The following is a 72089-nucleotide window of genomic DNA, read 5'->3' on the forward strand; positions in this document are numbered from 1 at the left end:
TTAATAATCTTCATATAGCGTTAACGATTTAAATTGTTGTTATTACTATTGTCATTGTATTAAAATACCAAAATACAATTTATCACATGTAACTAGTTTTTACCGGAGACTCTGTCTGCATAACCGGTTTATGTTTAGGTGATTGACCAAAGTGATGATAATTTACGTCATTCAAGAAATTAGACCTGTCTGTCCTATCTACGTATAATTGATATAACGTAGATTCTTAATGTCATGACGATTAGTTTAGCCATTATAATTCCATAACATTAATACCAAATAAACAAACAAATTTTCCTTCGCATTTATAATATTAACTAGCGGCCCGTCCCGGCTTCGCACGGGTGGACATTTTTACATTTTAAAAAGTGGCCATTAAAGCTGCACACGCGACGGAAGCTTAAAAATGGAGTAACTTCTCCCGTTTTTCCAACATTTCCCTTCACTGCTCTGCTCTTATTGATCGTAGCATAATAAAAAGTATACTATAACCTGCTCAGGTGTATAAAGAATAATTGTACCAAGTTTCGTTAAAATCCGTCGAGTAGTTTTTGTTTCTATAACAAACATACAGACAGACAGACAGACAAAAATTTTACTGATTGCATTTTTGGCATCAGTATCGATCACTAATCAACCCCTGATAGTTATTTTGGACATATATCTCATGTACAGAATTGACCTCTCTACAGATTTATTATAAATATAGATAAGAATAAAAATATACTCCTATGAATTGAAAACCTAAGTTTTACTGAAAAATATTTTATTTCCAAAATAACCACCCACTTACCCGAAAGTTGTAATAAAGTGACGATAACCCATATACTAGTGTCGATACCGATCTATAGTGACTTATGATGTTCTCATTCCATCAAAGTCCCACCTAATGAGAATCATACGTGAACCAATCTCGTGCGGTCCCTGCAACTAGATGCCAATTTTTCATGGTAAAAAGAGATGCCCATTTGGATGGTGTATTCAAAATTGACGCAATAATAAGAAATTATTGGATTAGAAGTTTTATTTATAACTACATTTTACCGTCAACTTCATCTGCGTGACCGAGATATGTTTCATAACCGAGATTAAAATTTCTATGTCCCTCTCCATCCTATATAGTACAGGTATACCAAATTCCATAATGATTGGTTAAACTGTTAAGGTAACAAACAAATAAGCTTACTTTCTCATTTATAATATTAGTAAGAACTAGCTATATTTCGCGGCTTCAGCATTAATACATAAAATGTCCTATATGCCAGCACCACATATATATTATATATAATTGATCCATCATATCAAAAAGGAAACTCGAATAATAAACTTTTTTTTTATGCAACTTAGAATGGCAAACAAACTAAAAGACCACCTGATAGAAAGTAGTAACCGTCGACTATAGACATGAGCAGTACTATGGACATTACAGAGTATACTGTTTCGCCCATGATACCCCCTATGCGTTGCCATTTCTGACGACTTAGGTGTCTTTGTTAGGGTACTAATAGTTTGGCGGAATACTCCTCATATGAAGAGTAGCCAAAGCAGTAGAACGTATGCCTGTACATGATATTTAAATTAAGACAGAACTTTAAAAACCACACATCACAAAATAAACAGCAATATATTTATATGCAGAATATTCAATCCAACTCGTCTGCGAAGCGTGGGGATTATTATCAATATTCTCGCATGAGAGCCGGATTATATCCAGCATTGGACTTGTAGGCTGCAACGATCGAATGAATTCAACATTGCTCGCCGATCTTTTTATTGGCCATACCTATTATAAATGGCTTCAGTAGATGCATCAGATTTACATAATACCTTCATAGTACAGTTCAGTATCACATGTTAGATTTATTAGAAATTTCTAAAGGAGGTATTAACTAAATAGAAATATTCCTCTTTAATATTTTGCTTCTGTAGAAATGATAGTATTTTCCTTTGCCAATTTCTTAATGTCATCTACCCAAAGGTTGTCTGGAAGAGATTGCTTAGCGATAAAACCGCCTTTTGCATTACTTCTCAATAATATTTACTGTAATTATTATTTTTTTACTTGCTGCAACAATGTGTAAAATAAATAAATAATAAAATAAATAGTGAAAGTATTAACTATAATCAGTAAAAAAAGAATGGAGACAAAGTAAAACCCAGTCGCCTTGCGGTCTACTCACGTTCATTCAGAACGGCAACGACTGTTCTACATTGAAGAGTCACACTTCCACCATATAGCACAATACAAATTATGTAACTGGGTTTAAAGTTCAGATTTTTCATTAATTCTGAATACAGCATGGGATGTACATGTACTTTTTAGGATATGTACATATTTTCATAACACATTTAGCAAGCAAACTCCCAGTAAGTCCATCTACCCTCATTGATTTAGACAAAAAACAAAAACAAAGAAAACGCGAAACTATCTTACGAGTGTAACTGTCGAAAGTGATTAATATTGTACAAACTAAATCTAAGACTTGATGGTATTTACAACATACTCGTACATAATCAAGTAAGTATAGAATTTTTTTAACATCTCTGTAAATTATTGATGCCCATTAATTCTTCTCTTTCCGCTTCTAGGGAAAGTAGATAATGTTTTGTTTGAGTAATCAGTTCAGGGTAAAGGACTGATATACCTAAAGAAGGTAAAACCCCTAAAATAAATAAGTTACGGTAAATAGAATATTGATTATGCCCACTTCCACCTCCTTATTTTGTACTATTTATGAGTTCCTGTTAGTTACAAGCCAATCTCATTTTTTATGGGATGAAGACCAAATTTGCGCTATGAGTACACGCTGAGATGGCGCTTGGCGCATGGTGATGCATTCACCTCGATGCGATAGTCAGTTATCCGCATTAGTCCTTTACTTTACTAAATAGTGACCACGACAGTTCTAGTAAGAAGTTATATAAGAGTCCGCACTATGTTGTAACACCTGACTATCGTATTGAAAGTCCCAATTCCTTATTTAAAAAAAAAAACTTAAATTTAGGTATTCGAATTTTTATATATATATTTTTTAGTTCTACTGCGCAATGTCGTTTGTAATGTCGTTTTATATTTGTGAAATTGTTGGAACCACAAACTTAACAAAAAGTGTATAAGCGAATGAGTATACATTCTTTTATTTGCGTTACAGTACCTAATTAGAAGAAGCTTGTTGCTAATTTAAATTGTATGCTACCTATTATGTGGTATCCTCAAAATTAATATATGAGTATTCACAAGATATATAAATTTATAGAATGACATAAATTCCAAATATTAATTGTTTTAGGATCTTATTGGGTAACATCTAAAATGAACATTTTAGACCCAAGATTATAATCGCCGATCATGCATTTGGTGTGTGATCTGCATATTAATATATTTTATACATACGATATGATCTTACTAATATAAGAAAATTGTAACTGGCCAATATCTATTATGGGAGATATTTAAGTAAAAAAATTACAAGTTTTAACAGGAGAGAATCTTGTCTCTGACTATCTACATATATGTATATTTCCGGTATCACGCAAAAAGTCTGCGCGTTCACCGCAAAAAAGACACCGTTTGTCGTATCTCCTCACTTTCAGGGCACTTCCCTCGATAATAAGTCGAGTCTGGGGATTCTTGGCGTCGATATATCTAGCGACGTCCAGTTTTGCGGTCATCTGGAGGAAAAAGCTAAGATAGCTTCCAAAAAGTTGGGGGTGCTCAATAGGGTGAGACGGTATTTCACGCCAGAAAACCGCCTGAAACTATATAAAGCTCAAGTGAGGCCACACATGAAATACTGTTCTCACCTGTGGGCAGGAGCGCCACAGTACCAACTCCTTCCGTTAGACCGCATTCAAAGTCGGGCAGCTCGAATTGTTGACGATCGGCGTCTTACTGTCCGGCTCGACCCACTGAAACTGCGTAGAGATGTTGCAACTCTGTGCATTTTCTACCGAATTTATCATGGGGAGTGCTCTGAAGAATTGTTCGAATTGATACCTGCTGCAGATTTTCACCATCGTACAACCCGCCATCAACTAAAATTTCATCCCAACCATCTGGACAAGTGGCGGTCCTCCACCGTGCGTTTTTCAAGGCACTTTCTCCCACGCACAACCACTCTTCGGAATCAACTTCCAGCAGCAGTATTTCCGAACCGATACGACAACATAACCTTCAAGAAAAGAGCATATTCCTTTTTAAAAGGCCGGCAGCACACCTGCAATGCCGTAGGTGTTGTGGGTGACCATGGGCGGCGGTAGTCACTTACCATCAGGTGAGCCGCATGCTCGTTTGACCCCTGTGTTGTAAAAAAAAAAAAAAAATTACTGCACCAAATTAAATGTTATTTATTGCAGCTATTTTTCTTAAGGTTTTACTTGTGTATGTTTTATGACGCCGTTTAGGATTAGTTACGTATTTCCAAAATTCACGCATACTATGTTGCGGGTAAAAGCTAATGTAATTACATAAATGTACAAAATATATTTTGAAAATTGAAATAATTTATTATTATCCATTTGCATCCGCAGTGCAAGAAAAAACTTGAAACTCTTAAATATTTCAATTCTAGTAAGTAGTATGCTAATCTCGTCTCTAATGAAAAGACAATTTTATCAAGCACTGGGACAGTCTTACATACTTATTCAGATAGGTATAATTGCCTATATTTAACTTGTAGGCGCTCTTTCTAATATATAAATTTTAACTAGATTAATTAGCATTTTTATAATACTTGTGTAACTATATTTTAGCACTTATTTATTTTTAGAACAAATACATATTTTGTATTGAGACGAGTTATGTATTAAACCTATATTTGACTCATCGAGGAAAAAATACTAAATACGTGATTAATTTCTTGTGAATTATCTACGATAGATCTTCAGTGGAGAAGTTTTTTATTGATTAAAGTTCCTAATATCATTTTTTGAAAAGTGTATATGTAAAAATCGTTATTCAGAAACTTTTAACTTTTATCTTGACATCCACGTGATTTTTATTTAATTTATTTAATAATGTATAATAAATCTTTATAGAATATAACTATAATAATAATATATATAAGTTATATTAATTAAGACTTCAGTCAGCTTAAGTCAAACAAAAGTTGCGACAGTGTGTAAAATTCATGGCTTTTTACCAAATTTCCTTTTTACCAAATTGTAACAATAATTTATTAAAATTCTAAGAAAGGAAAATTTGAAAGTCAAACTTAGGAACATTTCGAAAATAATTTTAATAGATTCTTATATATTTATCAGACATAATTGATATTAAAATTATTATTTTAAATGTCAACTATGTCACTATATAATATCATAGTATTCAGAAATGGCAACGCGCAAGTAATATCCATGGTATTGTTTATGATACTAGAAGACGTTAATCTCAATTATATAAAAAACAGCTAAAACATCAACGAAGAAAGGGCAGTATTATAATAGTTATCCATCGAAATAATTCGAATTAATTTGTATAAACAAAACATAAAATTTTTCAGAGCATACAAAATTCTAAACTTTTGCGTTGTTTACACATATTTTAAATACATAATCAGAATTCAGTTCTGTTGTGACCACAATTTGCTGCAATCCACGTCAAAACGTCGGCAATAAGAAAGCAAGTATGTAAATAGGTATTATTTACCTGCAAAGAGTTTTTCATTGCGTTAAGTCCCGATAATTTGTTTTAAACATATACAATTCTTTTAAAAAAGTAATTTATAATATTTAATTTGTCAACTTTTGTTAGAAACTAATACAAATAAATTAAGCTGACAATCTAATCCTACTGTGCGGGACCACTACCCTCGAGAGTCGGGAAGGCGAATCAGTCGGCACCGGGGCGCTGGTAGTTACGATGGTAGACTCATCCCTCCTACCACGGTACCCTACGAACAGCAACGATACAGTGCACCTAAAGGGCTTCGGTTGACGACACAGCAAAGGACTAGGCGATTATTGGTCAATAATAATGGAAACAATGACCGAACGATGGCTGGAAATAAACGGACGAATAGCAAGGTAGGAGTACTTCTTTTCGTTGGATTCTATCTTAGGAGGTAACTTTCTTCGATTACTATATTGCTCCAGAGTGGAGAATTTTTTTAATGGGTGATAATGGTAAGGTAACCCCGTATATATATATATATATATATATATATATATATATATATATATATATATATATATATATATATATATATATATATATATATATATATATATATATATATATATTGAGATTCTTTTTAATATGGGAACTAAAAACAAAAACTCCAAAAAAATTTTTTTCTAATCTTGTAACTATATTTACACGATTACTCTGAACTGTATTTTATATAAAATATCAATGTACATGATGTTTTAAAGTATGAAATTATATTCCATACAATTGTATTTCAAAAAAATAAAATTGCAAACCTAATACTTGATCTGGTACTATGTAAAGTTTGCTTACGATTCACTATCACTCTTCTATAAAACTATTTACTATAACGAAACACTATTTTTTAATTCACGAATAAACGATAAAACGAAACTATACTATTTTAAGCACTATATTACTGCACTTTTTTTTTTTTTTTGTGCTATGTACTGGATTTGAGTTCCCAAGCACGTGCGTTTGCGCTTTTGGTGTACGCTCGCATATGCCAAGGTTTGCAGCTGGTTAACTTATAATATGGATGATGGATTTGGGCTTCAACATTTAGTGGGTACTGAGAGCATGATCTTTCTGATGCGGATTGATGGACGATGAGTTGTCATGGTGAGGTTTACAATTTGCAGGTTGGCAGTTGATGGAGTTGATAGAAAATTTTGGAGAAGATTTGAGAGTTTATGAAGAGGGTGAGTATTGTATATATATATTTATATAGTTTTATATGTACATCTATTTATTTTATATGTATAGTATATAGATATATATATATTTGCATATACGTAAATAAATATGTATTTATATATATTTATACAGTGCTTTAACCTTGCCCAACACAGATGTGTTAGGTTCGGTTAAAAGACTTGGCGTTGTTGATAATGCATCTAATGTGTGTTTTGAAGCTATGCACAGTGGATTCTTTTCCGATGATCTCTAGTAAGTTGTATGGGTCGGCGACGCCGGCCATTCGGCAAGCGGTCTCATGGTCGAGTCTGGTGGAGTCGAACCTTGGGCAGGCCCGGATGAAGTGATCCATGGTTTGCTGGAGGTCGGCGTTGCATGGGCATTTGTCGTCAGGGATGATCCCGAAACGTTTAAGGTAAGCTTTATGATATCCGTGTCCTGTATAGAATTGTGTGAAATGGAAGTCAGGGGGTAGCACTTATATTACTGCACTACGGTGACGATACTGTGACGGTGTAATCGTCTGGAATAGTCTGGTTCAACTACTATTTTTTATGTAACTTACATAAAATGGTGAACAAGCTGACAGCCCACCCGAGGAAACAATTGCTTATGGTGATACTATTATGACTCTTAATTATTATAACCTTTAAAAAAAGAGCATATTGCTTTTTAAAAGGCCGGTAGCACATCTGCAATGCCTTTGATGTTGTGGGTAGTCACTTACAATCAGGTAAGCCATATGTTCGTTTGCCGCCTATATTATATAAAAAATAAAATAAAAAAAAATAATATTTCTGGTAATTAATTGTATTAATAAATTTAATTGTACGGTTATTACCCTTATACATTTTACAGTTTTCTTTCAGTTTTTCAACGGTTGACTGTAAGAGATCCCTTTATGGGATAAGTCTGCCATTGTATGTTAAATCATTTATCAGTATTCAATGTGAATTATCTACAATAAAGATTTTACAATACAATATAATTAACCATAATAACTGAAAAACAATTATACATATATGTAGAATAAATTATATCAATAACAAAATATTAATTTTATTACTAAGCCCTTTTTAAATATTAATTGAAATTTATTTAGGTATAGTAAAATTTCAACTTAGTGTTGAAAAGGAATTAGACTGCGAATCTCTTGTTCCATTGTCTGTGTCCTAATCCAATTACTGGAAAGGAAAATCTTTAACTGATTCAGAATAGATTCAATGAGACGTACGACGTTCCTTTGTCACTATTATAGATGACAAATTACTATGTACTAATTTATTTTTCTTTCATACAAAAACGTTTATCAATTTAGGATAAAACAAAATATTACTGGAATATATTCGCTTTATATTGTTATTCTTTTATGTATTAATTTCTAGTCCGTCTAAGAAACATAAATTTAGGGAATAACATTCAAAATATTTACCATATATTATACAAATAAAAGCTGATAACCCACCTAATGGTAGTGGCAACCGTCGCTCCTAGACATAAAAAGCATTGTGGATAACACATAGTGTACTCTGATGACTATAATTTCATTTCCCATCCTTTGACATTCCCATACTCCAAACCACAAAAAGTCATGAAACCACTGTCCCAGTTGCATGTCGACAGAAATACATGTAGGTTAGATGTACTCAATCATACAAATGCCTTTTGTTCGGTAAAATCTTCCTTTGCTAAATTTATACATAAATTTGAACTCGGTGACTAATCAATTTTAATAACAGGTTTTGTGTCACGAAAAAAAACACCGACTTCAATTGTAGCAAAATGGTTTAAAAAAATACCGGCTGATGTTTTGTTTTTCGTTATTTTGATTTTAAATCCAAACTACTTAATCGATTTTAATAAAATTTCTAACGGACCCACCGAAAAAAGTATTGTACACTAAAAGGCATTATATAAAAAAAATTAAATTTAATAGTTCTAATATAATAATTCCAACGATTTCGATAAATTTTCAGACAAATAAGATTAGAAAAGAAAGGCGTAACAAACATAAAAAAGTACAAATTGAAAACCTCTCCCTTCTTAGATCAGTTAAAAATTTTAAAATTATCTTCAGATATTGTTCAATACAATAAATATATTATTGGGTTTAAGCTTGGTATACTAATTAAAAAAAATCGTAAACAATTACCTTTCTTTTGTCAATATGAATTTTAATTAAATTACTGTCATAACAAACGTTTTTAATTATGTTTGTATAAGTAAAAATAGATGTATAATCTTGATCTCTTTGTAATTACACAAGTAGAGAAAACCTATTTTGTAAAGGAATGAAATATGAGCTAGTAGAGGACATTGCCCTGAAGTCTTAGGGAACTAATTAAATCTGAGATTCGCTGCGGGTAGGGGAATGGAATCAAGACATACTGTGGTTTGTCTTCTTAACTAGTTCACGTTAGTAGTTAATAGGTAAGTATGTCTATCAAAATAAAGGTATCGCAATCCACTATATACAATTTTACGATAAATATTGACACACAAGTCTCCTATGTAAACTATGATACAACAATGTACTATAAAAATATATCAGACACTAGCTATATTGATGTTATTTAAGATATAAAATATAAGACACTAATTGTATCTCGCGAATTACTTGTGTACATTAGTCTAAAAACTACTTTATAAAATACAGTTTAGCATTGTAACAAATTTCACTCTGATTTGTTAATAATTTAAGCATAATTGTTAATAAACATACAGGCTGTCACATTTACTGTCACACTAAATCAAAATAATGCACTTGGAATTTATCTATATTTTTGTATTAATATACAAATGTTTGTATTTTGCGAAAATCGAATCATTAAGTAAGAAAAGGCGAAGTCATCTAATCTAACTTACTATGTTCATACAAAATATGCGATACTTATGTCATTAGTACCGTGTATTTGAAATAAGTATATACCTATTTAAACTTTATCAATATCTTATATTAACTAAAAATTAATATTTTCGAAGTGATCAATAAAAATAATAAGTGGTAAACAATGTGATGACATAAACAACTTGCTGACTTGGTAAGCAGCCTTTTTAACAATTCACGTCTTAAAATATTCCGCTGATAAATAGGAAAATGCTTCAATAAAGAAAACATAAAAGATATTAGAGTGAAACGAACGAATCTTTTGTTGTTATCGAAATTATGAATAATGAAATATATTTTGAATATTAAAAATACCTATTCAATTCGATTTCAAGAAATTTCATTCATATTTTATAATAAAACTGTATTTAAAATAGACGTCTTAATATTTAGCTGTTTACAATTTGCTATACAGTTATACCTGTGGTTATTTTTATTACTATATTAAGATTAATATTAAGTTAAATTTGCACTTATAAATTTCTACTGCTTACTTTTATTACATGTAACCTACACATATCATGGTGGGTCTGGCCCACCATGACATATTACAGTATTATATCTGATGTGTATGCCCAATTAGAAATAATAATTTTCTATATCAAATCAATTTAACTATGTAAAAATAATTATGATATAAAAAACAATCCATAGAAACTAACAGTTTATAAAAGTTATTCAAATCTATCTAGCTTTTTTGTTAATAAGGTAAAATATAACACGAAAGTAAAACATAATCATTTATATCTTTCTCGATGCCAGTTCAACTTTATATTACTATTTGTAACACTCCTCAAATACAGAACTATTAATATCATCTTTAATCTTCTAAACTGCAAGATATTAAGGAAAATCAATCATAAATCTCTGGTCATTGCCGAGCTTCGGGCCTCATAATTCGGTTAATGCCTTCTGAAACTTTAGATAAGACGAGAATACTGTTTAATACCTATAATGTAAACTAGTTTTCGCATTTAGAACTAATCCTGTAAATTTATTGATAAAATTAATGTCTACATTTCCAGGTTTTCAAGATAGATTTCAATCCAAACCCTATTACTTCTTGTTTCCTATAAAAATATTGAAAATGTTAATGAGTATAAAAAGTGTCTATACTTAGAGTATAGATCTAAAATAGAATGTATGTATGTAACAATGAGAAAAACAAAAATATTGAAATATACTTTACATTATATGTTTTAAAATTAAAACTAAAAATAAATCACTTTGTAATTACAGTGGGTATAATAAAATATAAGTAAATGCTCTAGTTTATATAGTGTTTATTTGTAGAGATGAAAGAAAGAGGTTGAACGAAGTTTATAGTTAAAGACAAAATAACTTCCATAAATTAATTGACGCGTATACAGTATTAACAACCGTATTAATTATCTACCTGCACATTATAATTTTTAAATATTGATATTTCGAGATTCGTAGGGCGCTTATATCATTTATTCTTGCAAATAGTATGAAAATTAAAATTTCAGCTCAACGGTCCAATCCCCAAGATCTATCTTTTAATCATCTACATTTTAAACAATATAAATAGCGAGTTTATAATCTAATGTCCTCCAAACGGCAAGGAAAAGATAATGGAATTAACTATTAAAAATTAACTTTTAATAAATTAATAATTCGTGCATAAGTTCCTACGCTTTTCCTTCTTTATATAAGCAATTAACTAGTGGTATATTAACACATATTAACAGTTTTTAAAGATATTGGATAATACCTAGATAATAAATAATTTTATACAATTCAATTTGACTCAATTCAATCATATGCAAAAGAAAGTATATTAAAATTATGCCAAAAAATTACGTAATATGTTAATCCTTACTTTTTACAAAATCAGCATCATGTAAGTATATTGTACAAACAAATGAATTGTCGACTTAAGTATAACATCGTATTACATTTAAAAAGTATAACATCATATTAGTTAAATAATATTATGTAATATTTACAGCAATAAAAAAATTATCTATAGTGGGAGTTTTTTTTTATAAATTACATTTAAAGTTTATAAATTCTTTCATTTTCAAAACTCGACCACTGCGTGTTATAAATTGCTTGTTTTTTGATAATAGATCTAGTGGAAGTTGATAACTCACCAGATTAAATATTGGTATTTATGTGTTCATAGAGTAAATTTAATATTTATATTCGGAAGCAGTATGGAAAATAAAACTTCAGTCAAATGAGCTTTCCTATAACATCTATATTTTTCTATAAAAGATCAGTTCAAAATCTTTTTCGAAATAATTTTAGTATAAACGGCTGTGCTCCCGAGCACAGACGTTTTATTATTATTATTTATTATGTAATTCGCGATTTTTATTTTTCTATATTTCTATAGGAATTAGAAATTCTACAGCAGTAAAGAAGTATTCTATAAGATAATAACAAATGATGCCACATATCGTCAAAAACTATATAATATTTTTTTAATTGATGCGTGCACACTATCTAGTTAGATTTAAGGCACAATGCATATATGTGAAGAAAAGTACATAAATACAACAAAACAATACGACAAAACTCACTATGAGCTTTATTCTAAGTCGAACAAATGTATTCGTCTACAGACTTTTGTTTCTAACTGTACGTATGTATATAATAAATTTAATAATATCGATACCGACCTTTTGATACACATCTATGAGGAAGTAATAAGGAAAATTGACAAGAGATTTCACATATGAGATCTCCCGATGTGAATACATAAGTACCTATTTAAAAGAAAATACCATCGCCGCTTGCAGTATCTACTTCATTTTCAACCGACTTTATAAAAGAGAAGTACATACTTTGCTTTTCTTAATTTTGACAATCTTATTTGCAGTATTACTGCCAAAAAATTCACCATACATATCTTGTACTATCTAAATACACCTGTGACAATCTCGTACCGTAATTTTTCCCCGATTGCGATGAAGTTTTTTTATGGAGTACATTTTTAAACTGATTAAATGAAACACCATATATGTATATATACTGCTCGCGAAGATACTAGTTTTACATACACTAAAAAATAGAAATAGAAAAATAACATATAATAAAAGTATTTATTTCTCATTTTTGAAATCATGGTTAAAAATGTCATGTAAAGTTAGAAAATTTAGACCATTAAACAAACTAGCTCTATTTTATGTGTATTTTAAATATGTGTTATTTGAATTTTTATCTAATATCTTAAGCCATTGCTTAGTTACTACTTAACCTTACATGATCATTATGCATATCAATTATCTTAGCTTTTATCTAACATCGGATGATCAAAATATAAAAACAATATCATTCAGTTTTTATTATCCATTTTAATTATCAAAGAGATACAAAATCGAAATTACAAATTAAAATATTCTAAAAATAAATCCGTAAAAAAAGATATCTAATAAAATGTAAGGTGTTTGCATCGGCCGATCGCCAACAAGTACCAAGTGCAAATAAAAAGTTGTGTAATTTATTAAAGGTTTCGATTTGTAATTAATTTCATTTGGGAAATGTTTGTGTGATAATTTTAACAAAACTTTATTCTTTTTTCATTAATTTCTTTTTAAATTAACTGTAATATTGTAATAATATTACAGTTAATTTAACGTATACATGTATTCTTAATTATGTTTTGTCGATTATTTATGATAGCTACACCAAAGCCGTCTTAGATTTCCGCAGAAATATCTTTCCAAAAATATATAATCATTATTTTAAAATGATATACAAATATGTATATTATTCATAAAAAATAAACTATAACGTTAAAAGCATAAGAAAATGATGCTGGAAATATTTTTTGAGTAGAACAATATTGAAACTGAGAGGCACTAGAATAGACTTGAGGAGAGACCAAGTGGCATGAACAACCCCCGCGTCAGTGGCAGATATAATTATTAATGTTAAGTGGCGGAAAAGGGTTGCTGAAATTCTGATATCTTGTGCGATGGTATTGTTATAACCGATTACCAATTTCTAATAAATTGTAGAGTTAAAATCCTAACGTATAACAATCCTAAAACAGGTTTTGTTTTGACAAAATAAAATCACCTATATAAATCTTTAGTTTTTTTTTTATATATTTGTATGTAATTTTCCAAGTAATATAACTGATGATCTATCAGTGCATTATAATAGATATATTTGAAATAATGGAATCTTAGTCAACATTAATCTTGTCACCAATAAAGTTTTTTTTTTTACGAAGTAAAATCTACATCCACTTACGACTTTCAAATTTGTATTAAATTGCTTAATGGACTATTACTGTTCTCATATTTAGTAACTCTATCTATTATGTCAGGATAAGAAGTGGAAATAAATATGTTCTCGACTATCTCTAAAGGGATAATCAGAGAAATTTGTCGATTATTACAGACATGATGAACGTAACAGTCAACATTTCTACACTCCACCGAAGATATTAAAATGCCCTGCAACGTGACATGGTACAAGCCTACCGCCGACATTCCGATTATTCCGATTAATACGGTTACTTATCGATGTCTTTTATTGCTAGAAACTTTACTATATTTTAATATTACATTATATATATATATATTAATTTTAATTGTACTGCTAACAAAATTCTCTTCTTACTCCATAGTATAATAGAGAACGCCTTTAAGCGTAATGCCCGCCACGTGTACCTTTGTTATATAAGTTTTTAGATTCGAACTCACGACCTTTGGAATCTATAAGTAGAAATATATAGAGATATATAGGAATAAGATGGAATTCCCAAAATTTTCAATATAGCTAACCTAATACGTCTTTTCTAAGGATTTTTATAAAATAAAGTACATTGAATTCTTTACATTTCTAAAACTCCAACTCTTCTAAAAGTAGATTTGCAGTAGGTACCTGCACAGCGTACATTTTGCAAGGGCACTCTAGAACGCTAGTAAAAGAGTTTCAGTGAGGAATCTTCCAGAAATCTATTCACTTTCGGTGATACGAGTAGATAAGTACAAATACTGAGTGTCTTCAGATAGTCTGAGGGTAACTTTGAATAACATTTTTAATTAACGTGCAATATTTTCTTTTATTCAGAATGTAAGGTAAGAATCCGACAATATTATCACAAGATGTTGAATTTCTTGAAAATATAGAAATACTAGCAATCCGCCCCGGCTTCGCACGGGTTTAATATTTGTTTGTGTAACTTTTAAACTGTTCAACATATTTTAGTAAGGCTGGTATTATGGCGTGTGTGAAAGTACTGCACTAATATTCTTTAAAATTTTAAATAACGGCGTATTTAGTTTAGGCGTTTTTCCTACGCCCCTCGCCTCCGCACTCTGCCTACTATTTTCGCACGGCCAACGGATTCGATAACGCAGTAATTTTACCGACTTTTTTATTTTTATTTCGCATTATCTTCTGACTATCGGCATCAATTAACATGCTGTAAAAAGTAAACTTTATCTCTATGAAATTTTTATTTTGTTTCAAGTATTTATTTTTATAATATTTTGTAAAATATACGTGAAATCTGAATGCAAACTTAATATTTTAAAATTTATTTTACTTTTAACATAAAAACCACATTTTTGACTGAGATATTAATTAGTCAAACTTATAGATATGTGGTGTAGCGAATTTTTATATAAAATTATATATTTCATTCCTTTATTTCAAACCGTATAGGCAGCGCGTGTCATAATAAAGAATTTTTGCCGATTCCAATTACATTTATTGCGATTAATTATTGAAAATGTATATTTACCAAAATAAAAATAGTCTACGTTCCGTTATGCGAATAGGTCAAAACCCGTTGTAATAATTTAAATACAAAATAACATAAATAAGTTATTAAGCTTCAAATCCGGCCCTGTTGACACATGAACATGACACGCCACCGAGACCTGCTGACCTGTTTCCCTTCAGCCACCTGTGACTAGTCAATTTACCTTTAAAAAATCTCGGAAAACCTCGGCCCGAAAGAAAAGCAGTATGTTGACTCAACACATATATAACCAAAACAGCTGCGCGCCCTCGTTTTCCCGACCACGCGAATAAGACATTTTTCTCCTTTTACCCCTTTGCTTTTAAGGGTGAATTTACTGTGAATTTTCATACGTCGTTTGTTACATTTAGAATTGCAAAACATATAGGAATGCTTAGGAATGGTTGAGACCCGACGCGATGTTTACGGTATTCAAATTGCTGTCACATGCCGCACACACGGTTTATGCATGCAGCTACTATTGTAGGGTTTGATAAAAAAAAGTATTTCATTCATATATCGTTGTAGAGTTCATTCAAGTATCTTACATTTATATGAAACGTGCCGTTTTATTCCCTCGTAATACTTATAGATAAAACTATCTCTTTCATTATCACATTTCATAGCTTTATTGTTTTATCCTATGTAGAACAGCAAACAAATTGACGGCCTACCTGGTGGATAGCTGTAACAATCGCCTATAAACATAATAATAAAGATCAGGGAGGTCACTAAATATATTGTTGCACATTTCTAAGATGTTATGCTACCATACTATGTAAATCCACTGACACATTGGACTCTTCAAACAGCAGTGTTTACCTAGTATGACAGAAACATATTATTATACCTAATCCAGTTTACTGCATTTACAAGAAAATACTCATATACGAATGATTTACAACCAGCTATAATTCGGGGCTTTATGCACATTACTTAGAAAAAAAGTTTCCTAGATACGGTCCATCTGCGTACCGAATTTCTTAGGATTTAAATGAAGTTATTATTTATTATATTTATTATGTAAACCATTCTTTTTAAACTTTCCACATATATAATAGGATAAAATTAAGAGAAAATGAGTAATACTATTTTAAAGATGAAAACTAGCAAGAGTATTTATTATTACCGTTTAAAAACATTTTGCTGTTTGAAAACGTAATGTAGACTTTAATAATATTTTTATTTTATAATTTAATAGTTTTTGTCTTAATATTAAGAGATAGAAATAATTACTGTACAGATCTTGTACGGATTGCTACTGGAGAGTCGCTAGTGGCTATTGAACATTGTGGATTAATTAATTATTATTTTAATTGAGAGTACGCAAACTGTCATCTCTGTCTAGTCCTTTCGTTCCGCACCTCTCATTCATTCCTCGCCTAGTTTCATATCACGCATATTTCTATCATTCAATTCCCACATACTTGATTGGAGTTTCTATGAAGCAAATAATAAATATAATGAACAAAATTTATATGTCTGGAAGATGTCTGGAATGTCTGGAAGAAATCATTAATAAAGACAACAATAATAAAAGTTTATGTTTGATATTATTACAATCATAAATTTTAATTAAATTTACATCAAGTAAATTTTGCTCTAAAAAGAAGTAGTGACTCCAGACGTACGTGAAAATAGTAGAACTAAAAAATAGGGTAGGAATTCACATTCATCCATGATTTATTATCAGAATATCGACTTCCAGACTACGTCCTACATAATGCAAGAATGCATTTCCAATCTGATCTGTCGATTTTGCATAAGCAAATAAGAGTGAGATGAATTATTCACACAAGTCTTAGCGTATCGTCGTACGGCATCAAAAATTCGATCAATAACTACATTATGTTTCTGATTTTATTTGAAACACAACATAGTTTTAAGCGATAACAGAACGGACCATATCAGAGTTTTAAGCGATTTTCGAAAGTTCTCGATTCGTCTACATTTTTGTGTAATTCTGGAACGATTTTGATAATTATTTTTGCAATTGATAAAGTTTACTTCTGGGAAGATCAAATATTAATTTTGTGACTATCATAGCTGGCAATTTTAGTTGCATTTCAAAAAACTATTGCGAAGTAGAATCTATACCCAGAAATACACAATTTTGTATGTATTTTAAATTCAGTTATCTCGACTGAAGTAATTTTTTTGTGGATCGAAGAAAAGAATAATCAAGTACTTTTTTTTTTTGGTATATAAGTGATATTTGTTCATAATTATATAAAGATTTAATGTATAATTTGTTTAAGGTGATATTGAATTGAATAAAAGTATTGGATATCCACAAGCAACAAATGTCTGTGACCACTCGAACAATTTTTAGCTTCATTATATTTATTTGTTCAAATAATTATACATAAACCTAAATACGTCTTATATACCTATAATGGCATTTACGTAACTGTTATTTTACTTCCTAGGAAACTATTGAGCCATTTAAATCTATAATGATACAACAGTCGACGTTAAATTCAATATAGGCCGTCAGTCATAGGTTACTAAACTTTCTCAGAGACATCAGTATTGTAAATATTATATTTTATGTTAAAGTTTGAAATAAAACAAAATAAACTCTTTATCAAAGAAAACTCGGTAAAGCGCGACTCGTGACTAACTTTAGTAAGGTTTTAAACAGCAAATTTGTAGCAAATAAATAACTTTCTAAACTGGATATTTTATTTGTAAACTTCTCAAAACCCCGGTATATTACACAAGATTACCTATTGTGCGATAAATGTGAACAGTAATAATTGTCATTAATTCTATTTTTACCAATACTTATAAGCTATCTATTAAAATCCTGTTTTTTATATACAAATCTCCAATATTTAATGTTTTTTTTTTTTTAATATTATACGTAAGCAATTTTACTAGCCTATCATTAAAATAAAATATTTTTCATTATTACCAAATCAAAATAAAATTTACTATCGCTAACAGACTATACGTCTTTCGTAACTACTCTTCACATAATCCAGTAAAGGCACAGAGAGTCGTGATACGATTGTACAACCTACAAGTCGTGCAGACCACTAAGTGCCACAAATCCCCTGTCCGGGGATCCGCACTCTATAACTCAGTTTTCAACGACACCTACCACTGGCAAACACGTTGAGTTCAGAATAAATATACGAAAGTGAAAATATGTTTCGGATATGGCCGTGATAAATCTAATTTTTGCAATATTACTCTTAAATCGAGTCACGTCACAAACAAGCCGAACCGCCTCACATCAAGAGAGCGCCTTAAATACATTACAAGAAAATTCAACAGAAACAATTTTTACCTTGCAAACCCGACAAATCCGTGCTACATCGGAAACGCCGCTCAGGGCCGGCACCGGAAACAATCTACATACCGTTGAAAGTACAGTGCCGAACGACCGACACCCACCGCAACAGCATTACCAAGCAATCTCCGCGATTTACTCAATAAAACCTAAGGATAAAAAACGTGCTGTAGACGAAAGAAACGATAAATCGTTTCTATTGAATAAAAAGTTATTACAAAATGATATTTTTAGAAAAAACCTTTCTAATCCAAATCGATTGGTTTGGGATAATTGTTTAGAACCGAATTTTAGAAATAATCTCCGTAATTTAGTTGAAAGTCCAAGAGACATGGATGATGATAATAATGATTTACCAACTATTCAAAATAATAAAGAAACTGGTAATATATTGAATAAAAGAGATGGAGATACAGCGAATAATTTGACAATAATAAAATCGTGGCTCGACATATACAATAGTTTGAAAAACTCAAAAACGGAAGAAAGAAAGCAACAAAAGCAAGATTTCATTCCAGTGAAAAAAATCACGCAACCTTTTACGAATGCCGATATTACGACAAATGTAGAATCAACAACAACAGTTAGAATTATTCCCATAACGAGAGAAATATTTAGAAAAAATACCGGAGTAATGAACGTAACCCAAAATACAATTATAACAGAAAATAATATAAAGGCAAGTTACACAGAGGACTGGTTTGTAGCAAATGATAAAAGTAAAATAAGATTTAGTGGTCTGCCACATAAAGAAAAATATTTGATACCAACTCTCAAGCTAGAAAATGGATTCTACCCTTTTACATTTATGTCTGAATTTTTCACCTTGATTTATCCCTTTGACTTTCCAGTTGGTAAGTAAAGTACAACAGAAAAATACATGATTACTTATTTATATTTATTTTATTTAAATATTTTGCAAACATATACAAAAAACTTAAGGAATTTTAATCAATAATACTATAATAATATAAAAATAAAGGAATTATAAAAAAATTACGATTAATGTGGTCCTGGTATAGAATGGGCTACTCCTTCCTTTTCCGTGGGTGTCGAAAGAGCCGACTATGGGAATTTAATGCTTTAAGAATGAGCAGCTGCATACCTCTTAAAACATCACCATAACTGCGATTGTTAACGCATGCCAAGCATGGCAACTACTAACAAAATCCTTTAATAGGGGGAGGCCTATGCTCAGCAGTGGGCAGTAAATGGCTGATATGGTGGTGGTGGTAGATTAAAATTAAAATAAAATAAATCTATCAATAATATATCGGTATATGTATATAATATCATATACCTGAAAATTATAACTATAGGTCCTTATTTATATAAACTAAAACAATTGATAACTTTTTTTAACTTAATCTACATAATTAAACACGAATACCGATCTACCCTATATGGAAATAGATATAAAAAATAGTTTATATAAATGTAATATTTTTGGTGTTTTTATTCAGGTCTGATCAAGGATATAGTGTGGGGAAAATTTACATTTCCTTATTCATTTTTACAGGTAAAGATTTTTAATTTCCTTAATATAATTAATATTTTAGACGGAAACTACAGATGCCACTTATCATCTGGCATTTCTTCCTAGCTTCCTATATATCTGTCCTTTGGTATTACTTCGTTTTTATTCGTTTATTCACGTATTAACTTGGATTCATTCGATTAGTAAAGCTGATACAATACGGTATGGCTCGCGATATGTAATAAAAAAAATAAAGGTAATGTTTTAGTGCAATGTCAAATTAAACAAATTAATAATGATTATTATAATAAATAAATATATTTGTAAATCTATTTACGAAATTATAATAAGTATAAGATACCAATGTTTTTACTCATTTAAATATACTACTATACTTATATACTACTATACTTATATATTATTTATACAAATCAAGCAATGAACAGTTCATCTCTAGGCACTTCAGCAAAGAATTTCTTCACACTTTCCACAATTCGTTCGGAGACCCTTTGTACAATTGGATTACCAAATTCCTCACTAATTGTTTTCCAATTCTCATTTATAAAAGTGAGAATAGTTTTACCTGTAATATAATTAAAAATACAAATAATTGTTTTAGGACAGAGTGAGAAAAAATGTGATTAGAAGTATACTAAATTAAATGCTTTTCATTAAATACTTTTTCAGTTTATAAACTGAAAAATAATGTAGTGGCAATTGCATTTGTTCAGCATTAAAAGTATTACGAAAGGGATTTAACGAGCACGATTGAGTGGAGAGATTGATAAGGACCTTCTTAAAGAGATATATTTGAATCGAAACATTTGGCGTTTCATTGTTTCTATCTAATGAGAAAAAGGCATGATTTGATTTATATGCAAGTACGTAAACTTCATTTGAAATTTTCATAATTATATTTCTTAATCATTAATACCCATCCATATTATAAATAATTTCGGCTTACGGTTTTACGTTTTATTCTTAAACATTAATATCTTATTAAAAATATATTTAATTTTACATTTTTCTATTTATAATTTAACTATATTTTATAAAATTTTCAATCTTTTCAACGCTGCTTAAAATAGATGATTGTTTCTAGCCCGTTTTCCTTATTAACAATATGAAAAACGGAACCCTCATAATGTCTATTTTTATATTACAATGTTACATCTTTTGCAATTTAATTTTATCTTTAACTTTGTTTGTTGCGCGATTTTAAATTAAATTTAATATTTTGACGACACTCGATTGTCGAAATAATCGATTGGGAAAGACTTTTATTGTATGTCATCAAATCAAGTATATGTTAGAATTTATTCGAAAATGTTGTTATAATAAATATACGAGTATACTACTAAATATATCTTTTAGAGAAATATGATTTGTAGATTTAGAAAATCTTTCGTACTTTATTTAGGGTACATTTTATTGAGATGTTATATAAGATCAAATTTATAGTATAATCTAAATTATTACTTACTTAGTTCTTCATTTCCTTTGACTATATTTGATATATTATATACTACCCTTCCATCAAACTTGTGTTTAAAGCTCATGTCTTTTATTATACGATATGCAACTCCATCACGAACAATATCTTCAAATTTTATTTTAATTGTCGATGTAATATTATCTGTAATAAAATTATATACTCAATTTATTTCAATTCTCAATTTATACGTGTAATATGCATAGAGGTCTATTTTCATAGCTTTTCTTTCTTTGTAATATCATATAAACCAAAACTAAAATATTGATACATTTAAACAAACTAGTGGTGATTTAACTATGTATCTGGAGGATTATGATGCAAAGGTATTGTCAGTTAATATTATGTACATACTGATCTTCACTTTAATATCTCCATCACCATTTACTGGAAATGTTAATATTCTTCCATTAGCTTTATAATGTCCTTTACTCAACAGGTTACAATGCATTTTTATTTGTGTTGTTAAGTTTTCTTCTCTGAAATTATCAACGGATTACATGATATAAAATACTGGCAAAAAATACTTAGGGTAATAAAACACACGCTTTCATTCACGATCGTCTACATTTTAGAACTTAGAATGATTTCGAACAACTTACACCTATTGACTCCCTATAACATGTTTAAGGCCCTGCTTTGTCCAGTGGCGGGTCTGTCTATAATACGTAGTCCTTTATGGATCACCACTCAAGAATATTCCTTCAGTATAAACTAGCAGCGTAAAAATATTAGTAATATAAAAAAAAAAATTCAGAATACTTACGATAAATTTAGCAAATCCACGATACAGTTTTTCATTCCAGTTAAAGTTGCATTGTACAGATGTAATTTTAAACCACCGGCTAGCGAAAACTCTGCACTATCACTAGTTATAGGATCTATTGGAAGTACCCCTAATTCTGGAATACCCTTTGAAAACTCTGGAAGAATTTCTACTATCCTCTTTTTGAGACATTCGCTTGTTAATACAGGGCATGGATGAATATACGAAGCTAAAAAATAAAAAGTAAAGTAAAAAATAAAAACAATAATTTCTATAACATTGATCAAAAACTATTTATCAAGTCATGGAGAAGTAAATAACTAAGAAAGAGAACCAATAAATATTACAATAATTTTTTTTAATGGATGATAATGGAATGGTAACCCCACCTGGGCTATCGGTATACATCGGCGGGGCACCAGTGAAGAATGATAGTTGAGGATGAAGTAGGTCAGTTAGCCCATCGTGACAAATTCAACGAGAATTGTTCACGATGGTTTCCAGTCGAACTAATAGGGCATGTTGCTAGCAATGGAGCTGTCAAACTCCATTGCTAACAATCCCTTTCCCCAACATTACAATAATTATTTCAGGTAACTTGATCTTATCAAGAGACAAAAATATGTTCCTTTAAAAACTTGAAACTTTTTAAGTAAACTAATAAAGGTTAAATGAAAAGTAATACCTCTATATTATAAAAAACAAAGAACCCTTTATTTAATGGGATACTTACGAGATAATTTTCCTAATGCCTGCTTACAAGATACCATATAAAATAATATTGTGGTAAAAAATATAAATTTATACATTTTGCAGTCTTGATAACAACAGTAGCGGACACTTATTCTGAGTGTAGTTAGTACACAAATAAGGATAAAATTTAGTTTTCAAATCTTTTAGACTGTATTTATAAATCTTAATTGTTATTCCTAACATTGAATTAGTATTAATGTAATTATTGTTTAATGACGCAAGTAATTTTTCGTGAGAAAATATATAATGAAAATAATATGAAAACTAAAATTTTACATATTTACTTTGAATACAATAGAGCGAATAGAAAAAACATTCAACTAGTTTATACCGTAGCATTATTTTTATATATTTATTTAAAATAAATAAATTTAGATGCCCAAAATGTAAAAATTAACAAAAAATGTAGTAAAATCGAAAACTATATTAGGTTTTTGAAAAATATTTTTTTGATCCGGGAATTCTATTATACATTCTCACACATAAATTTACTTCTTCTTAAATATAGATTTGTCCTGACAAAAATAAAGATAAATTATAAAAAAAATTACTATAAAAAGTTACTATAATATTACTATATAAAATTTGTTGATTTATTGTTTCATGCAAATGAAAGTCTCTTTAAAAACAAATTATTTTTAAGGGCTCTGATGTTGCTTTGTCATTCTAATGTTATTCTGTTGTCAATTTATTCCTTTCTGGTAAATTACAGTAAAAGTCAAATATATTATGAACATACCAGTTCCCAAAACAACTATTTTTTCTTTTTAGAGAAAATTACTCTTTTATTTTACATGGTGTTATGGCACACAAACTTCCTGCCTGATGACATTTCATTTTAATATATAGCCATAAGAAATTAGAAAGTTGTAAAAATATAATTAGTCCCATAATATTTTAGTAAAATTGAAGATCATTGTTTGTATTATTTACATAAGCTATTCAAATGCACATGGTAATGTCTAAAATTTTATGATGTTTGATTCTAAATTCCCAATATTATAATTATATTATGATAAAATAAACAAATTAAAAAAATATATAAATATTTTTTTTATTATAAGTAGAAAACTTTAAAGACTTTAAATATTGCTAAATCTAAAATTATTTTATTATCCAAACAACTCGCAGAACTTAACTACAAGTTTATATAATATATTTGCTAATTTCATTTTAAAATCAATAATTTTTTACAACTTTAGTTTTCGTATTAAGTCGACTAGTGCCAACAAGTAAACAAGTTATTGACGTTTTAAAAGGTCCACTTCCTGCGATATAGTATGTAATGTACATTCGATTTCACATTATAAATATAATCTGATTTCTTATACATACAAAAACTAAAAACAAAATATATCTTACAGAGTCATACCAGTATTAATGACGTGCTGCTGTCTTTTTTAAATTTACTCGTAAATTTACCTAAATTCCACACTCATTTACATTGTCATTTTAATTTCTGAACTAATATAATTGTTTTGTCGCCTTTTGTAAGATATTATTAAATCAATTATTAAATATAGAGACCTAACATTTCGCTATTTTGGCAACGAAATGTTATGAAAATTTCGTGATGTTATTATTCTCAAGTTTATAAACTGATCCTGTTAAAAGCAAACAAGCAATGTTATCATAACAAAATAATTCTAATCCTATTTTAACAGTATCACGTTTATTATCAGATATACTATATACGAGTTAATTTAGCTTTACCATAGCGTTAACTGTATGTAAAACTTTACTTTCCGTTCTCATAGGAATTTAGTAAAATTCTTAGTAGATTATATGATAAAAGAAATATATTATTGACTTGAACTATTTCCTGTTAAGAAGCATTTTTTTATCACATGTCGTATACTACATATACATGACTACTCACCTATCATATGTCGTACACGGTATTTACTTTTTTATTAAATCTTATTCTAAAGACAGTCCGTAACTAATACTATTACTTATATTGCGATAATACATAGTAATACCATTTACATGGTACAGAGGAATAACACCTGAGTCCTCAGGAATGGCAACGCATGGGGGGTATCATGGGCGAAACAGTATACTCTGTTATGTCCATGGTACTGCTCATGTCTATAGGCGACGGTTACCACTTTCCATCAGGTGGGCCGTCAGCTTGTTTGCCATTCTAAGTTGTATAATATATATATATATAATTCAGACAAGATAATTTATTTGTTACAACAATTTTTAATCAAATTACAAACGAATCCGTAGATATATCATCTTAATAATATGTATATAGCGCTTCTTTTATCATTTCATTGAAAGGCAATAATTTATTTCTAAGCATTACATTCATTACTTTGAAAGAAAATAACCGTAACATCGCTAAAGTATAATAATCTTGAAGATTCCCACGCCTAATTTACTGAAAAGCACATTTCTCTTCCGCTAAGACGTATTAGTCATTTTATAATTACATCAGCTTTTTTCGGATTATATTTAAGTCTGGTTATAATTTATTGTCTATTCTTTCTAAACAACATCGTTTGTCTTAATGCTTACAGAATTCATTTGAATATATTATAAATAACAATTGTTTATGAAAAATTAATAAAATATATATATAATCCTTACTAATATTATTATAAAAATGAAAGTCGTTTGTTACCTTATAGCGCCTTAATGGCTTTACTGGGAGCAAAGGGGTTGTTAGTAATGGAGACTGAGAATCCCATTGCTAGCAATATACCCAACCAGGTCGACCTCCTCGCGGGTCCCCCTGGAAACTATCATGGTTAATTCCCTTTATTGGTGCCCCGCCAGCGTATCCCGTTAGCGCAGGCGGGGTCACCATACCATTTTCACCCATCAAAAAAAAAAAAAATGGCGTAACTGATCTTTATAATGTCTGGTATATATACTGTATGAAATAGAGTATGATATAGACTACTTTTTTATCCCGATCAGTATATATATCCCGGACACGCGGACGAAGTCGCGAGTAATAGCTAGTACTTAATACTTTTCTCAATAGTAATTATTTAACCTGAAATTATATTTATGATGAAATATCAAGAACATTTTTATACTTGTATCACAAACAATTACTAATGATGTGACAATAGAGTGCATATCGAGTAGTAAGGCAGTATTGTATATATTGTATTAACAAACTTATTCCATTTAATCGCCCTACTATCGCCGTTACTAAGTACATTTAAGTCAAATTTTCGGCGTTTCCTTACCAATTACTGTTCTGACATTAACTCGCTCTTCTATTTTTAATATTTCTATATATTTGTATGTTGTTTAATGCTTCCCATCTATTAACAAACTTATAACATTTATTTCTGTTCTGACTGCTTCTTATCACTTTTAACAAATATTTGTTTTTTTTTTCAGTCCATAAAAATTGAATCGACTTTTCTTGGGTTCATAGTGCTATTCGCTTGTATAGCGTTAGTGATACCGTCGTATCTCCTCGTTATAAGTATACTCTCAATTTTTTCAAGATCAAGATGTGATGATGAAACAGAAACTGGAGCTTTATTTCCAGAAGCACACGATTCAGATTGCAATGAAAGGATTTTTGTCTTTGTGACCCTGTTCACTATTCTACTATGTTGGTAAGTAAAATTTATATGCATATATATTAAGTTCAATTAACTACTATTTTATCAAGTTATGGTATTTTATTGTAAAATCTTTATTGTACATACTTTACATTGGACACATTATAAAATTATGGTTGGTACTCATACAATTTTTTATACCATTTTTTACCAAAGTGTAAAGGGAATTTTATAAATTTAAAGAATGTTAAAAAATGTACATAAGTTTTAAAAATAGTAAAGTAATAACCATCGCTCATAGATATAAAAATCACTATGAATAGTGTAGGATACGTTGCGATACTAATGGTAACCCTGAAACATTGCTATTCCTGAGGACTAAGATATTCTACCTCAATATCAGATAATTTCACTACCCTCAAATAAAATCTCAATCAAATCTAGTATATTATAATCCTTACCATTCTTACTAATGAAACTGTTTGATAACTTATATCACCTTAAATGAAATTTGGTATACATTTATAGTATTCGGAGTGGAGAAAGATATAGCCTACTTTTTAATCTAATCAATTAATATCTCTTGTTCATAAAAGTATAAACTCGTGTTCGTTTATGAAAGCTAATTATTCTCATACTTGCACGAGTACACATTATTTTTGTGCGCAAAGAATAAAGTCTAAGACTACTGAAGTTATTGTATGTCTGTGTGACATCTGGTAAGTGTAATTCATTTTAAAATACCAAGTAACATAACATTAAGTGAAAACTTCCTTTCTTCCTCGTTGCCGCAGTTCAGCGATGAAGTTACGTAAACTTTATTTAAGTGCCGCGACACAATTTCGTTTTAATTTCTTGTTTCTACTATATTAAGAACTCGGAGGACTAGAATGTTTATTACGTGCCCATAGCAAATTGACTCTTTCATTATACACATTCACAATATATTACTGTCAATTTATTTGAATAAGACTAACAGAGATTTAGACATATTTAGATAGATAAATAAAAAATGATAAAGCTTATTTATATAATATTTATAAGTTTGATAACTAGTAGTTAGTATTAGTAATGGCCGTTTGGTCCCGACATAGGACCTTCCTTTCCCGTAGGTGTCTTAAGAGCCCATTAAGAGAGAGCGAAGGGTGGATAACAGCGTCCCTCTAAAAACATCTCTAAAGCCTAACTGCGGTTGCCAATACGCCCGCCAAGCGTGGCAACTACTGATAAAACCCCCCAAGGGGACAGTTAAAGTCTGATATTATATGTTTTTTTTTTCTTATAATCATGTTTATTATAATTCAGAAACAAATGATTCCATTCACATTTAAATAACTAATTTCAGTGCTTTGATATCTGGAATGGTAGTAAGCAATGAACAAGCTCATGAGGCAGCAGAAGAAAGCCGTAAAGTGATCAGTTACGCATGTGCAGACATTGCCTCCTGGCTCTCAGCAGCCGCCAGGGATCTGCACCACAGCCTTATCCCGCCTGTTGATCTCGTTTTACATGCTTATCAGGAAGATCTTAAGGGTAAGTTTCTATTCAAACTTGAATATTTGAAATCGGTAATTTGCGGTAAATTTTTTAAAGATTTGTGCCCTGATAAAGGCCCCGAGTTACTTTCATATTTACTAATCTTAATATATTTGTTTATAGTACTGGTGCTTAGCGTATTTACATACATACATACATATCTGTCATTTACCCATCTATGATTATGGCTTTAAGTAACGGTTATCACTTAATCCATTCCTGTCATTAAACGGGAATGTGTATTTAGTCTATGGATCTAAAACAATAGATATTCTAATAATATTTATTCTATATAATAAATATACAGAACATATATTATTTATTTTAATAAATAAATAATACGTTATAACGATCAAATTATATATATATATATATATATATATATATATATATATATATATATATATATAATATCATTTGTCATTTGATGTAAATATTATTTGATATTTGAATACTTTATCGTGGTTTAAAAAATAATATACAATAATATATCTTCTATTTTTACCTTATACTACAGAATGACTGATTTACATTTTATATATTTTTTGTTAATATAATATTGTTAATACATTTATCAAAAACACTCAATACAAACAATATATAAATAAAAATATTTGTACTAAGCAAAGTTCGAATTCGCAACCATAAAAAAAAATAAGACAAATTAAATTGTTTTAATGTTAATTGATTTAATGTCTCATACCATCAAGGTTGTCTAAATAATTCATTATATAATTTGTCTATATTTATATAACAACCAAAGACACGTACTATACACGTATATATACTCGTACAAAATGTGGCCTAAAAATACCCTGTCATAATCTACTTAATATAATATATTTGTTTTTTCATATAAGTTGTATCACTAACGAGCTCGTCCCGGGCAAGTGATATATCCTTCTTCTAATGCGAAGGGCAACCGTCGAATTTCCAAGAAAAAATTTATAGAGTACATTCGGCGATCCTTAAGAAAAAAAATTTATATGCCTAATAATATATCAAGAAATAAATTATACTTATATTGATAAGTATTATTTATTTCTTGTTTCTGTTGTATTTGTTGTATTCTGACTCGTTGATACCTAGATAAACCGCACGAAGTTTTTGGGTACGACACATAAATGTACTATGTATCTAATAAGTATATTGTATAAATTGATAAAAAAAAAAATAGTAAAAGTTACTTATATCTTACCACAGGATATCAACTGATTACCTTAATTTGAGCTTTTCGTAAAACAAAAACAAAATAGATTTAAAAAACATGTTAATCTAAATAGAATAAAAAAATATGTTATTGCATTCTTAAGTCACTGGTCAATTATAGTCATTAAAGAAAAAAATACTAACTTAAAACCATATTTTTTATAGATACTTCGAAATATTATACTTTATGATTTAGCCTCAAACTAAACAAAATTTAGTTGCTAAATGAAGAACTGATTCTTATTTTTTTTAAATACATATATAAACTATATATATAAAAACAACCCAGACAAGCATACAAAATTAATAAAAGTTTTTCTATAGTACCCACAATAATCAGAAGGTATCTTGATTATTATATACTCTTAATACCTTATTATAGAAAGTGATATTCCTAATTAATAATTAGTTTTTTTATCCCTACAGATATAGAACCACTGCTTGGCGATCCTATTCAACATTCGATTGCATCTGAAAGTGGTATCGACCTGGTCTTTGATTCATTAGCTGATATCATAGAAGGTATATGTATCTTGTATTGTTATTATTGAAAGACGGGCGGACTTTTTTAAGGCAGAAAAGCCTGTGACTCTACGACCATGCCATGAGGTCGCAGTGTTAAAGGCTATATCTTGTGTATTTCCACAAAAATTACTCTCACCTCAAGATAATGAACATGTATACGTAACAATAGCAAAATCCATAATATGGTAATTCTTGGTTACCAACCAAATATCTACTGCATTTCAAACTCTCATATTTAAATTAGTATAAAATATTTTGAATTGGAGACATTAATTTCGACAAAGAACGACAAAATTTTGCAACAACTCGGGTTTCGTAACTTCAGCCTTTAAAGTTTACACCCGTGTCGAATTTCAGAAACGGAGGATCTTTCTACAAAGATATCATCTTTACGCGAAGTGAGCATCAGAGCTGGGAACTTAGCAGCGACGGCGGCAGAGAGAATCAAGGATCTGGCCAGGCAAATTGAGAATTTAAAAAAATTTTGCGTCGCCAAAGATGCGCCTTTATGTGACACTATCAATACAAACTCATTAGTACTGCAACTGAAATTTGAATTAGTAAGATGCATTTATATGTTTTTTTTCTTTTTGCTTAGCACTGGAGTCCTTTTATCCAGAAATAAAATAATAAGCATATAATATATCCACTAATAATTCTCGATTTATTTTCGCGTCATATGTAGACATGCATGAACTATAACATGGACTTTACAAAATATAATTTAAAGCCCATGATTTTCCTAACATATTACCACTTTTAAGGACAAATGTGTTATGTCTCTGTGCCAAGTTATTTAATTGTCATATCCAACCTTTTAAACAGAAACAAAACGTTGCAAGTATAAGTGCTTTATGACAGAAACACGAGCGGGACATGAGTACTCATGCAGACGACTTTTGTACAATCTTCCTTTAGTATTACAATATAAATATAATATTATGTTGTAGATACTCCAAGAGCAACAGTTGCTACAATTGCGCTCACTTGGTGTAAACAACATGACCAATGCCATATCTGCTGCTAGAAAAGACTTCAAAAGGTTGCCATCAGTTATAGCAACACAAACAGAACAAGTTAGGAGTGGTAAGATAGCACTTTATACTAATTATAAATAAACCATGGGCGTGCCCAGCTTCTGGCCAAGGGAGTGAGGGAGGGGTAGGGGGAAGCAAGTCATACTTGTGATGATTGTGGCGCTTCCTTACTGTGCAGTTTTTTTTTTTTCAATTTAACACGTAATTTATCGTAATGCACAGAATTTTTAAGGTGGGGCAGCTGCTTCCTCTGCCTCCACCCTCAAGTACGCTCAAAAACAAAATATCAGTTCACTATAAGGAAAATTGCAATCCATAACATATAAATTGCATTGCATACGCATGAATTTAATTATTAAAAACATCACCAAAGTTGCCAACCCGCCTACCAAGCATGGCACTGGCAACACTCCCAAATGGAAAAAGGCCTATATTCAGCAGTGGACAGCTAACGGTTAACATGATGATGATATTAATATAACAGTAAAATTGCATACATTCAAAAACAGTGATATTAACCCAAATGGAAGTTATAGCTATATTTGGGGCAATATTTATCAAATCTTACATTTAATTTTAAAGGTTTCAAAGAGAACTTTTTCAATTTATTCTTATTATGCATATGTAACATGATACTTTCACCAATCGTGAGCCGATTCATAATCTTCGATCTTCAATGTCTCTGTCTTCATAACATCGTATTATGTTTACGTATGGGGGTGACATATTCAAATAAGAATAAACTTCCTTAAATAAAGAAAAAGAATTGTATATTGTAATGATTAAATCAGCTTTTTTTAAAAATCTTAACTTATTATAGTTAATCTTACAATAACTTTAGAATATAATTTTTAGTGGTATAATTAAAATAATAATAAATTTAGAGTCTCCAATACCAACTTAATAGTTGAAGCCGTCTTTTTAGGACTGCGGTACTATCCATAATCTATTCCTTGTTTGTATGAGACTTTTAGAATTGGACTAGCTTCACATTCTACTTTAAAATTTCCAAATATTTCTGTAAATATAATTTTCAAACCTCGATGATAGGTTAATGAGATATTTTAACCAAGATTAAGGTTTTAGTTCACTGTCAGAGCATGTTTTAAATCATTATTGAGAAATATTGAACATTTTATTTGAAAAACGACTTCACTATAATTATTTATATATATATAAATGATTGACAAGTGGAATATTAATTTCTAAATACATAATGATTTTGTTGACTTTTGACTTCCTACTTTGAATACATGCACGACAGAATTTGAATACAGGCAGGTAATGGTTGATACTTGTACAACAGAACTTAATAAATAAATAAATAATATATTTTACACTAGAGGACCAGTTACCTTGAAACCATAACCTACACCTCTAAAGTAATATTAAAAGAGAAAACATTCGATTTTTTGTTTATATTGAATAAACTCAAAAAATATATTTATAAATTTTATTTAAAAAACCTGTGCGAAGACGGGTCTAATATTATACTCAGAGAGAACTGTTGCTTATACTCGCCCATTTCCTTATGTTACACTCAAATCGTCATATTATTGAAATGTACATTTTTCTCCATCTACTTACGAGTCTTAATCTGACGCGCTCGAGTTTTTCTGAAGATCAATTTTTTTACTAATCTGATCGGCTGTCCTCAACGCACGCCCCTATATTAAGGGTTCATATATGGTAGGGGTACATTACAAGGTGTAAGGTTTCTCCCTATATGATTTGCTGACGCGCTCGAGTAATACGCAAAATCCCCGCTGGGGTTCCCTTATTATTAATTTAGACATGCTCCATCTATGTTTTTGGGCTCAAATAAACCTATAATATTATACTCATAATTTTTTAAATAAATATATTAAAAGGAATAAAATACCAAAATCAATTATAATTAGCGAAGATAGCATGTAATATGCACAAAAAATAATATCAATATAAGTGAATAATGCATAATTTAATTACAATTTAAAATCCGTTTGTAGTTTTTCATTATTGTCATTTAACACAAAATATTACAAAAATTTACTTCATACATAGATTTTAAATATGTGCCTTGTATTTGTCTCTACTATTTTATATTGGTGGCTTCTACTTTATGTACAAGCATATCTATATCTGATAGCTATTATTCCATATTCTAGAGATAACTCAGGACCATTCCTTATGGCAGTCTATGGGGGAGACCTATGCTCAGCAGTAGTCAGATAACGGCTAATATAATGATAATTTTATATTAATGATAAAATTGTAAAAAAAATCAGATAATACTGCATATAACTTAATATAATACTATACTTACAGTGAAGTGCAAAATGTAAAAGTTATTAAATTCTTATATTTTTTACTATTATAAAAACGGTATATTTTTTTCAGATATCTTGCGAGATGTAGAATCTCGTAAAGCAGCCATTCACAGCTCATCGAAAATACTAAACGACATAGTACGTTATTTAACATTGGGGCTGCACGATTTAAAACGGGGTCTAGAGACTGATCATGATAGAATACAAAAATACGACTTTTGGAGATGGACTCTCATGTTAGGTAAGCAATTTTAACCTATGATAAGATATATCCAAAAATACTAAATATAAATAAATGCACGTTCATACCATACATACTAGTCGGAGTGGAGAACCCAGGTTTGCTCATAAGATTCAATCGAATTTTTAAAATTGATCTAAGCGAGCCTTGTGTAACATAGCTTACGTATAGAAAGAAGTATCTTTGAAACTACTAATAGCCCTAATCTTTCTTCAAGTTTTACACTGAAATATATAAATTATTTACCTACTACGTGACTGTAAGGGCCACCCCTTCTTTGCCCGTGGGTGCCTATAAAAGGCGACTAAGAGAATTTAATGGTCGAGAGATTGGCGACAGCGTCTCTTCATCACCAAAGCCTAACTGCAATTGCCAACCCGCCCGCCAAACATGGCAACTACCGGTAAACCCCTCCAAAGGGGAGACCTATGTTCAGCAGTGGACATTTAACGGCTGATATGATAATGATAATGATGATGATGTGATTGTAAATAAATCTGTATGAATTTTTTTATGTTTATAACAAAATATGAGTAGTGTTATTTATGTTTTTTTTTTTCTACTACTTAAAAAAGTAAAAATGCTAATAGCCTGTCTTATTGAAAGTGATAATTATTACCTATATAGGTAACAACACGAACAGCATCACAGACATCACAAAAAAAATAGTTTAATTCTCATTTAATATTTTATAATTTATGTTATATCACGTTATTCAAAACACAAACGTCATACAAGTGCAATCATGAATTTAACAAATTTTTACAAAGTTTCCTCTGATGATGAATTAATTTAAATAACTTATTATTTTCAGCTTGTCTCGTGACGTTTTCCATTATAATGATGATGTTATTACTTGGCATAATTTGTGGTTGTGCTCATGCCAAAGGTCATGGTAAAAGAACACTGCAAGTGTAAGTAAACATAAACCGTTTTACTACAAAAAAGTTTAACTTGTGATATACTTATTTACATTACTTAAATATACGTTCACACATCTTTCTGCAAAAGCGTATCAAACCTCTCTTATTGTTATAATAAATAAAAGTCTATTTTAATTAAAATCAATGTAATAAAACTGATAATGTTTTTGCTTTAATACATTAAATTACAAATAAACATTGTTACACCAACTAAACAATGTTTAATAAAACCCTGTTTAGGTAAACAGTGTTTAAAATAAAATTATTTTTGTGGTAGAACGGACAGGATCTTAGTAAATTTTAATTTAACTACTGCATTAGAAATATTTATTTGGTTATTATCATATACGACCTAGTCTAGACATCAACATCTAGTAAGTATTGCGTTTTTTTTACGTCTAGTATTGAGTTTTCAAACTATAATCAATTCACCACATATCTTATTTATTTTTATTTTTATGATACTTTGAATAGCAAACAGGCTGAATGATGCACCTCGTGAAAGATAATAGCCGTTTCCTATAAGCATAAACCATAGCATGACTATCACTAATTATACTATTACGCCCATATGTTACCACTATATGCCTCATACGTTACCATTTTTTTATACTACTGCCATCAGGTGGGCCGTGTGCTTGTTTGCCAAAACAAGCATACGGCCCACCTGATGGCAAACATATGAACGCCTGCAATACCAGAGGCATTACACGCGCGTTGCCGATCCTGAAGAAACCTCATTACTCCTTTTTTGAAGAACCCCAGGCTATAGACTTTTGGAAAAACCTTGATAGGAAACTCATTCCGTAACCTGAGCGTTCGTGGGAGGAAATATTACTAAAACGACGTTGTGCGCAACCATCCAGGCTCCAAGGTATGGTGATAAACTCTCTGTCGATGGCCATTTCTGAGAACTAAGGTGTTACTCCTTCATACCTTGTAATTTCCCTACCATATCCCACGTTTAAAAACATTTGCAACATATACAGTGCTTTATAGTAAAATCACGAGTGAGAACGGAGGTACCTACACAAACTTTGAAGAAAAGAATATATTCGCTCCTAAAAGGCCCAATTCCTTTGATATTGTGAATACACATGGGCAGCGGAAATCACTTACAAAAGAACATGTGTTGGGCTCAAACAGGACACGCAGTATTAGCCGTAACTGCATTCATCAATATATTCGCGAATTCATACCTCTGCCGAATTATAAAACTCTAGAATTTTCTTCCCAGTCACGTGTTTTCCCCTACCTATAATCTTGCGGCATTTAAGCGAGGCGTGAAGAGGTACATTTATAGGCCAACACAGTATAAATTGCTACGATGGCGACCCTTTGGGTCACAGGTTATGTGATTATGATCAGGGTAAGCAGGTATGTTCACCATCATCACAGCACCTCGCCCCGCGGTCACATTGACTCTTCTGTTTTCATTTAAAAATTTCCTCTTGTCGGTGCAACTAATTCGGTCACTTTGACTAGCTCTTATAAAAAATACTAGTGATCTGGTAGCTTCACACAAGTGGATAAAATCTCTACTTTCGAAAATTATATCTAGTCTATATTATTCGATGATAATATAACTTTATACAAGTGAAAAGCTTTTAAAATCCGTTGAACAATCCATCCATTGCAGACAAGCAAACATACAAATATTTTCTGTTAGTATCAACAATATCAGTATACTAATATCTATGTATTATTTCACCATATATATACATACATATGGATGCCTATCTACTATGGGTATTTGTACAGATGGTTCATTAAAATATAAGTATAATTGCTATATCGGTAATTCAATATCCGAACTCATTAACGAAATTGGGAGTCAAGAGTCTACGGTACCGCTATGTATGCATGAGGCGGGTTATGAAAGTGAAAGAAGAAAAGATGTATGTATGATATATACACATATCACTCAAAATAAAAACTATACGATAGTATTTTAATTTACTTGCTTTCTTCTTTTGTAGATCTGCAGTGTGGCTATGTTTTGGTTCTTTGATATTGTGGACAGTGGTATCGGCTACATTTCTGATTACTGGACATGCCGAGGTAACTAATTCATACTCGTATTTTATACTAACTTTTTTACACTAATAATACGCTCTGTTTTCTCAGTTTTTTTTTTTTTAATAATATAATAATAGTACATCCCATTTTACTTGCTGATTTTAAGTATATTTTGTATTTATGTTTTGATTATTTCTAAAAAAATCTCTTCTCTTTATAACATTAGTTTAGATACACCTTAGTATATAGTTTTGTTGAAATTTTACATAAAGTTTTATTTGAAAAGAGTTGTAATAAGTAAAAATAAACGTATAATAGCAACATGATTCAATACAATATATTGCCTCGTAAAATTGTACAGGAGTTGAATCGAAAATTATCTTAAAATAACCTTGTTACCTACCGAAGAAACTGTCTATTTGTTAAATGTGTATACAAAAATATAGAAAATAAGTGAATGTTCTGTCGGATATAATCTCTAATAGGCTATTTAGAGGTACTTACCGAATATTACCGTACGAATGTAACATTGACATGCCTGGGCAAACCTTCAGCCGTCACTCAAATTTCTCTTTTTCGAATTTAATACACTTATTTATATGGATGTCCCGTCCGCTCTATTGGTTTGTTAAGGATTTGTTTTGTCACTAAAGAATTATAAATGGAAATCAATTTAAACTGACATGCAATTCTGTGTGGTTTGTCAGATTCGATCTTAAAACCTTTGAGATCTACAATATAAATATAAAGTTGTCACGAAGGTTACATACCTAAAAAAATGATTATTTACTATTTTATACGGCGTTGCAGCACTTACAGAAACTATATTGGTAAATCGACATTTTCACATCTTTGATCATGTAAATGAACTAGATATTAAATACAAAAAGATTTTCTCAAATCAAACTGTTAGTTTTTAGTTACTTAGTCTTTTATATATTAGTTGATATGTACTATATTTAGTGCTTTATTATATAAATACCTATAGAAATAGAAGGCTAAAAAAATATATATAGTTAAATGTTTTCACAGGTGTATGTCTGTCATGCATTATGGGACACACCGCAATATGAGACACTAGTAGCCCTTCTGGACAGGCCTTCACCCTTACTAGAGAATGATGAGGGTATTTTCGATTCGATATTCAGAGAATTGAATAATGTTACAATTGATGTATCTATTAAGGATGTATTGAGGTAAAATAAAGTGTTTTAATTAAATTATTCCTTTGAAATCAGCTGGTGTGTGTGTGTGTGTATAATGTGTATTTCGTAGTAGAAGTCACAAGCAAAGGGAAACATATTTGTCTTGTATAGACAAACGTCGTACAGTACCTAAATAGTTGTATTGATTAGTATTTACTGATTTATATCCTAACTACCTTATTTATTTTTTACATGTTCTAAGAATACCCAAATAAAGTTAAATAAAATTAAATAATACTGCATATAAATAATGTAATATTGACCTAATGAAGAATCGTATTTTTAGTAATTTATGCTACTATTTGTCACTGTATATAACACTTGTGATCCAGCCCGGCGCGGCGTCGCATAGTTAGATTGATTTCTCAAAAACAATATAGCCTATGTAATTTGCAGATAATGTGCCAAATGCTATTAGAGCGCACAGACTTATGTGCCCCTAAATTAAATGTCCGTAACAAATGCAAAGCTGTCTTTAAAATTACCCAGACATAAAACTAATTTAGGGTTGCATGCTCCTGTCTCGACGTTAATCAATACGTACAATTCCTGTAACGAGTCCCTGAATCTTGATATATTTCACGACCATCCCAAGTCATTCAAGAATAAAATTCTAAAAGTTCTCTCATAATGCTACCATCATTTTTCCACAACTAATAATTTTAATTCTGTGTGCACTGTTTTAATAATTCTATATTTTAAGTATTCTTATGTTATCACCTGTATATTTTTTATTGTTTTTTTGGTGTCAGTTTTGTTAATATGTAATCGATGACTTAATAAAATGTTGTGTACATCTATAATCGGTGTATATGCAAGATGCAAGCCCTGTATATTAATTAAAATTAATGTCTGTATTTACATTGTTGATGTACCTTTTAAAATAAACAAAAAATATAACATTCTACATGTGAAAGATTTTTTAAAAGCTGTTGACCAATTTTTATTTTATTATTTAGAAATATGCAATCAAATCTTTCCTCTTTATAGTATTAATTTAGATTAATAAATTAATTATGATAATGATGACTAATAACAATTATACTTACGCTAAAATAAAAAAAAAAAAAAACAGTAATACTTAAATAAAATTATTTTGAAGATTCGTGGCACAATGATAGCAATTGTCTGTTCTTCAACTTCATGTTCTATAATTCAAGACATCATACAGTTAGTTAGCCTTACAATCCAATACACCAAAATCTTATTTGGTATGAACGCTATTTTCTAAATTGGTTCAGCTGTAAATCTGTAGCAGCGTGTAATAACATGTTACTAAATACGTGATTAAACAGTACACTTCAAAGTGATTGAGGTGGAATTCATAGGATGTTTAATTAAATTGATTAAAGATAATCTTAAAGACATGACTCTAATAGATTATTACATATATACAATAATTATATTTGTAGTAAAGCACTTAATCTCTAAAACAAAGTCTTTACCTACTTTGACTTAGTAGCAAATATAGTGAATATTTTATTTTTTTAATTATTTACTAAACACTCTATGTGAAGATTATATTATCTGTTATATCCATGATACTGTTCATGTCTATAGGCGACGGTTACCACTTTCTATTAGGTGGGCCGTCAGCTTGTTTGCTATTCTAAGTTGCATAAAAAAAGGATTTTATAAATATGCTATAAAAATAAGAAAACTTTACTAGTAAACTGCCGATGTTTCATAGAAGGATTTAAAAATAACATGCTTTTTAATATTTAAAATTAAATACGAGTATAACACAAATCACATCTAAAAGTGGTTAATTTCGATAGCAAATAAAAATATATATTTTTTCTCTTTCATCTAGAAATTGTTAAATTAATTTTTAAAAATATTTATGACTACTTTTAAAGGGACTGTGAAAAAGATCGTCCAGCCTATGTAGTGTTTCAACTTGACAAAATACTAGATGTAAACAAAGAAACCTCTTACTTCGAGTGGCAAGAACTGCAAACAGACCTAGGCCGATTGTCTTCTACGATAGACGTGGGGCTATTAAAGACAATATCGTTTAAGTTCAACAAACTCTTGAACCAAATGCTAATTGTTTCTGAAGTCAAGCTAGCTAATTACAGGTAAGAGAATCTAATGCATTTTTTATACAATTTACTGAGGTGGCGTCACGGAGCACCAAGAATCTTAAGTTAACTGACTAAATAACTAAAACCTTAATCTTCAGGAATAGTAATACATGAAGTAGGCGACAGAATATAATCTGTACCATCCATGCTACTGTTTATATCTGTAAGCGACCGTTACCATTTTCCATCAAATGGGCCGTCAACTTGTTTGCGATTCTAAGTTGCATAAAAATAACCATGGGGTTATTGGGATGTGAAAAAGACGCTGAAAAATGTTATTAAAACTGCCTTATCTTTGAATTTGCAAGAAACAATACAATTTATTTTTTATTAAAATAGAATATTCCGGTTTTGAAAATTTGCATGAATGAACATCGGGACATGAGATATACTTTTATGATTATATTTCCATATTATTTTTTAAATAACTATTTTCGTATACAAGAATGGAATACAATGGAGCTGTAGTTGGCAAGGACTTGCCATCATTAGTGGACCAACTCGAGAACATCGCCGCTCAAGTATCGGACCTCACTACTGCGGGAAGATTGGAGACTTTGGGTGAGAAACACACTTGTTATTCTAATTGAATTAAGATGATGCTCTAGCACACATATAAATAAACATAACATAATCAAATAATATTTTTTATAACCTACGAAATGTGGTAATGGGTCTTTTAAAGAAGAATCTTATTAGACTTTTTTTATTTCTGTACATTGTCTATTATATCTTTCCAATATTAAATGTAAAATTTACTGAACGGATTTGAATAAAATTTAGTACTATGATGGATTAATGAGCATACATTTTAAACCAAACCACATGGATAATGCCACGACTGAAAGAACTTACAAGTACTATTCATGGCGAAAACTTAAAAAGTACAAAATAAAAATAGTAGTTCCGGACAGAAATTGAGAGCGACAAAACTGGTCTTTAAAATATATTTAAACATTCATTTTAAGTTAGATATAAATTATTGTATAATGCATTATCTGATTATTTTATTTTTATTAATTAGCTACAAGAACACAGAGATTATATCAGACTAATATAAAACCACTGGAACATTTGCGTGCAGAAGTCGTGTTTAAATTGACAGAATTAGAACTTCAATTGATGCCATTCAGAAGAAAACTAAACATATCATTAAGTCATATCCACACAGCTCAGTACTACATCGACAACCAAGGCGAGGTTATTGCTCAGAAGGTGAATATTCAATTTATATATAATCATTCACTGTCAACAAGATAAGTTGCGAAAAGTTTTTAAAATTAATGGCAGTTCAATCAAATTACAAGGATGTAAATAAATTATACAGGACTATTTACATCTTTTACAAAGTTTAATTACTGAACCGAATTTTGTGAATGTTGGTAAAAATATATACTGAAATTCATAGATAGTTATTAAATTAGAATCTGCTGTCAATAACATAACGTAGACAGATTCTCAGTTATCAAATTGTTCCTTTTGGACATTAAAAATTTTATGACATTTAATTTTAATATAAAAACCTTAAAAGAATTGTATATTCTTGAATAAAAAGTATACAAAAAATATATATAATACTATGTCTATATTCATATTGGGTAATAGAAATAGTAGTTTTTATGTTTTAATTTTATTTGAGTTTCTTATAAAATTTTACTTAGTTGGTAATTCTGCGATAAATCCCGCCATTAAAGACTACGATGGTTTTCCCTAAAGTATGAATAATATTTACGTTTATTACAATTATTAAATTAAGCACTTATTGAACCAATTTAGTTGTATTTGCTAACGACTATATTTTATTTGGGGGCGAGAAGAGGGAAAGGGATTGTTAGTAACAGGGAGGTTAGTCCCCATTGCTATCAATATACCCTATCAGGTCGACTTCGTCCTGGATATCGCCGTGACTAATTTATCGTTGAATTCGTCACAATAGGCTAACCTGCCTTTTCATCCTCACCAATCATCCCTCACTGAGGCCTTGCCAGTGTATACCAATAGCGTAAGCGGGTTTACCATTTCATTAATAAAAAAAGCTATATTTTATTTACTACCTTCCAAAATAAAGGATACATTTATATTATTTCTTGCAGAAAGTATCAATGTACGTATCACGTTTGATCTCACATACTGCGAGCTGGCGTACACACGTTCTACAATCAGTCGGAAAATACGCGGCTCGGTGCAATCCGCTTTTCTCCGTATATTCAGCATTAAGAACTCTGCTGTGCAGTAAATATATTGCTTCTATGGTGAGATTTTACTTTAAAAGAAATATTTTAGATTTCATGAAATCATAATGTTGTCACCTGAAACTGAATTTAATAATTAATCCTAGTTATTTCAAAATATATATGGCGATAGACAATAAATAGGTATTTACTTGTTATTATTCAAAAAAATAATAGCTGGAAGACCAGAGGGAGACTTTGTACAAAAGTCGATTTCTTGGGTACCTCTGTCCCATCCGTGTTTCTACCGTGAAGTAGTTGTGTTTGCATGGCTGTGTTTCGGTTTGAAGGGTGGGATATGGTGTGAATTTACAGGGTACAGAGGAATAACACCTGAGTCCTCAGGAATGGCAACGCATGGAAGGTATTATGGGTCAAACAGTATACTCTGTTATGTCCATGGCACTGTTTATGTCTATAGGCGACGGTTATCACTTTCCATCAGGTGGGCCGTCAGCTTGTTTGCCATTCTAAGTTGTATAAACAAAACAAAAAAGTATTTTACATTGAACTTACATTAAATTGGAATTGTCCTAAATATAGATCAAATTAGAAACATTTGAAAAGGATAAATAAATTCAGCACAGATGGAAAATGATATTCTGTAGAATTTATTACTTCTAAAGAAAATATAGCATGCATTATACATGAATATTGAGACTTAACTTCTCATATCAGTATATCACGGAAGACATTATATGTATGAATGAATGAATAAAAACTCTTTCTTGTTACGATTGTATGATTTGAATAATAATACAGGTTTATGTTTTTTTTTTTAATGTAATTTAGAAATTGTAAATAACTAACGGCTTACCTAGAGAAAATTTTAACCATAGGATCACTAACATCACAGATGATACTATGATGTCCATGGTATCCTTCATGAGTTGCTATTCCTGAGGACTATGATATTATGCTTTAGTTTTCCATAAGTTCACTACCATATTATCCCTCAAAACTGTAGTTAAAACAGTGTATTGTAATATCTAGTTTAAATTTAATATAAATGTATAGACATTTCTTTTTAATACAAAAAGAAAATTAATTTTTCATATATTTAGCTATTTTTGTCTGTTTGTATATTTAACTCTTATCACGAATCTTGTATCAAAAGATGTTGTCTATCTGTGTATTTTTAACTACAAAACTCTTCAATCTATAAAAATAAAGTACACACAGGTTGTAATATATATAGTACAGTGTAATGAATTCTTTTCTTGTAATAAAGTTATGTACACGAAGTCTAATATATACATAATTTTAGATAATCTAAGACTACCTAAAATTTATTACGTTAATAAGTATTAATGCAATTATATCCTTTTATAATTCATTTTGGCACTTACAAGAAACAGTGTCAAAATTTAAAATAACTGACATTTATCTCACAATTTCGGGTCAAAACCCCAAAATTATTGTCAGATTTGTGAAATAACAAATATTTTAAATAAATAAATTAAAAAAAATATAATTGTGTAAAAACATAATGTACTTATTGTAATTGTACTTGCTTAGAACTTTTGAATAATTTAAACTTATTATGAATAGAACTCAGAAAGTCGTATCATTTGTAACATTTGTCATTTACACTCTTTCGATTCAGTGGAATATTGAAATTGTTCAAGTTTAATCGTCTAATGGCTACAATTTATAATTTACAAGCGATAAAATTAATTAGTAAATTGACATTTATTTGTAACATTTATTTATACTCTTTTAGGTCGATAATTTAAAATTCAATTTCTAGTTTTTCATTATTTATCAAGACATCTGTATTACGTTTTGTAAAAAAATGACAATTAAGAATTGAGTCGTACATAACAAAAATATTGTAAATTGAAACTTAACAACAACAAAATAACAATGTAAATTTAAACATATTTATCAACAAACAAGTTATTATTTTTATTGTTAAGTAATTAATTTAAAATATCATTTTCCGTTCATTTTATATTTATAGATGACTCCATAATTTTATAATGATATTAATGTCCGGCACTGTATATAAGATAATATAATAAGCGAGTTTTTGATATGAAATAATATTATGCGTGAAAAATAATTACTTCTGATTTAGAATAAATCTCTCTCTCCCTCTTCAATATTACGATAGAAAAAAATTAAATAACTTTTTGTATTATAAACTAGATTATACATATAATAAAAAAATATTACTTTGAGGAATATGAGATATCAAATCTAACACTTAAAAAAGGTTAAGTTTTGTATCCATATTACAAAAGGTTGAAAATAGAAAGACAGTGTAACATAATCGGCCATTTTTACTAAAATTAGCCTTTTTATTATATTCACTTTTGATATGTTCTTTTTTCAGCATGGCTGGTGGCTGTGCGGTTTTCTGCTTGGCCTTACGTGGTGCACCACATTAACACCATTATGTGTTAAACTTTGGCGATCATACAGTCGAAAGATCAGATCACTCGAAGCTATCACTTTGTCCAATTTAAATTCTGGGTAAATATTTCTTAATAAAAGTCTATTAAGTATTACGGTTATGTTCATTTCGTTAGTTTTTACGTAAAAGTTATCACGATGGAGCAATTGACAATTGATAATATAGCGTTGGTAGTTACCAATTTTATTTTATAAAAAAATTAACAAAATAATCTAAGTGACGGTGTTAGTGGTTCTAATTACTATAATGAATTCAAATAAGCTTGGAAAAACATAGACATGTCAAATATCACATTCCTCACAACAGTAATATTAACTTTGCTCTGACAAATCCATCAGGAATTATAGTCGATAACATATTTATATTATATATTTATGTGTAAACATATACAATTTGAAATGTAACTTGATTGTATTAATAGACAATAATTTGTTTTCAGTCAACAAGAAACACCAACCACTGCTCTTTGCGATGGCAGTAACTGGAACACTCCTGGGTATAATTAATCATTTTTTAAATTACTTAAATATATTTTCTATCATTTTATTACAAGATCAACCATAACCAGACGCTCTATTTTTCTCAAAAATGCATTTAATTTTTTAACATAATTTTACTCGTATTTTTTAAACAGGTGAAGGGTTTAAATGGGATTAAACATGAAAAAATAAAAATGAGGAAGTTCTCAATTCGTCTATTTTTTTTGGCACGTAATCGTGGTTTTGTAATCGATTGAGTTTATTAGCGAAAAATCTGGTTTATACAATATTCACATATATCCGCATTCTAAATTCAATTTTTAATTCATTAATTACCAGTTAAGTGATTGTAACAATTGCTTTGTTATTTTTTATTTTATTTTTAACTGACCAGGGATATGAAGTCCCACAAAATAATACCTAATTCGGTAAAATTGGTTTATTTACACTATTTTTTATTCCTTTTAAAAAAATATCAGTATCGAAATGTATAGAACCGCTGTTTCTTCTAACACAAAATGTACTTTTTTTTTATACAACTTAGAATGGCAAACAAGCTGACCGCTCACCTGATGGAAAGTGGTAACCGTCGCTTATAGACATGAGCAGTACCATGAACATAACAGTATACTGTTTCGCCCATGATACCCCCCATGCGTTGCCATTCCTGAGGACTCAGGTGTTATTCCTCTGTACTCAGTAAATTCACGCCATATCCCACCCTTCAGACAGAAACACACCGTACTTGTCTTTTGAATATATATAACATACAATATACGTACAATATTCACATAAATTTATATAATAACATAATCAGACATCGTGACACGCCATGACAGTTATAGACTTGTCTGCTTCACACATGTCTATCAACTGTCACTGGAACCTGCTATATTTGACATAAACAAATATGTAGGGTAATTAACAATACTTACCTGTCCTACAGGACAGGCGCAGCCCAGTGTAGAAATCAATGATAAATTCTGTGCTTACACAAACATACTTTGTTAAATAAATATATCTTTATCTAATACATCTTTATTTATTATAAAGATTAATATTAGATAACAATTGTGTGTAGATAACAAATAACATAACAATTGTGCATAAATTGTTAATCTGTAGTACTCGTACATATTTTTAATGGATTAAAATGCAATAGTTACCCTGCCTGCGTTATTGGTATACGTTGTTGGGGCACCAGTAAGGAATGAAAGATGAAGATGAAATAAGTTAGGTGGCCCATCGTAATAAATAATTAAACACGATTAAATTTACCTTTATGCTTTTCTTCCTTTTTAGTTTTAAATATATATACATACGTAAATAAATATATCCTATGTACACATGTTATATGGAATAAAGACCTCCTGGGGATATATTTAGCACTGGACAGATAAGGGCCAGAAGAATATAGACTGCTTTTTGTCCATGTCTTAGATTATACTCGTATATATTAGAGCATCGGGTCTCAAAAACAGGTCCGTTTCTTTATCAGTTTTCTATATACTTACGCACATAATATATCTTGTTGTATCTATATTTAATTATTTAATAAATAAAATGAGTTTTTACACATTACGAAGATGCAAAAATTATAATACAAAAAAAATATAAAAGTTATAAAGGAAACACTCATAACTATTTATCACGTAAAATTGTATGAAAAAGTTGACCCACTTTTCTCAAAGCATTTGTATGGAGACACTCAATCTATATAATCTAAGGGCCAGGCAATAAACATATCCCGGCCACGCGGACGAAGTCGCGGTTAAAGGCAAGTTTTATTATATTGGTAAGAATAATGAGCTCGAATAATATAATTAAACTATAATAAAAATATGAATATACCTACATTTATTAATATCATAGAATGTAAATAATTATATTACAAGTACGAGTAATTTTAAGCTTATAAATGTTCTTAGAATGAAAGTTCTATATTAATAGTATCTCTCATAAAAAACATCAAAGAAAGGAAGTGATTTCATAAAACTTATTCCTAAGAATCTATTTTATTAAGATTTTGTTACTAACCTATGTTTTAGGGCTCAGTGCCGAAAAGATACAAATAAACCTTTAAGGTGTAATTCTGTCCGTTCTTCTGTCACAACACTGCACTCCAGCAACTACTAATGCTATCAATTTGTTTGGAATAGTTTTACATATTGTTGATCCACGTGTATTATTAATATAATATTAATATAATAATTATAGAAATAATTAAATATATATTTTATTTCCAAGGGGGTCCAATAGGGGTACTCAAAATGTCAAAATGTCCTACAAGTCCAAGTGGATCATATGAAAAGTTTCTTTTGAACATTTTGAATGTAATTTTTATTTATTTTTATATTATAAAGTGTTTGACTTATTATCAAAAATGTAAGAAAAAATCTAAAATAATTTACTGTTTATGAAAGCATACGTTAATATTATAGAAAAAGTGAAATAATCATTTTAAGTAGCATAATTTCTAATAAATATTTATTTTAATCCTTAAAAAATAAACCTAATTTTGCAGTTCGGTTTTTAACAACAATTATGACCTAAAAATAAGGAAAAAAGAATTTAAGAATTGCAGTATCAATATACAATAATAATTACTTGGTATCTATTTCGTATAAGAATTGAAAAAAAGGTCATTTTATCTCATATACTGAACCCTCGACGTGTAAGTATAACTCGCCCCTGACCGATTTGATTTGTGAACATAGATAGGTACTTTTAAACAAGGAAAATATTGTCGAACAATATGTAAAATACTAGCCGTATGCTGCGGCATTATCTCCATTAATTAAAATTAAAAAAAAATACTACATTTTATTCGCTACTTCTTAGACGTGATCGGGATATACCTATAATTAACTGAGTTAAAATAACCTGTATCTTTCTTCATGTCAAGTTAGACGTGTATACATTTTATAACGACTGATTGGACAGTTAAGGCGTCAAGAGATAACAAACAATTTCGCATTCACATTATTACATTAAATCAATTATTAATAAAAACAACAAAAATATTTTCTAAAAGTATCAAAACTATTATTTTCAAAATTTATATTAATTTTTAATTCTATGTCTATATACATATATGATTTGAAATACATCAAACATGACACATGCACATAGTATCAAAACTGTTCTGAATTTTAAAGAAGAAATGTATATATTTTTTTCAGACCACCACCTCCCAGAAGCGACAGTTGGTGACAATAAAAAGAAAACAACAGAAGAAGATTACTTCATTAATTAAGGCGCAAAATGAACTCTTGTTGCTACACAAGCACAAAACAAATATAATATTTCCAATAAAACATCTCCTGATGTAAATCTTAACAAATATTATTAATGATTACTATTGTTAAAATAAATAACATTATTAATTGTGTAGTACTGATCAATTAAAAAATTGTAAATTTTAACTTACATTATCATTATCATCATAATTTCATTCTGTTTCATTTTTATATAATACTGCTAAAACATTGGATAACAAGACTTGCTTTTCAACAATACTAGAAATAAAAACACTAATATATATATATATATATATATATATATATATATATATATATATATATATATATATATATATATATATATATCGTCGTAGAATAGGCCACCGCTTGAGGCGACTAAGAGAGGGCAAGGGATGGGCAGCAGCGTACTATTTAAAACATCTCTAAAAGCTTAACTGCGGTTACCAACCCGTCTGCCAAGCATGGCAACTACTGACAATACTCCCCTTATGGGAAAGGCTTATGTCCAGCAGTGGAGACTAGAGGAGTTAATGTCTAGAATAATATAATAAATATATATATATATTATATATTATACTTTACAATGTTGATTTATGTACGAAATCTAGAAATCTATAATATCAGCAGTACTTCTATATTAAATTGATGCAGCTGGTACACACGTTCCATACAATGTAGCTACAAAAAAACGAAAATACATTTGGAATTCAATTGCGCCCTAATACAGAGTCAGTAGATTGGATTTTGAATTATTCGGTTGAATTACAAATCTGTAATATCATGAGTAACAAGTTCTTTTATTTTTATTTTTTGTTACTATAAATATTACTGACTTTAATACTAATAAATATAATTTTCGCTTTGCAAAAAAAAGTTAATTCGTTAGTAATAAAATTAATATGAAACCGAAACTATAAATGAAACCCTGTCGACTATAAAAATGATTATTAAAAATCTAATCTAATCACTTCTTTGACCTAAAAGTCTCCAATGAATGACAACACATAAGCTTTTATTTCGTATAAATTATAACTAATACATATTTTATATTGATGTATATGATTACAGTATATATTATAAATATTCATCACGCCCTCATCTTGTTAACCTTAAAATTTGCAAGCCTTACAACATATTTAATGGGTTTATTTTTAACGACATTCGACTCGATAGACCACAATCATATTATAGATACACGTACTCTACAACGTTTATGTAAGACTTCGTAAGTCTTATTACTATAATAATCTTATCAATGTCATTGATCTATTATATCAGTAGGTGTATTCAGATGAACATAGTGATATAACAAAAAATAGTTTAATTAAAACATTCATTGTGTCTATTTCATTACATAAATAGTAAAGATTGAAGTTTACTAATTGACACTATTATACATAAAGTATTTTTTTTTAATTTTCATAATACTAATGATACAATAAACACTCATTATCAACATACCAGCCGTTATCTGTCCACTGCTGAACATAGGCCTCCCTCTGACTGACTGTCATATGGAACGGTCTTGAGCTATCCTCTCACTTTCTACAATGTATTTTATCAATAAACATTACTTGGAAATAAATGGAAGTCTCTTCTATGAACCCTTATTCTTAATGAGGGACACAAGAAAAATTTTACCATCATCATCACCTACAGCTTTTTCATATTATTATTTACGGTTCTGTATAGTAATAAATAGCAATTCCAATCATGGAAAAATTAAAGTATAGGTATCTATCGATGGAAAAGTATGATAAAAATCGACTCAGAATTGGCCAGTACAAAGAACCTTTTTCATTTTGAAGATACTTAAAAATAAAAACTAATCATGCAATACAAGTATTTTATTTTTAATTAAAAAAAATATTTCATGTAATATTTTCTTTCATAGTTAATTCTTAATAACAATTTTATAATATTATATACAGTCAAAAGTGAAGTAGGTTTGCACTTCTGTAGAACTTTTTAAATTTTATTAACCGGACGGTAAGTCTATAAAGATACAAACATCTGTGTCATCAAAATAGGATAAAATAAAAGGTAAATATTACTTAGTGAGGCATATCGGTAAGGCAAACATATCACTAAAAGGAACCGGAAGGTGTAAAGAACGTAATAGCACACCATCTGACATTTAAGAAGTTTGGCATTGATCCAACGTTTATTGGGCGCAGGGCATCAGGGCTGGCACTGTAAAAGGGCAAGATTAGTACTTCTGTACTTCATATTCAATTGTTGAACCCAAAAAGAATGTTATTAAATTAACTTAATAATTACTAACTCCTTCCGGAGACAGGAAAAAAACTGGTGTTTATATATATATAAAGTACATTAGCATATTGACAAACCATGAGCTTTTTTCTTCTGTACTGAAAATATATTAGGTTGTATTTCTATTATCTCAGACAGAACCCTGAAAATGAAACAATATAGTGAGATACATTTTCTTACTTTATTACTATTTATATTATATATAATAGGGAACAAACAAGCATGCAGCTCATCTGATGGTAAGTGACTACCGCCGCCCATGAGACACCAAAAAAATTTACTCTACTTGAAAGTTACAATGTCGTATCGGTTCGGAAAAGCTGCTGCTAAAAGTTAACTATAAAGCGTGGTTGCACATGGAAGAAGGTGCCTTGAAAAACGCACGGTGGAGAACCGCCACTCATTCGCACTACATTTGAAGAATCCGAAATTATAGATTGAAGAAAACACGTATAAATAAATTGTGATATATGTAAACCATATTACGCATATTCTACACCATACGTAATCCTGGCAACCCTGATCGACGTTAACTACCTCGTTTTGTTTACTTATAGTTCATATTTTATTCGTTGCGATATCCAAACGATACAAACAGGTATCAGCAACCAGCTAGTACAAATAATTGTTAATTACGATACATGCCAACGAAATCCGTAGAGGTAAACATTTGCAATTGTGACAAGGTTTAAAAATGTACCATAACACACTACTCAATATTTTCAAATATTACATAAGCAGTGCCCGATCGAGCAATATTCGCCCGGTTTCAATTATAACATACTGCAATAAATTTCTTTATTTATATACGATATTTAGAGAGTATTGCCAAGTGACAGCTGACATTTCTTTCTCATTGCAATGACGGTATAAGGCAAAATTGTATAAGGGTACAATGTGTCACCACTTCTTTTCGTCCCCAGGATGTTGTAAGAGGTTAATAAGGGACATTACATCAGCGCAAGACTAGGAGATTTCGAAACAAAACGTTCTACTAAATCGCCTAGTAAGAGTAATAACAGTATTCTACTTGAAAGACTCATATTATGGTAATAGTTTTATTAGATGATAGTTGATATATTTCAACTAAAACTTTATTATCCATAGAAAGAATGAAATTCTTTAAAAAAGGATAGTACTATATTATATGATTTCTTGAACATGTGCAATGCGCACGTAATAACCTTTATATTGCATATTTCCATGGGCTACAGTAATCATTTATCATCAAAGAAGCCATACATTTAATCACTACTATCACCAATAATCAAGAAAAAAACATATAGAAGTACGTTCTTATTTTGAATTTATAAAACTAAACTGGTATTAGCAATTGGCATAAATAATTGAACAAACAAAATATAAAAAATAGATTATAAGGTATTTTTAGAAAAACGCTTGTACTATTCTATATTTATTGTAAATATACAATCACGAATATTAGCATATTACAAGATCATTATCTATGGTTATTTTATGTCATTTAAACCGATATGTTAAACATGTCCTGTAAACAAAATAAAAATTTGAAAGCGATAAAGGACACACCCGGGCAATCGCGACTAGTGACATAAACATATGCAAATGTACAATTACAGTTGCGCAAGCGCAGCTCAGATGTAATGATCCATCGCCAACCGGTTAACATTTCTCGTGGCCTTAACATCACTGTATGCGTTTCGACACACATAGAGATCAACATCGGCTCATTGTTGGACATTCTCGTCCGTAAATTGCAGATACCGTATCAGCTGATTGATTATTTTTAATTTGTAACATTTACGCAACGAAAACATTTGGTTTGAACAACAATGAAGAAGAATAAACCAGTCGATTAACCGAACACGTGGGTTGAATTAGCATTGAAAAGAAATAGCCCCACCAATCGTTCAAATGAACCTGTGAGTTCAATAGACTACCGGCTAAGTCTTTCCCAATGCTATAAAGAACTGGTGATGAAGGTATGATTTCTTCAGATCTGTAGCACAATGTTAAAAAAACACTCTTCTCTATAAAATACTCTTTTCTCTTTTATTAATCATAGGAATAATCAAACTAATTCCTGTGATAAATTACATTTTAAATCCTTTGTAAACCGGTTTTCGTCCTGGAGCTAACAATTCGGTCCGGTTCTACAGGTACTTTTTTTTAATGGATGATAATGGAATGGTAACCCCGCCTGCGCTATCGGTATACACTGGCGGGGCTCCAGTGAGGGATGATAGGTGAGGATGAAGCAAATCAGTTAGCCTACCGTAACGAATCTAATAATAAATCAATCACGATGGTTTCCAGAGGGAACCACGACGAGGTCGATCTAATAGGGTATATTGCTAGTATTGGGGCTAGTTTCTACTAACATAGTTTAAGTCAATTGTTACTAACAAGAATGGATCTTTGTAATCTATAAATAAAGAAATATTATTAAACCCTATTACTAACAATCCCTTCTCCCCCTGCCATGGGGGGTTCTACAGGTACTAGAATTCCCTGGTGCATCTAGTCTAAATATAGACCTACTCAACCTAAATCTAAATCTTATCTCATTGCCTTAAAATTTAGCTAATACGAGTAGTAACTCTTGAAAGTACTCTTCAATTTAAATTAGAAACAATATATATAATTATGACGTACTTACTTTGCCTCGAATTTCAAAATACTACAATGACTATAGCATTAACCTGTGACTTGAAAAAAATTAAAGTTCAAACTTTTGTAACATTGACCTTCACAAAGAGTACATTGCCTTGGCACAGTATTTAATAATAGGCTAGTTAATGTAAGCCTGACCATTATTATTATTATTATGATCATATTTTTTGCTACCAAAGCTAATAGGATATGCAAATCTCAGAATTAAACTATTAAATAAATCGCTCTAGGTATATCACTAGGCTTATACTGTGATTATTAGATAACTGATAGATGTGCATAATACATTTTAACACACGATCATGTACAGAAATTATCCGAATTCATTAATGCAAATTATAAATGTCGTATAGTCCCGACTGAGGGAATTTAACGATCGAGGGATGGATCAGTAGCGTCCACGCCAACAATGCCAAACTGCGGTTGTCAACCTGCCTGCCAGGGGGGGGGGGGGGAGGAATTGTTAGGAATGGAGTCCCCATTGCTGTCAATATACTCCTATCAAGTCGACCTCCACGCGATTCCTCCTAGAAACCAACGTGACTATTTTATCGTTGAACTCGTCCCGATGGCATTTTATCCTCACCAATCATCCCTTACTGGTGTCCTGCCAGTGTATCCGATAACGTAGGCGGAGTTACAATTTCATTATCGTCAATTAAAAAAAAACTTGCCTACCAAGCGTGGCCATTGCCATGTTTTGCTAGTAGTTATTAGCAAAACCCCTGAGGAGGACTACGTTCAGCACTGGACAGTTAATGGATAAATGATGATCAGTATTATACGTGTATCGAGCCAATAACTATCGATAGGTGAGGGCGGTGTTTTAAGTCGTTACATCCTTTTAAAAAGTGTTCAGGTAGTGAAGTTGAATATTTTTCTAAACGACTTATATTGTAAATAAAAGAAAATTTAGGCTCTAATAGTAACTTAACTGTAGGACTCAGCATATTAATACGGGAGACACAATTTGTCCCTCATTTATTGTAACATATTCTTATGGAAAAAAATTGTATCTCTGTATATAGTGAGAAAAAAATTTACAAAGTCTTTTAGGAATAAAATATTATCCTTTACCGGTTGCTGTAGGTTAAAAGATCTGTGTCAATTTGTACACAAGCGGAAACTCTAAATAGCGCTTTATTTTGCTTACAATGTAGTATAAATAGACATTTATACTTTCCACGTGTACACAAAAAAGCTTGTGTATCTAATATCACATATTGTATACGATTGAACTTTATGGAAAATTATTACAATCCTCTTAAAGGGTGGTCAGTAATATAAATATGAACATTATTTTTTATTATTTCAATAACTGTATTAACCAAAATAAAATATGATACAAAAGACAGACTTAATGCTAGTAGCATTCTCTATCAATCACCCTTTCGGATGATCAGTGAATTACAAACATGGTACTTCATTATTAAGTAAAGATAAATAATACTTAATAATGTATACCTGTTTATAATAAATAAGATATACATAATAATATACTTATTACATAAAAATTGTGATAATAAGAAATAAATATTATAATATACAAGTACACAAAAAAAGTAAAATATTATAAATGTATATATAAGTAGATAAGAATGTAAAATTTAGAAGGAAAATAATGACTTGTATACGAATTAACTTTATAGAAAATTGCTGCAATGATTTGAAAGGATGATTATATCCGCAAAACAGATGTCAACATTATCCTAGTGTTTATTTCAAACTAGCTGTATCCCGCGGCTCTGTCCGTGTAAACCACTACATGAAGTATCCTATGCATTAAGATATAACCTACCCGTGTAACAAAATCGTTCAAATCATTTCAGTAGATTATGCGTAAAAGAATGACAAACATCCAACTATTTTTCCATCCATCATTACAAACTTTCTCATTTGTTTAATTAATATGATACATATATTTTGGATAAATATAAGCTTCATAATTTATATTTGTCTACTTGTGATATCATCATGGGAAAATAACCGAACAGAATTATATAAAACGGAATCTTAAAAAAATAATCCTCTAGATTGACATGTAGATTATAAATAGATATCGGCCATGTGGTCCCAACATAGAATGGGACACCAATGGGAAAGGCCCATTAGATGTCATAAGAGGTGACTAAGAGAACTTAATGTTTGAAGAAACTGCATTTGCCAAACCGCCTGCAAACCGTGGCAACTACTGACATCCCATCCAATAAGTAAGGCCTATGTTGAGCATAATGGCTGTTATGATGACGATGATTAGTCCCAAATGGATGGTCCTAATATGATGATAGATTTTTGCATATTAGATAGATATATCCGCACCTTTTATTCGCCATGGTAGTTAGACGCTAACAACATTCTGTATCTAATCTATTATATAGTATGAAGGAAACACAACAAAATACAATCCCAGAACATTAACCTCAACACGTGCATTACATAATTCAACTGCAAAGATGATAAATTGATGAGTTGGAATCACCTTGAACTGATGACTCAATGGCACAGTTACGTGTGAGTGCATCTCCAGGCTATTAAACAATTGCTAGACTAGCTTACTTGTCATAGAATATAAATACTTGTGACAGAATTGATGTGGTATATTAACATGAAGCATTTTACTTTCAATCCACTTCAAAAGGAAGGAGGTCTTCAATTTGGTTATATTTTTTTTATGTTTTTCACTTAATTATTGTTTATTACTGTCCAATAGAAATTTTATCAAAATCGGTTAAGTAGTTTAATTTTTATATCAAAATACCGGATTTTATCACGACTGAAGTCGGTTTCTTGTGAGACGCTTTAATTATTTACATTATGAAAGCGGTAAACAAACTAGAAAATTCTCCGAACCACACATTTACAATAACTAAACAAAGAATTGTAAAAAACAGCAATGTCTTATTTGTTCACTATCTAAATTCACCACCAGAGACGAGGGTCGAGCGTTATCGATGTGCAAAATCTTGATAGAATATAAAAATAGGTTAGATTTTTACCAGAAATTTTATTCAAAATTTGCCAGCTTGGGTACTTTTATGCTTTCTGAGTTTCTATCACGAAACAGCTGTATTTCGGTTTAAAAAGTGGAATAAAAACTATGACAGTGAATATATGAATATGGGAATATCAATTCACGAGTACCATAGTCGTCAGAATCAAATAAACTAATTTGTGTTATTCACGTTGCTATTCATATTTATAGCTGATCGATATCGCTTTCCATCAGGATTTTTTTAATTACCATTCCATATTTCTGGTATCTCAGACGTCTATTGCCTACAGCAACCTTTTGCCATCAGGTGGGTCATATGCTTGTTTACCACCTCAGTAGTATAAAAAAATATTACATATAAAATACTTATTATATTATATACGCACACAAAAATGCAGTCTAATTTAGTACATTACCATAATTTAAGTCACTTAAACAGAATTGAAAACTTAGAATCATAATGAAACTCTGCGAGCACACAACGATATTTCTAAGATTTAAACCGCATCCAAAATTTATACTTTTTACCTTATTCTATGAATGAAGATGAGTAGGTACATTCTACCTTGACACGTACGGTCAGTGACCTCCTCCCGCGCATCAGTTGCATCATAGGCTAATGATCTATAGTTACTGCATAATGGCCGGTCAACGCACTTAGTATAAGTATATATATAAATAGTACGTAAAGTGAATAAGTATGTGTAAATAAATTTACAAGTTAGATAAGTATCTAAATATACTAATTACTGTGCATACGTATAGTTTAATTATAGCTTACAAATCAATTTAAATATTATCTAAATCAATTACTTTAATTGTTAGCAATTATATTTTCATAACTTTAGATAAAAGATAAATAGTGTGTTTAGTTATTAACAATGTTCTAAACATTAATTTGTTCGTTAATTTGTTAATTAATTTGATAATAATAAATATTACACAGCGCCACCTGGCCTCAAAGTAAGCAAAATTTGTGCTGTATATACTAGAATAGTAATAGAAATATCAAAACCCTTTTTTTTATATCTTTTTATTATAAACAGGAAACCTGGACCTACATAATCATTTATATTGTACGGGAATGAAACCAGCGAACGTTGAAAAGCTAGGCATCTGGTAGAAAAGTATGCAAAGCTTGTGATGTAGGCACTAAACCAATAATGGAAATATTTTAATTTTTTTTTTTAAATAACCTTTTATTATAAACAAGAAGCCCAGACATACATAAACATTTATATTGCACGGAAATCAAACCAGCGAACTTCGAAAAGCTAGGTACCGCTTAATACCGCTACACCGCCAAGATCGTCGTTAAATCAAAAATTCTAAATTCAACGTGATAATTTTAAAGTTACTCATAAATCTCATTACACCTTGGAATCCAGCTCGAAAATTTCGTATTTTGGAGAAGCCATAACCTTATTGAGCTACCTCACACTATAAACTTAGATTACCAGCTGCATTTCTACTAGGGTTTCCAATATTAAATAAAAATCTCTTGAATCGATTTAAATCGGATGACTCGAACTCGATTTATGAGAAAAACGACAGTAAAAAGTACAAAGTAACAGTAATCAATCTCAATATTTGCATTTATTTTATTAATGACAAACTGAAAGCAAGCAAGAATAAAATATAAGCATAAATATATATACATTATTTTCTCAATTTACTAGAAAAAAAAGTGTTGGGGAGTACTATGAATATTCCAATTTTACAATTAAAGCCTACACAATATTATATGGGAATGACGCAATTCTAAAAAAATACCATATTAAAAATGACACAAATATATAGTAGTATAAATTAAACTTAATCTGATCGTTTATTATTAATCAATTTTAAAAAGATCAATTCCAAAAAAGAAAATTCAAAATCAAAAGATCGAACTTCAAATAAATCGAATCGAGATCGGAATCCCTAATATCTATTTGTATTTCGCTGCTCGCACTACAATGTTACTCGGCGCGAGTCGTTTAGTGCATTCTCTTTTATTATCTTATTTTACAACTCCGGTATTGATCCCTTTATACAGAGTAGTAACAATTTTCTTATCTGTTTATTACATAGATCTCGGGGTGTACAAGTTTTAGATCAGGAGTGAAATGAAAATGTTAAGCTATAAACTGTATAATGATTTTATCAATGTTTCAGATAATAGGAGATAAACCTATTTATCACTTTAATAACAAAGATTAATAGTTAAATAATCTTTGCCGACAAAAAGAAGATTTACGTTATTTGTCCTTACTAATACGTAAGTTTTAAAGTTTGTTTATTTGTTGTCTCTTAACGCCTTAACTGCTTATTCAACCGTCATGAAATTTGATTATACAGTTAATATTTGCTTAAACAAGTACATAATATAAACTGTAGAGATAGATAGATTCTCTTTATTGTTTCCTCCAAGAGATTACAATAGTAAACTTAAAATATAAATAATTACAAGAAATAATCACAATGAGAAAACAATGGGCGACCTTATCGCTAAGAGCGATCTCTTCCAGGCAACCTTTGGATGGAGAGGAGTAATTATAAACAGTTTGGTGGGACGCACGATGAAAAATTCTATTAGTTATAAATATGGGAGATGTGATACTGTATTTTGTTATGGAAACGAAGTCATTGGTTTCTCATAAGGTATTATTAATATTTACTACAAATTAATATCTAATGTATCGATTTTTCTACATTTCAATAAATACACCTATAACACGAGATTATAAATTGGATTTACTTATTAATTCTTGAAATAACTACCTAATTCTTAAAGTAAATTTCTAGTTATATTTCGAACTAGTTACAATGTTGTATCCTAGTTTACATTCACATTATTTTTACATCAGTCCCTTCACACACAGTGGTCAGACTGATCTCTTATTACACAACACAGACTGGCTTGTCTGACCTTTCACTACAAAAGTCTAGAACGATCTAGATTGGTAGATAAACGCATATCGGGCCCGCCCGTATCGCTTGCGAAACTACATTTGAAGTACCATAATTTAGATTCGATGTAAAGAAGTGAAATTATATATAAGAATATTTTTATGGCCTAAAAATTGAATATAGACCCTGCCTACGCTATAGATATATGATGGCAGGGCATAAGTGATGGATTATACGTGATAATGATGTCAGATCAGGAGAGACTCATCGTGAGGAATTCATCAAGAATTAACCACGATGGTTTTAGGTGACACTAAGTAGATGACCCGGCAGTATTGCTACTAGACACTAGCCCCGGGGGGAAAGGGATTGTTAGTAATGGAGACTGAGAATCCCATTGCCAGCATTATACGTAACCAGGTCAGCCTCCACGCGGTTCCCCCTAGAAACTAACATGGTTAATTCTTGATGAATTCTTCATGATGGGCTAACTGGCCTGTTTTCATTTTAATCGATCACCCTTTACTGGTGCCCTGCCAGTGTATACCGTTAGCGCAGGGGGGTTACCATTCCATTTTCACTTATCAAAAAAAATACATATTAGTCCCCACTACTTCTCCCTCTATATATGAATACTGAATAAACTCAAGCCCATTAGCATCTTTTTATCTTACCTATATATATTACAAAAAATGACGCAAATCTTGAGCTTTTGTAACTTTATACCATATATCTTACTATTTGTACAGAAATTAATTAATACATACGTATTTTTTTTGATGAGTGAAAATGATATGGTAACCCCGACTGCGCTAACGGGATACGCTGGCGGAGCACCAGTGAAGGGTGATAGATGAGAATGAAAACAGGTCAGTTAGCCCATCATGATGAATTCATCAGGAATTAACCATAATAGTTTCCAGGGAGAACCGCGAGTAGGTCGACCTGGTTGGGTATATTGCTAGCAATGGAATTCTTAGTCTCCATTACTAACAACCCCTTTCCCCCTATGATACATACGTATTATAAATGCGAAAATTAGTGAAAATTGATGAGTATCTGTTACACTGTCACGCAAAAACGATTTTGAAGCGAACGGATTTGGATTAAGTTTGATACACGGATAGATAAACTTAACACACATACGAGTAGAATACTATATAGTATATATACTTATTCACGCTAATAAAATTGTGGAATATAGCTAGTCTGCTATATAATTATAGGTAAGGAACATATTTTACGAATAACATTTTGCAATATATGAATAAAGTTTAAAGTGGTTATAATATCAATCATGCACCTGCAATATTTTACATCAAATCTTCAAGTCATACTTCTTACGAGTCAAGTCACCCGATATGTTAGTAACTAGATAATTAATACAGCTTAAAATTGATAGACTTAGCGCGTTGTGAAATTATACGTATGACTAGCTTACACATTTTCGATGCATGAGTATGCGCATGGATATTTATACATGTATTCAAGTATATGAAGGGCTACGCTTTACTGGTCTTCCATTTTTACAGTTCCATATGATCCTCCAGGGCAATGGAGTAAAAAGTATTAAAAAAACAAACAAATAGTTTAATGAAAACTTTATATACGAATGAGTATACTTTAATTGCATTATACAATATAGGAAATAAGCAAGACTATTAATAGATACAACGATACAATTGTATGAGTAAGGCGGTTTTATTGCTGAGAGCAATCTTTTCAAGCAATATTTTATAGTGATACTGGAAAAGAATTATTAGACAATAATAATGATAAATGCCACACAATCGTAACAATTGCCTAGTTTTCAAACTATACTATACTATACCTGTGTTATAAATAATGAAGCAACGAAATCTGTCGGCATAATCCAGAACACCCAGATCCGAGCCATTTCAAAAATAATCATTAGTTAATTTTATTCATATTATAATATAAAAATCGAGTAAGTTAGTAATTAGTAGGATAGAATAGATGACATGGATAGATTCTAAATTTAATTAATCTAAATTTTTTTGAACAATGCCGTGTGATCCAGGCATAGAAGAGGCCTCCCTTCCTTTGGGGGTCATAAGAGGCGACAAAGAGAACTTAATGGTCGAAGAAAGAGCAGAAGCGTCCTTCTTAAAGCATCACCAAAGCCTAACTGCGGTTGCCAACCTGCCTGTTAAGCGTGGCAACTATTGGCAAAACTCACAAAAGGGAACGCCTGAACTTACCATATTTGTCGTTACTTCATCCGGAAGTCGTCTACGATTCGATTTATTCTTTTAGTTTTCTATAAAAGAATAAATAATACCTACCTTCCTACGGAAATGCACAAAGTCACAGAAATCCACTAGTTACTTATTAATATGTCTAGGTACCTTTGTTTGTTGTTTATGGAAGTTTTACTTCATGATGTTTAAATATAGCGATCGTTTGATCATCCATAACATTTGCTTTGATAACAATCTGTACCAAAGCGCCTTAATAATATTACAAAGCTAATAACAAGGAAGTATTTATGTTCCAATTATTACGTGTTATTTTAATTATTATTTGCTTAAAATTAGTATCGCTAATATCAGCTTAAAAAGCAATAAACATCTATCTATACATTTTCGCTACCGCATATATGAGATAGAATAAAGAAGCAAAATTCGTCTCGTTCCTTAAAGAAATACCTCAATGGATATATTTGCCGTTTTTCTTGGAATGATTTGTTATATTTGTATCTAATTTAACTTATTATTAGTATTTAAAGAGAATAAATAGTACCTAAGTAAATCACAGGAATACGTTAGCCGTTTATTGTTTTATATTAAATTGTAAAATTCATGGAAGTTGGAGGACGTTTCTTACCAAATTCCAAAAAAAAAACACCAATGTCAGTATTTAACTAACAAAACATTAGTATTATTAATTAATCATAAAAATTAATCATTAAATAGATAATCATAAAAAGCAGTGTATAATTCGCCCTTTTATTTAATAATTATAAGTCTTCATAGCTATATTATACCTTAGATTATACTATATACAAATCAACATCCTTCGACACAGTATCAGGCATATAATTATGTCTATTAACAAAAATTTTAATGAGTATAAATTATAATTATGACACGACGATGATGAAGCTGTCAAAATTAATTCCACAAATAAATATAAAATGCAAATTAATTTTCAAAATTATAACATTATATTAATTAGTATACAGTTTAAAATTGTAACTAAACTAATTATAAAAGATGTTATTATAGCAATTAAATTTCATAATGTTCTAAATTTACTACAATTATTCCATATTTACAAATGTTCATGTTTATGACCAAGATTTATATATTATTCGCTAAAATATATAGTATATTTTTATTTTAAGACATTTATTTTCTTTATAATCGTTTTAAATAATAATTTGTAAGATTGACTATTGTGTTTGTTTAAAGTCAGTGAATTGTGTTTCATTGAAATTTATTTTTAGAGGACTAGTGCTAATTAGTTTTTAATGTTAATTTACTAATAATCATACAAATATTAGATATTTATTGTTTCTTTATTTCACAATAGGAAATCTATTGTGAAATAAAGAATCAATAAATATGAATCATTACATATTTATTGACCCTCTTGTTTAACTCTCTTGAAATGATGCTAATTATTTCGCATTCATCCTATATATAGGATAGATAACATTAGTAACTAGACAGATATATATATTTCTGTCTAGTTACTAATGTTAGTTAACACATTAATTATACATAAATTAAGTGGAATGTCATATCCTTGTTAAGTATACACTCTAAAAGGTAAACATCGCTCATATGACAGATTTGTTAACCTCAAAGAATTCTGTTCATGTTTTATCAATATGCATGTACTAATAAACCTCTGATAAGATCCTTCAAACACGCATTCTTGACATACGTTGTGATATAAAGTTTACATAAATCATTATTTACACCATATGGGAATAAGAACTATGTCAAAAATTACTAACTCTTTAGGGTCGATATACATAAAAGCGACACAACGTCTATCATAACAGAAGTCTTTTTATTAGTTCAAAAGTACGTATAGAGCGCTTGTCACGGTGAACTAAAATACTCGTAAAATGTATAATGCAAATATATTCTCGTGCGTTCGTGTAAACACGAATATGAATAAAAACAGACCCCGAACACTTCATATAAATACTAGTATGTACCAAGCACTGTGCGTTCCTTTTTGGAATAGTCATATTTGGGACAGAGTGAGGCGGTAAAGTTTGCTCGAAGCCTTCATAAAGTATGACAGAGAGTTACGACACTTTATGGATTACCTGCAGTACCTATCTATTGAATGAATGAATGAGTACACTTTATTTACATTATACAATATAGGAAATAAGCAAGACAACTAACAAACACAATGATACAATTGCATAAGTACAATAAGGCGGTCTTATTGCTGACAGCAATCTTTTCAAAACAACCTTAAGGTAATGGACTAATTGTAATAAATATAATTAGCTAAATGAAGAATTATACTAAGAATAGTTTCCTTGGGTACCTCTGACTCATTCGTGTTTCTAGCGTGAAGTAGTTGTGTTCGCATGTCAGTGTTTGTCGGTTTGAAGGGTGGGATATGAAATTAAATTTACAGGGTATAAAGATATTACACCTTAATCCTCAGGAATGGCAACGCACGGGAGACAAACTAAACAAAAATTGGAGGTGTAAGGAAAGAATAAGTTAATACTTCAATTTTGATTTATACTTTTGATCTAAAATCACTAAAAAGTACTTAACTAATAAAATTCATTATTTATAAACTTTAACTTTAAAAAAAAGCAACAGCTAAGTTTAATGCACGTTCTTCTTGGCTGATATTGCATTACGAATGAACGGTAATGAAAAATAATTATTCAAAAATGCTGAAATCTAAGTTTACTTGAAGAAAAATATTTCTTTCTACCTTCTACATGTAACGCTGTAGTTATCTTAAAAATATTACTGTATTATACAATATTGTGCATGGTTATTTAAGCACTATTTAGTTTTAATTATAGCCTTACATACAATTCTCATCATGTGGAAACAAAGTATCTTTTTTTTATACTTATTTAATCAGTTTGCATATTTGTTTAAACTTTATAGTACTATGAAATGTAGTTACAGATACAAATAAGTATATAAACGATCTTATTCCTTAAGCTAAATTTGTCCAGTCGACGTACTTTTCTAATGGGTCAAAATAGCACGGTAACCCCACCAGCGCTATTGGTATACACTGGCGGGGTACCAGTGAGAGGTGATAGATGAGAACGAAAAGGCATATCTGTTAGCCCATCGTGACATCGTGAATTCAACGATAAATATGTCACGATAGTTTCTTGGTGGAACCGCATGGAGGTCGACCTGATAGGATATATTGATAGCAATGGGAACTAACCTCCCCATTACTAACAATCCCTTCCTCCCCTTTCGACATACTAACCAAGTGACGATGTAGTGTAACATTGACCATTGTGTTGGAACGCTCCCATGTGTATCGACCTTTATATTAATGACGCATAGCCAGCACGCAATTTCGTCTGCCAAAAATGGCGTCCGTTATTACAATTTCGCACGTTTTGTAACGTTTTAGTCCTTCTTTTGTAACATTACGGTTACTTAGGAAATTCACAAGTAGACTATGAACTAAATATGGTTGTGTTCATCAAAAGAGTTTGCTCCAAATATTTACAGTCACGCAATAGTGTCACGTTCTGCAAAAAGAATGAACATACGTGATTCAGATATGAATTTTATGGTTTAAAATAGATTTTTTAAATCCAAATAATATTATATTCCTATTGTTATTATTATTTGCATAAAGAACTATAATTTCAAATTTAAAAAAAATTTAGAAAGCTGTAAGTTTTAAGTTTGTTTATTCCAGAGATTTTAAGCTTAGTTAATCATCAAATAATAATATTATTAAATCAAATAATTCATATTCGATACGAATCATATTGTATCGAATACTATGTATTTGTATATTATATAAATAACCTTTATTCGAATAAATATAATTATGATAATAAAAAAATAGTTATTTTTATGATTCCATTGAATCTTCCTTAGGGTAACTGGTACGGTCAGATATGATAAAATTTCAACACGACAATATCCGTATATGGGAGAAATTTAAGAAAAAATAGTATAAGGGCTCAAAATAAGAGTAACAGAAGCCAAAATAATGATTTAAAAATTTTGTCTGTCTATATATTTGTTTCGGCGTCACGCAAAATCTATTACACAAAATTGGATGCGGTTCTCACAATTGTATTCCTAAAGGTCTACCTTAAAAATTGGTGTATTAGTGGTAATGTATGTTTTATATTGATCCACCATCTGAAAATAGTCTATTTCGATGATTTTCCTATTTTTGAAATTCACACATACGAAATACTCGTAGCGAGCAAAAAGCAAGTATGACATTCATAAATACATAAAATATACAACAGATCCGAGAATAAATTCTCTAGATTAGTTTTATTACACTTATAAAAATTATTTCTTATCACGAAAGTTTTGTTTTGTTATTTTAGTTACTAATGTCTATAGGCAACAGTTACCACTTTCCATCAGGTGGGCTATCAGGTTGTTTGCTATTCTAAGTTGCATAAAAAAAAAGAACCCGAAAATCACTTGTAAAAATATTAAACTTGGCAATTCATTATTTCGACATTTAATAAAATTAGTGTAAGCGTAACGCAACTGATGCTATACGATTAGTACCTCTGATCTAAATAACTCGAACATGACTAAGCATTAAATATAATTGGTAAAAATTCTTCTTCGGGTTAATATTTTCATACAAATAGCTAAGTTTTCACATTTAAACAAACAGTCTACTAATAATGTAAAATTACATACGTATTTTGTTACTTATTCATTATCTCTGTGTGGTCCCGCCATAAAATGGGCCACCTCTTCATTTCCATCTAAAAAAAATTAATGATCGAAGGATAGGCAGCAACGTCCCACTTAAAATGTTACCAAAAGCCTAATTGCGGTTGCCAAGCGTAGTAGCTACTGGCAAAACCTCCAAAGGGGAAGATCTATGTTCATCTTTACAATCAATCTTTCCTCTTAATATTATTTTTTAACCTAACATTCTAAAACTGCTATATCTTATAGTACTGTCGCAATTGCATGTTTCCTGAGTGAATTATTCATTTAATTACAGTTTTAATTCTAGCTAATTAGCATTATTTTGTAACGGAGATACAAGTGAAGCAAGGATCAGGCCTCACAAAGGACAGGATTGCTACAATAGTTATTGTACATGAAAACAATTACTTGATTTTTATTATTACTTTTATCTATCTTTTTGCTACCTTTATGCCTAGAACTTTTTTTTTTATATTCAATGAAAAAATAAAATTCACCAAATTATAATGTCATAACACAAAATACAATGGGCCCCACACTAGGCGAACCTGTATCGTGGGCACCCGACAAAGATTAACAAATCATAATATATATATATATACTTATCATCTGTCATAAAGCACGGTCCTGAGCCACACACACACTATTACATCGGAATTAGAGCTCTTACCACATCTATGTTCGTACCTAATTACAAATGAACCAAATCGAAACGTTAAAGACAAAACTCTATCGAAACATTAGTTCTGCTAGAAAAACTCGAAATTCGCGTTCAGTCTTACGATAAAGTTTTAACGAAGAGAGGTTTCATCTTGTTGGACTTTCAACTTCTTTATCGCTTAAAATTAACTCGATGTTAGCTTTTGTACCATGACAGAAGTAATTAATTTACCGATTCCTAATTTGTCTTATATAAACTGAAGGTTATTAACATATTAAACTCATTTTCACTTATACAAACAATGTTTATAAAATATAAACATAAACACTCATATTAATATATCTTTTACCTAAATAAACTCCTGCTATTATTTATGGATATAAGCTAAAATATTACGATTACGTATTCTACTAAATATACAAGTTATAAATAAAATTAAAAGCATACAAGCCCACAATTAACACTGAATATTTTTTGACACGAAACATAAGTCAAAAAACTACAAAAACTTTTGAGCATTCCATACGGCCTATTTAACTAATATTGAAATTTTTTTTTCTTGATTTATGATCCAGATTTTTTCATATTTGCCAGTGGAACACTCCCTTTATTTGATTTCAAATTCATCATCACCTTCCTACTCTTATCCTAGTTATATGGTCGGCATAATATAATTTTATTCATATTACACAAAGTTTTGGCCTTTGGTTTTACAACCGGTCAACAGCTTAACGTCCACCCTCTTTAAAAATGCATTTTTGCAATGCAATGCATGTTATTATCATAAGGAGGTTGCTAAAAAAGAAATGAAAGAGTTATGGGAAAAACGGAAAGAAAGACATTGAATTTGCGAAGGGGATACTAGTCAAAATCTGTAGTAGCTCAGGAGGTCAGGGTCGTATACTCACATGTCCTTATTCTAGAATTGTATAGATCACTAAATAAAAAAAAAATAGGCAGCCAAATTTTTTAAAATTATTATTTTAGCTTGTATTTTTGTATTAACATCCCTCCCATCGTTTCTTATTCCTTAAATCACTCCTATATACAAACATTATCTTATATTAAGTAAAAAAAAAAACTCTAGATATTTAGGTAAACACTTAGCTACAATCATTAAGACTCAGAGTTGATCTAAATTCATATATGTCTATTGAAAGGGAATATATGAATATCAAACAGTTGACTACACACTACTAAGTATTTATGACCCCGTCTAACGACCTTGACTTCTATATTGAAACTATAGCTCCGTAATAAAAATAATAGTGTCCAACCATAAAACTGTGATGGATCGTATCCCATTTCCCTTAAGTTATAGTGTACTAATTTATATCGTATTCAATGTATATAAACATTAGTATATTATGAAATGTTCCATAAACAAATTTACATATCTTTATTAAATTTATTACTTGAATTTCATTTCGTGTACAACTACATTTAGCTTGATAATAAACTTTTTATTATTTTGCAAATAAAAACGACAGATGCGGTCATCTCGATTAATATGGAACCAACCGCAACTAAGTTTTATCAGTTGCAATTGGATTTGTATTAATGACGTTATCGATAGTACACTCTTCGATTGCAAACAAAATTACAAAAAAAAAACATAAACGAATTGATAACCTTTTAGAAAATATTTGATATCTGTATCATTCGAGACTTTTATTATTAACAATTTAATGACTTTTTCAAATATAATATTTATTTTGATTTCGTTTGCGATTTCTATGTATATACATATAAATATTCAATAATATTTTTGTTTTATTAAATATTTATATATATATATATATATATATATATATATATATATATATATATATATATATATATATATATATATATATATATATATAATTTTATGCATATATACTCGTAATTTCATGGAATAGAACTTCCACAAAATTAAATAAAAAATCATTAGCTTATTTAACTACATTTTCAATAGTTATAATAAATAAATATACCTATAATCCGGCTCTAAGGACCATCAAATGTAACTCCGAAACTATCATGTTGCCATCTAACCTCTCATGGGAAAGCGCGTACTGAGCTTTATTACTACCATACATATCAACAAACATCAACACGACAAGCTATTAATATTCGCCCACCATGACGGAGCTAGCTCATTTTGCTCGAATATAGTTCAAGGCAACACACTCGAGACCGCTTGTGAAGTTCGACCATATAGCGTATCGTATAACTATGTGCCTACATCGCTTGAGATCTGCGAACTGGTACATTCGAGGAGAAATGATACTAAAAAACAAAAAATAAAAGTTAAAAGTAAGAATTAACTTTTTATACATTTTTCAAATACTTAGTTAATAGATTCTTAACAAATAAGGCATAATGTTATATAATATGGATAATATCTAATTGTATCTATGTATACATACTTAAGACATAATACTTCGTAACGACAACTAAGGAACCAAAAATCTAATCTAATCGTTACACATGAAAAAACCCTCTATTTTAGGCACATTGATAATTTCTATATAACTTAATCCATCATCGAAAACAATTAGATAAGTTAAACGTATATAAAGTTATAAATAAGTATTAAAGTTCTTCAAGGGTTAAAAATACACTCATATTATCTTACTCGAAGTCACTTAAAAATAATATTATATTTGAATACTGAAGAATATCTTCAGTATAATATAGTTAAAATATAAATACTATAAAAAAATTAAGTGTATGTGAAGCAAGTTAATTTGCCTTTTACGTCATAACTTAGAAAAACAATTCAAGTCTTTCATTCTAATAGCAATGAACACATTATATAAAACTGATTTATCTTTCTACATTACATTTTACATCAACGACCTCCATTCTCATTATTAGGCTTCAACAACTGTATTTATTTCATAGCTTTTATTAACTTTTCTACCTGACTGTACATCTTTAACATTACAGAAAACAAAAGAGTAATTTACATTTTTATATCTTAGTATAATATTTTAATATCAATGTGCTGTTATACACTGTTATGTACTACCACAGTATAAGTAATAGTACTCACAATTAATATATAGTTAACTATTTTTTTAAATAAAAAGACAACAGATGCTCTTGACCTTAAGTACAAAGTTGGATTTATAGTATCGTCATAGTCGTAGAATACTGACGGATGTTTATATGTAATATTCGTCAGATCCGTCAGTATTCTACGACTATGACGATATTGTTTGAATACAGCAATCGATATGATAAATACTTATACTTACATATCATTAACTAAACCTACAATTAATTAATAAATGCCATTTTTATATTCATACATACATACATATCTGTCACGCCCGTCTCCCATTAGGGTAGGCAGAAACAATGGAACGCCAAATGCTTATGCTTTTTATATTCATGTATTGAGTTATTATTTCCTTACAAGTATAAAAATTAGATTGTGGTATATTCGATTATCATCATCTTCGTTAAGTAATTTTATTCATTCATTTATTCACTTATTGGAAAAATAGAATTACAATTTACAGCTTAAAATAACAGTAATTTATCCACATATTTTTTTTTATTATTTTATTTAATATCTATATATCTGTAATATACATAGTCAAATTTAGAATTTATTCCTTTCTGAAGCTTACTCACTGAACTCCCAAAATATTCATCATTATTTTTATTTTTAATATTTTAAATTATTTTGGATTTATATTGTTATATAATATAGGCTATATCAATAATAAAATATAACCCCAAATATTGGCATCGCGTTAAGGGAGTGCACCGAAGAAACGGTAGGTACATTTTCGCCAGAATCTGGGTCGGAAAACGACAAAAAATTTATGGTCTCCCATAACTTAACAAGTGGACGTGCCGTAGATAAATTTATTATACGTTTTTCAACCTATGTTTTTTTTATTGGAAATAATATTCAGTTTTCCTATTAGAATAATTCTATAAAAGGATAAGGAGGCTAATGATTTTGATTTCATTATGCTTACTAATATTATAAATGTGAAAGTCAGTTGTTTGTTTGTTACCTTGTAGCTCCTTAATAATTTAACCAATCACTATGAAATTTGGTATACCCGTACTATATGGAATAGAGAAGGATATAGGCGACTTTTTATCCCGGGCAGTAAACATATCCCTGTCGCACAGTGTATTTTTTAGTGTATTTTTTCTCTAATGTTCGTTGAAGTTCGAAGTAGGATTTTATGAAAAAAAAATTGATCGAAAAATATTGCATACAAACTATCACCAGCTGTCCATTCAATATTTACCTTTTGAGAGAATGATGTTTGTCAGATCAGTTAATATATACATGTAATATATCCATACCTGATAGACTACCATAAGGAACAGTCCTGAATCACCTGCATCCACTGACTCCCTGCAACGCATTAAAGCCGGTGATCCATCTAGTGAGAAGTCAACCTACAATGCGTTTGTCTATACAGAGTTACTTCTTATTACCCATTACAAAAAATATACTCGAAATAATATATATATCGACGTCGACGATATATCGATCAAGTCGACGAATCCATTCACTCTACCTACACGCATATTGACGATCCAATTTATAGAAAATTTATACATAGGTCACACTTATTTACATTTAACCTGTTTTAAAACACACAAGGCGAAAACAAGATCTTAATACCTAAACGTAATCATTATTATTTGTTATAATAATATTTTTTATGGAACTTTAAATAGCAAATAAGTTGACGGCGCACCTGACGAAATCAGTCAACGCTACATGGGTACATTTTTAATAGGTGAACACAGAATGGCAACCCAGTCTGCGTTATCAGTATATGCTGATGAAGTACCAATGAGAGATGATAACTGATGACTGGGGAACCGCTTGGAGGTTGACCTGAAAAGGTATTTTGCAGTAATAGGTTTAACCATTACTATCTTTCTCCAAAACGTAGGTTTGTTCACGAACTTGAACAGCATCATGGATATTTAAAAATACACTGTGCCTTCCATGACACCTCTCATGCTATTCTAATGCTAAGAGTTAAGATATTATGCCTTCATACATTATATGCTTGGGCACCTCTGCCCCATTCGTATATCTAAAGTGAAGCAGTTGTGTTTGCATGTCTGTGTTTCGGTTTGAAGAGTGGGATATGGCAGTCAATTTACAGGGTACAGAGGAATAACACCTGAATCCTCAGGAATGGTAACACATAAGATATCCATGGTACTGCTCATGTCTATAGGCGACGGTTACCACTTTCTATCAGGAGAGCCGTCAGCTTATTTGCCATTCTAAGTTGTATTAAAAAAAATTCATTGCTGTATTGCACCTATCAAACCGAACAGTCATGAAAGCACAACTGCTTTACATCAGAAATAAAAATGGGACTCAGGTAGGATACATACATGGGGATATTTTTGTATAAAGATTAATTCTGGTAGGTCTTAGGTCTATTCAAATAGTGATACTATCATT

General features: G+C 30.1%; 2 protein-coding genes across 2 annotated transcripts; one reads left to right on the forward strand and one right to left on the reverse strand.

The window, feature by feature from the left end:
• Positions 1–18382: 18382 nt before the first annotated feature.
• Positions 18383–48516, forward strand: LOC113509864 (prominin-1-A). The gene is made up of 18 exons (XM_052899352.1): positions 18383–19611; positions 20221–20276; positions 26612–26835; positions 28127–28314; positions 29953–30048; positions 30409–30611; positions 31002–31137; positions 33468–33638; positions 34453–34552; positions 36541–36622; positions 37613–37776; positions 39645–39866; positions 40318–40433; positions 40897–41087; positions 41966–42124; positions 44442–44581; positions 44962–45018; positions 48184–48516. The coding sequence occupies exons 1-18, from the start codon at positions 18624–18626 to the stop codon at positions 48212–48214; spliced, it is 3324 nt and encodes a 1107-aa protein (XP_052755312.1). The 5' UTR covers positions 18383–18623; the 3' UTR covers positions 48215–48516.
• On the reverse strand, positions 20528–23384 carry LOC113509865 (circadian clock-controlled protein daywake-like). Its single transcript, XM_026893291.3, has 5 exons — positions 23226–23384; positions 22493–22721; positions 22081–22205; positions 21718–21870; positions 20528–20817 (listed from the first exon to the last, which is right to left on the reverse strand). The coding sequence occupies exons 1-5, from the start codon at positions 23299–23301 to the stop codon at positions 20666–20668; spliced, it is 735 nt and encodes a 244-aa protein (XP_026749092.3). The 5' UTR covers positions 23302–23384; the 3' UTR covers positions 20528–20665.
• Positions 48517–72089: the final 23573 nt, after the last annotated feature.

The sequence above is a fragment of the Galleria mellonella genome, unplaced genomic scaffold, assembly GCF_026898425.1.
Source record: "Galleria mellonella isolate WM207_F2 unplaced genomic scaffold, CSIRO_AGI_GalMel_v1 utg57, whole genome shotgun sequence".
Classification (NCBI taxonomy): Eukaryota; Metazoa; Arthropoda; class Insecta; order Lepidoptera; family Pyralidae; genus Galleria; species Galleria mellonella.

What these genes read in the sequence shown, in the direction of transcription:
- LOC113509864 (XM_052899352.1), top strand. Translation starts at nt 18,624, where the DNA reads ATGGCCGTGATAAATCTAATTTTTGCAATATTACTCTTAAATCGAGTC. An exon ending in GTAAATATATTGCTTCTATG is followed by an intron (nt 42,125 to 44,441) that starts GTGAGATTTTAC and finishes TTCTTTTTTCAG; the next exon opens with CATGGCTGGTGGCTGTGCGG. An exon ending in TTGTCCAATTTAAATTCTGG is followed by an intron (nt 44,582 to 44,961) that starts GTAAATATTTCT and finishes ATTTGTTTTCAG; the next exon opens with TCAACAAGAAACACCAACCA.
- LOC113509865 (XM_026893291.3), bottom strand. Translation starts at nt 23,301, where the DNA reads ATGTATAAATTTATATTTTTTACCACAATATTATTTTATATGGTATCT. An exon ending in GGCATTAGGAAAATTATCTC is followed by an intron (nt 22,722 to 23,225) that starts GTAAGTATCCCA and finishes TTTATTTTTTAG; the next exon opens with CTTCGTATATTCATCCATGC. An exon ending in AGATATTAAAGTGAAGATCA is followed by an intron (nt 21,871 to 22,080) that starts GTATGTACATAA and finishes ATTTTATTACAG; the next exon opens with ATAATATTACATCGACAATT.